Source organism: Leptidea sinapis, chromosome 2, assembly GCF_905404315.1.
Source record: "Leptidea sinapis chromosome 2, ilLepSina1.1, whole genome shotgun sequence".
Taxonomy (NCBI): Eukaryota; Metazoa; Arthropoda; class Insecta; order Lepidoptera; family Pieridae; genus Leptidea; species Leptidea sinapis.
Genome location: NC_066266.1, coordinates 24,019,122 through 24,091,210, shown reverse-complemented (window position 1 = coordinate 24,091,210; position 72,089 = coordinate 24,019,122). Strand labels below are relative to the sequence as shown.

At 34.1% G+C, this 72,089-nt stretch overlaps 3 protein-coding genes across 3 annotated transcripts; all 3 read left to right on the top strand.

The window, feature by feature from the left end:
* Positions 1 to 6,062: 6,062 nt before the first annotated feature.
* Positions 6,063 to 8,490, top strand: LOC126974610 (zinc finger protein 239-like). The gene has a single exon (XM_050822120.1). The coding sequence runs from the start codon at positions 6,862 to 6,864 to the stop codon at positions 7,786 to 7,788; it is 927 nt and encodes a 308-aa protein (XP_050678077.1). The 5' UTR covers positions 6,063 to 6,861; the 3' UTR covers positions 7,789 to 8,490.
* An 11,660-nt stretch (positions 8,491 to 20,150) lies between these two features.
* LOC126973896 (uncharacterized) lies at positions 20,151 to 20,995 on the top strand. Its single transcript, XM_050821267.1, has one exon. The coding sequence runs from the start codon at positions 20,219 to 20,221 to the stop codon at positions 20,993 to 20,995; it is 777 nt and encodes a 258-aa protein (XP_050677224.1). The 5' UTR covers positions 20,151 to 20,218.
* Positions 20,996 to 33,815: 12,820 nt separating this feature from the next.
* LOC126973880 (zinc finger protein 271-like) lies at positions 33,816 to 71,233 on the top strand. Its single transcript, XM_050821243.1, has 3 exons — positions 33,816 to 36,409; positions 54,589 to 55,405; positions 69,451 to 71,233. Exons 1-3 carry the CDS (start codon positions 35,254 to 35,256, stop codon positions 70,406 to 70,408), a joined length of 2,931 nt encoding a protein of 976 aa, XP_050677200.1. The 5' UTR covers positions 33,816 to 35,253; the 3' UTR covers positions 70,409 to 71,233.
* Positions 71,234 to 72,089: the final 856 nt, after the last annotated feature.

The following is a 72,089-nucleotide window of genomic DNA, read 5'->3' as shown; positions in this document are numbered from 1 at the left end:
GAAAATTTGAAGTTGTACGTATTTTTAACGCTGACTCATAATCAAACAAAAAAAAAATGTTAAAAAAATTAAAAAAAAATTCGTGTGGACCACCCTTAACTTTTAGGGGGATGAAAAATAGATGTTGTCTGATTCTCAGACCTACCCAATATGCACTCAAAATTTCATGAGAATCAGTCAAGCCGTTTCGGAGGAGTTCAATGTTTAACACCATGACATGAGAATTTTATACATTAGATTATAAGAATCGTGGAAAAATAGGTAGAACTGTTGTCACTGAACAGTCTCACCACTGTACACCCAGTTTGATCCTCACCCAATATATACCAGTGTGTTTACCAATACATATCTGACACTATACAGCATCAGTAGTGATGTTTTAAATCCTCTGGTATTACAATAGAGTATAGGCAATGGTGATCACATATGTCAGGTTTAAAATGACTCATTTTCTTCCAATAATTAAATTAAATAATTCAGTTATAATTGAGAAACATCTTGACATAGAACTCATATTCTATGAGTCATATAACACACACATTGTAGCACATTGCTACATTACCAATATGTTCTTGTTTTCTTCCTTCTATATCCTGCTTAATGTATTAGTAATTTTTAATTAAGCCTTTGATGTTTAGAGAACATGGGGATAAACACAAAGAAGATGACGGGATAATCTATTACTTTACACAGGAGTTGAGTAGCAGAAAAGCAACAGATATACAGTACTTTCAATAAAAGGCCTAGTTCTTACGTTTAGAGTTATTGTGTTGTCATAAAAATTTAAAAATATTTGATTTTATTATCACTTTTTGGCTTGTACACTTTTTTGATAGATGCAAGAAAAAAACTCACCAGAGATATTCATATAGATAGTGTAACATAAGATATGTGATGCCATATGATAATGTTCGCAAATATAGCAGATAATTTACATCCAAATGTATATTTGATTAAAATTTAAGATTTTATTCAGATGGTCAATTTTGAGAAGATTCTGAAATTACCTTGTATATCATGTTCCGCGTCTTCCTGTTTGATACATTTGTGATTATCCATCTTGATGGTATAAGCCACACACAAATAGTACAGGTAAATTAATATATCTCCTTTTATATTTGATGACAAGCTTGAAATTAGAATTATTTTAGGGCAGTAATATAGTAGCAGGCCTCCTAACTGTGGAGTCAGGAATATGGAACTTGGAAGTTGTAAAGAATATAAATATTTACTCTAAGTTGGTTCTGACAATATTTCAAAGAGTAATTTAAGTATGGGGTAAATATTTAATAAAATAATGAATTTTAATCATTTATTATTATTTAAATATTTAGTAGCTTTTGCTGAACAATGTTTTATTATTTTGAGGATTTATTTAAGTATGTCACGTTTATATTATTTAATATACTGAGCCACGGATGGTGTGTTCTCATAATACAGGTAAATGCAAAGTGACAGTTGTCATAGAGGTGGGGTTTGGCACATAGATAAATGACAGCTACAGATGCGTTACGATAATACAGTTTACTTATATTCTCTTACCACTAAAATCCAGAATGGCACAATCTCTGATATTTTTATAAACAATGCTTGATAATTATTATTTATAACTGTGACAAATTCATTAGTACTTGTTATCAGTTACTGTATGTTTATGTTTAAATTCAATGTTTATGGTTAGCATCACCTACTGTTATCTTGTAAACAAAACTATTTCCGTTTAGCTAGTAAAGGTTATCTGGAAGAAATCGCTTTATTAATTTGTGGTGTGCTCTATAAAGATTAATTTCATTTCATAAGTAAGTAGTATGAAATGAGCTTAAAACTTTTTCACAGATTCCATAGTTCAACTGTCTTCATATCTTTATTTATTGCAACAATAAGTTCCAGTATCTAATTGCTTAGCACAATATACAATATTGTTGTATTCACTGTTTGGTTATTTTTGATTACTAAACAAGAAATTATTTTGTTTTAGGAATCTCAATCAATATTATTTCTCAGAATTTCTGCATTTGTATTAAAAAAAATGTTACCATGCTTCTGCCATAAACTTCTTAAGCATAGTTAAATTACACAAGAATTTTGTCTAGATTGTTTGCACCTGATCAAATTCAAAATGGACAATAATCAGTTTATTAAAAAGGAGACCAAAAAGGAAGCTGAAGAAACAGAGCAGGAAATTTCAGGTAAATTGAAAGACCATTTCTTAAGATAGTTTTGTTTTAATTATTTAAGTATTTCCAAATCCTATTAAAATACTTGCTTTTTAGTATTTCCTTGTATACTATATTATACTTTGTATATATATCCTCATCCTTTTTGTCTAAAAGTCTCAATAAAAATAATAGTCCATTATACCAACTTGGACTATAGTGGAAATAATTGTACTTATCCATTATAATAATAACCCCAATTTGAAATAATATTAATAGTAAGATTAGATTAGTATATTTCTTTGAGACAGTCAAATTGGTGAACAAATTGGACGTAGTTCCTGGAAAACGTTCCAAGCCACAAACATAACATTTTAAGGAATTCATGTTTAAAGTTTAATAAATATTACATTCCATACATGTGGGTTGGGCTACTAAGTCATGATGTCATTTAAAGAATGACAGTAGGACTGCCATTTTTTGTCAGTCGGTTAATATGAATCATGTTACCAGTTTTGTGTTTTTAACTCAATTTTGACATGATTGTGGCTTGGAATGTTTTTCTGGAATCACATCCAATTTATTTAGAAAACCTACAATTGCACCCATCACTCTGTGCATCAAAGACTTGCATTTTTTTTCTATCGCTTTCCTTCAAAGTTATGAATATTTTGAGGGATTTATGATAAAGATTACGGCTCAATCTTTTATTTGACGTTCATGTTATTATTGTTACAACTTTTCTTAATGCTTTTATTACACATCAATTAAATTATAATTTTTATTCAAATCGAAATTGGAAATTGACTCATCACTCATCAAAACCAACCAACCATACCAACTATTTGATATTGTGTGTCTGAGAATAGTGAAGAACCTGCGCAAGAAACTCAGTGGGCTATTTATTAACATTTTATTACATTATATGTGATATCATCCAAAAAACAGCTTATATATAAAGCTCCATTCCCAGTCCATGGTTATTTAGTTAATTAGTTATTACAAAAGTTTTTTTAACAATTCTTTTTTTTTTGTATGAATTTTGTAACATTTGTTTTGTACATTTTCTGACTACATGTTGTAACAGTATATACATCACCCAATAAAATACTTGCTAAATTAATGTATCTGAATAGTAGGCATAAAAAGTTTGGGTTTGTTTCTTGTGTAAACTTCATGATTATCACAGTTTCTAGTGAATTCTAAATTTATGTGCTTTTATGAACATACAAAAGATTTTTTATTAAATTTTTCAGTTAATATTTCTTTAGCACCTAGATTATAAATAATGTGAACAACCCTGTCGTACAAAGAAAGTATTTATATCGGCTTCACTACCCCATAACGATATATATGGGTTATACAGGCTACTAGCGTGCCTACTTTGCGTGAAGACATAAGATATATATACTTGACGGTCCATTCCTCTTCCTAATTTACAGAAATGGTGTATTTAGCCTTTTTTTAAAAGAACAAGATTGGATTGATGAGGTAGACACTGCACTCGTATTAAAAGTGAAAGGAAGCAAAATTTTATAATACGAAGTAAATACCTGACATTGTCTACTGTGTTAGCGCCACTAACCTCTTCTGTCTTATGTCTATACTACCTGATGTCCGCGACTTCATCCTCATGATGCCAACATGAAGTCGAAACAAGTATTGAATATTTTTTTCGAGTTGATATTTACAGATTATACTACCTATCCTGCCCACTGAGCTAGAGATCCCAAGTTCGAATCCCGGTAGGTGCAAACATTTATATGATGAATATATATGTTTGTTTCCGAGTCATAGATGTTTTTAAGTATTTAATTAATGTCTTGTGTGCTATCTTTATAATAGAGTATTAAACGATGGTCTCATGCCGTTGCTATATCGCAACTGCAGCAAACAGGAGATTAAGTATATTGTATTAAATATAACATTGTCTTGTACCCATAGTACAAGCTATGCCTAGTTTGGGGCAAGATATATTGTGTGTCAATATTGTTATTATTATTATTATATTTGAATTAATATTTTTTTTTTGCAAAAGCGAACATCTTGCATCATTATGTTTTATGGCCTACCAAGCTTTATTAGGAACCTTCAAACAGTAAATTATCTTTAGGAAGGAATGTTGATTTTAATGTTATCTTTACAAAATATTGGTACATACTCTTATGAATTTATCTGTATTAAGTTTTGCATGCATAAGTGCATTTTTATAAGAATTGGTTGATATATTATGTACTTAAGATATCGTTAATCATTTTGACTAAGTTTGATATTTATAAAAACCTTCCATTGCTCATAACTCATTCACGGCCATTTTCAATAACCTATCTGTCCTTATTTTAACTTACTAGAGGTAGATAAATCTATCATTTTTCGATTACTTACATTTCAATAACCTACCGACATAAGCATTGGACTTTAACTATGGATAGATAAGATCTTGTCATTAAATGGTGACAGCAATGTATCCGTAACTAGAGATAAGTTATTGAAAATGGCCGTGAATTGAGCATTACCAAAGCTATGTTCTTATTCAACTTTTTGTTTTAAGTACATTGCTAGAGCGGTTAATACAATTTATTATGCACTATTTGATGATTTAGTTGTATGTAAGTGTAAAAATATCAATTTTGAATATCTGTGTGCTCTGCCTGTAATTTTATCTACTATAAATAGTCCAATTTGCGAATCTAACCTTTTAAGCGAGGTGACCTTGTCGCTTCCTGATATCTGTATTAATAGGTAATCTAAAAATATAAAAAATAAGTAATGGATAATATACTTGGTTTTTTTCCCCAAAACTATGGTTGCAATGTAATATCGTACAATATGCCTAAGGTGGTCGAATTTCGTAAAACATTTGTTTTCAACAAAAGCACAGGCTAACTCAACATAGCCAAGTAGTAGGCACTATAAGTTTATATCTGTTCCTGATGTTAACATTTTTTTATAGCAAATTCATTTACTTGCCTATGTACTTACATAACATTATCAAGAATACATTTAGAAGCAACAGTTAAGATGTTTGTTTCTTTAAATTGTTCGCAATGATTCTTTAGTATCTAGGTTATAATTATTCATCTTTCATCATCAGCCGGAAGACGTCCACTGCTGGCCAAAGGCTTCCCCGAAAGATTTCCACGACGATCGGTCCTGCGCTGCCCTCATCCAAAGTATTCCGGCGATCTTGACCTGAGGGCCTACCATCAACTTTTAATAAGCGATGCGATTCCGAAGCAGTTCTGTTTAGGTACCTAAACTGAATCGCTAAAGTGCCTTTTGGCGTTTGAACCGCTTCTGAAGAATGAACGAAATAAATTTGTATGTGATCCGTGGTGTGAGAAAGAGATGACGCTGTACAGTCGTTGCATAAGTTTGTCTCTCTTACTCGAACCATATGCGTTGCGTTTCGAAACCTAAAATGATATGATTTAAGCGGTTTTTTTGCATAGAAAATACTAAAAATATATTTTATAATTGCGCTTTAGAGCGTCCAAATATAAACCATTAAGCCCTTTTTGTACTTATTTAATAATAGTAATATAAATAAATATAGTTCTTTGAATTAAAATTAAATGTTTGCTTAGGTGTTATTTAATCAGTTGATTTGACGTCAACCTAAATTAGATAGCTCTAATCACGTCGTGGTACGAAATAGAAAAGTTCATTTTAGGTTGTCAATGAATCGCAATAATAGGTCATGGTAGGCCCGCAGATCGTCGGTCCATCTTGTGGGGGGCCTACCAACACTGCGTCTTCCGGTACGTGGTCGCCATTCTAGGACTTTACTGCCCCAACGGCCGCTTTCAGTCGAACTTTGTGCCCTGCCCACTGACACTTCAGTTTCGTAATCATTTGGACTATGTCGGTAACTTTGGTTCTCATTCATCTTTAGTTGATCGAAAATAATGATCGACACTCTCCATGATAAAAGTGATAAGAAACACTCACCGAACAAAGGTGTCTGCGCTATGCCAAGCGATCAGGCTTCACACTGAGTACTAGAGCTACTAGATCCCTGATAGCTTCTCTAGCTGTAACTGCTCAGAACAATTTTGGATACAGATCTGGATCTGCCCTTTCTCGTTTCTTGCAAGCCAAATTGGCTTTGCCTTCCAGATGTATCCTGGTTGTTATGTATGAGTGAGATGAGGCGATATGACAATAGAATTATTTTTTGGTTAAAGTAACCCATTTCTGACCTGCACAAAAGCCTCAATACAAGATAACTGTCTTACTGTAATTTTAAAATAAAATTGTAAATCCAATTTGAATGTAAAAATGAAATCGGGCATTTCATTTTCAGAATCAATACTACCTGCGCATAATAGTAATGTGTATTCATATCTGAGCAAAGTCAATATGCAACAAGACTCGTTTATAGAGGTTAAACAGGAATGTAAAGAGGAGATTGAGGTGGTATTGCACGAGTTACCAGGTAACTACTAAACAATTGCTTAAAATATTCAATAAGAATGAATTCTTTCAATGTTCATGGAAGTGTGATATTTTTGCAATGATACATGCACTGGTGAAAGTAAAACTTGATTCTCATGATTAGTGTAAATTAATATATTATAATAGTAATTAAATTTATCTCACAGTTAAAGCAACAACAGAAAGAATAACTAAAGCAGGCAATGAAATTGAACAAAATAATAAAGAAGGCGACAGTGGTGAACATAAATACATCACACAAAATACGATGAAAGAGGAAAATAGCTCAACTAAAACCATAGCGCTGTTTAAAAAACCTACAAACAACACAATGAAAAGCAATACAATAGTATCTGGAAACGAAAAAATATCAAATGTAGAAATAAAATCATACGATGAAATTTCGCAATTTGAAAATCAAATAACCAGTACCAATATGGCAACACATGGCAACAGTAAAATTGATAATGGTGAAGTATTTGACATTAAAAAAAACTATACAAGCATAGCAATGAAACAGTATTCATGCAGTGTGTGTGGCAAGAGATCCAATCGATTGTATGATTTGAGGATACATAACAGAATTCATACCGGTGAAAAGCCGTATTCATGTAATATTTGTGGCAATAGTTTCAATAATTTAAGTCATTTAAGAAGACATGATAGAATACATACAGGAGAAAAGCCGTATTCCTGTGATATTTGTGGGAGGAATTTTAATCAATCTGGCGATTTGAAGACTCATGCCAATATACATAGCGGTGAAAAACCATTTTCATGCAATATATGCGGTAAGAATTTCAACCGATCAGGTGATTTGAAGACACATAGTTTAATACATACAGGTGAAAAGCCGCATTCATGTAATGTTTGTGGTAAGAGTTTTAATCGATCTACTGATTTAAAGAGACATTCTAAAATACATAGCGGTGAAAAGCCGTATTCATGTAACGAATGTGATAAGAGTTTTAGTCAATATAGTAATTTGAAGACACATAGTAAAATACATACTGGTGAAAAGCCATATTCATGTTATATGTGTGGTAAGAGTTTCATTAAGTCTGGTGATTTGAAGAAACACCATAGAATACATACTGGTGAAAAACCCTATTCTTGTAAAGAATGTGGTAAGAGTTTCAGTCAAAATGGTTATTTAAAAATACATACTAGAAAACATAGCAAAGAAAAGCCATAACCATATTCAAAATTGCTGTGACATAAGTAGCAATAGTTTCAACCATTTGATGATTAAAAGAAACAAGGTTTACTATATTGTATTCCTTTCCTTTAAAATTACACTCTTAATGCATTGTATCAATCTGTTGAAATCCCAAAATTGTTATCCAATTTTTTAAATCATTTTACTAATATACATATGCAATACACTTCTCTTCGTTATAAGTCAATGTCAATGACAGGTTTCTTTTAATTACAGGTTTGCAATTACAATTTGCTATCTATAAATATAATTTAAGTTATAAATGTAATATTTTGTATACCTGGAATTATTTAACCTATAAAGAAACTTAAAATTACAGAGAAATACAACTTGCTTTTGTTAGACGGTGTCTAAAATTTCTTATATATAAATAATTGTCATCAAATATTTATCAAATTTATTTCATATACGATGTCTGAGCATGTTATGTTTTCATTCTTTTTTTTTTAATTATGTAACAAAACTACCGTAACTTTCGACACAAGTAATTCACTTATAAGAAATTAAATAGTTTTACGAAATTTTTAAATTTCCCTCCAGCTACTCCGAACACAGCTTGGTACATGTGCCTCAAGCGCATATAATATATAAGCGCAATAGTTACCTATTTTGGTAGGGTTGTCATAAAAAGTTAAGTAATAAGTTAAGGTAAATTAAACAATACATTTTTTATTAGTTTTTTTTCGGGTCTATTTGTCTATTCTTTTTGTAATTTTTATTTTTTTGAAGTGGAACTTCTCGTCGTATGAAAAAAATTATAATTGCTTTATAATTTTTTTCACGATCATCACGATTTTCGGTTATGCGCCATTTTGTTTTTTTAATCCAAGATGGCCGCCGCAAAATTATGATTTCAACATTATGGATATCGAATGCGAGGTTCTCGAGAGTGCAGAGAACGAATTTGGGATCATTTCTTAAATCGAAGATGGCCGTCTCGCAAAAATATAATTTCAACAATATGGATATTGTATCCGAGGTTCTCGAGGGTGCAGAGAACGAAATTGGCATCATTTTTTAAATCCAATATGGCCGCCGCGCAAATTTTTTGATTTCAACAATATGGATAACGTATCCCAGGTTCTCGAGGATGCAGAGAACGAATTGGGGATCATTTTTGAAATCCAAGATGGCCGCTTGCCAACATAACAAGATGCAACAATATTAATATCGAATCAGAGGTTCTTGAACTCTCTGCACATAACGAATTTGGGATCATTTTTTAAATCCAATCTGGCTACCGCGCAAAATTTTAATTTAAACATCATAGATACGAGGTTGTCGAGGGTGCAGAGAACGAATTTGGGATCATTTGGGAAACCGTAGATCATCTTCCCAACTAGCTTTGTATCGTGCAGGTTTAGCGCGTGGCCGCGAATAAGTAGAACATCTAATGATTGACAACAGAACATTTGGCTTAGAGAACAGATTAGGATAATTAATATAAACGAACGAACGACGAAACGAAAAAATTAGTTCCCAAAGAAGTTCCACTTCTGCCATGTGTACTTTGTACACACAACATTTTTTAACGTGACTGACAGTCAAAAATTATTTGTGCGACTCGCTAGTAGACAAGGACCGGTTCGGTTCTATATATTATCTTCGCGTAAAGAATAAAATCTAGATTTTAGCGCCCTTACTTCCATCTATACAAATATAGTTTGTATTCATACTAGCGCTGTATATTACGGAACAAGCTAATTAGTAAGGCCACTACGAAGTATACATGAGTATATTTTTATATAAGATGGGGCAAACAGGCCAGTGGCTTACCAAATGGAAAGTAATGAAATCAGCCACCCATGGACATATAGCAATACTAGAGGTTAAGAAATGCGTTTTCGGCCTTTGGGGTGGGATGCTCGAAATTTATCGTATCGATTTGGGGTAAAAGCAGCCGGCAGCATGAGTCCACAAAGTTGCGTGGTTAGAAGTTTGTTGTGAATCGCGCGGTAATGCCAAACATCAACGTGATGCGAGTGAAATGTCGTATTTTGACGTGATGTCCGTTGGTGAAATTTGATATTAACTTGAACAACTTCTCCGAACATTCCCCATGATATTATATGCTGTAGAACATGCAGAGAGACTCCATATTCGATCGGCGATGACTTGATTGTCGATTATTCAGTAATTTCCAATCTATACGCTATATATTCATTTCAGAGCCTCGTGTTCTGGCTTTGTACATAATAAAATGCGCATTGGCCTTTCTCGTTTTTGGACTCTTCCTATTAAATTTATTGCCGGTCTACATGAGTATTAGTAAATATCTTCACGTGACTAAGGGAACAAACTTAACATGGAGATATTTATAATAGCTATTTTGATGGGTATAGATACATTACCAGCATTAGTTACCCAGCACTAAGATCGCTTTCGCACTAGGTCCGATCCGGCTTCCGTCATCCGATTTCTTTCCGTCAACGGTTAATCTACCTTCCGTACTTAGAATAATGACACTATAGAAGTAGTCTCCGCGTGCCCCTTTTGGATAGCAATAGTTTTGACAGGAGTAGTTTTAGATGTTGTCATATTATTATTATGATTAAAATTACCCCTAACGGAATTACATCTTACGATACAAAGTCACATACTCAACAGATGATTGAGAATGTAAATGAAGTAAACACAATAACGAAAAGCATGTACTGAAAATTATATTTTTTAAAGGACCATAACAAAGCAAAAATTAAGTATTATTATATATTAATGAAATTTCTTTATTCATATAGGTACAGTTTGTACGCTTATGAAATTCAAGTTTGATGCCATATTGGTTCAAGAGACTTCCAAGAGATTGCAAAAGTCATTTCAATAATATTAAATGAAAACTACGGTCAGAACTCTAATAATGATCATTAAATATATTGTCTTATTTTTTATTTTTATTCACATGTATTTATTTTCTTTCTTAAATCTAAGTTTTTTAATATGTATTAAAACTATGTATTCATTTAATACATAATATATTAAAAACAAAAAGCATCGACGTCCTTTAAAAAACTAGATCCACAATCGCTCAATAAAATGCGTCAAAAATGTCAAACGGCGTTGTATATACGTATAGGTACATTAACTTTATTATAGTTATATATTTATATACTAGCTGACCCAGCAAACGTTGTATTGCCGATATTAAAATCGCGATACAAAAGTAACTGTTGATCGTAGATGGGTGAAAATTTGAAGTTGTATGTATTTTTTAATGCTGACTCATAATCAAACAAATTAAAAAAAAAATTACAAAAAAAATAAAAAAAAAATCGTGTGGACCACCCTTAACATTTAGGGGGATGAAAAATAGTTGTCCGATTCTCAGACCTACCCAATATGCACTCAAAATTTCATGAGAATCGGTGCTGCGGTGAACACCTTACTTGGTGGCTGTAATGTTCAAAGTCTATTTATTGTATATATATAAAAAGCTCATTGTTACTGAACACTTTGTCTTTGAGTGGCGTTGTATTCCAAGGGCTCTCCAAACAACTGAACGAAAACTCTGCCTAATCGACGCGTAGGCTGAGTTTTGCTTCAGACAATTATTAGCGTGATTGTTGTTTATTGTGCGTCAATGACAAAATATAATAAAAACTTAAACTCAGAGTGCGGCCGGCAGCGGTGGCAGGGCTGCAGATAAAGCTATCACTGTGTGTCTTTGTGCCAACTGCCAAGCGAGAACCGCTTCATATATTGATTGAGGCTCTTTTCCTCGCCTTTGAGAACGTTCGTCGTTAAGACTGTCCGGACTATGATCGTCGAGCCAACGTCTCATATGTTTGTTATCTCGTTAGCCAAGTCATTTTAGATGTCGTTTGGTGATACACATCATTGTGCCTTCTGATGTTGATTAAAGTATCTAAAAATAAAATATGAAGAAGGGCTGCAACAGGAACTTATGAAATTTAAATAAATAATGCCACGAAAAACATAACTTTTAAAACAATTAACTAAGTCTCGCAACTCAGTTCTTCCACCGTAGAAAGTCGAGATCCATGTAATGTCAAGTCGGTCAATTTATTCAGTGCCTACAGTCCTTCTGTTCTAAGGGGCTGTCTGTCTTAAGTTATTACAAAATTAGCTAAACTAACATCTTATAGTGAACACACAATATTTCGTACCTTCAAAAAAAGCGCGTACTTACACCTTTTTTAAAGGCCGGCAACGCTCCTCTGATTCCTCTGGTGTTGGAAGAGAATGTGGGTGGCAGTGATCACTTAACACCAGGTACGTACGCTCGTTTGTCCTCCTTTTCCATCTTTTTGATTAAAAAGACAATCTATCTCAAAAATAATACATCATATAATAATAAGATTATATTGCTAAGTGCGAGTGCCAAGTCAATCTTATTATTTAAAACATAAAAGATTTTTAATACTAACATCACACACGACGGCACTTATGGTGAGTAGGTTCTACTCGATTCTGGATTGTTTGCTTGTTGTTTCCAAGTAACCACAACGATAGGTTGATTGGTTGCAAGCTTGCAACTCTAGGTTCTGTGTATCTATTTTTGAGTTTACAAACAAAAATTTTATGGCAGCAAGAATTCTTAATAACCACGAATTTACAAGTGATAGGATCACTGTGATGTCACAATAAAAATTATATTATTGTAAGCAACATTAAAGCACTTACATGTATAAATTCTAACGGAACAGTATCTTCAACGAACCGTTTGTTTTTATCTTTTCTGACTGCTTGTTTCGCATAGAAGTGGACTGAACAAATTCTTGCATATTTACTTGGCACCCATAAATCACTTACTCCTGTTGCATTTATCAATTTTTTTATTTTTGGAACTAATGGAAACCTGTTAGTTAGCATGCCCTTTATTTTATTATCAATAATAGGAACACGTCCAAATGTCGTTCTAATTTCCTTACTCCATACAAATACTGTTGTATATAAATACTAATAATATCTACCTGCTGTATGCTATTTTAATAAAGTTGACAAAAAAAACATCATTTAAACAAAAACCCTGGAACATGGGTAAAACTATGGCACTATGTTATGGCAACATTTTCGTTGCCACTGTGTTTTGTTTGTTTTGATTACGATAAATTTACTTAAAAGTCACAATAAAAATACCAATACTTTTGCAAAGAATATTTCATATATAATGTATTTAAATCGAGCTTGTTGCACATTATATTGAAAACGTTAGGTGAAAAGTAATATTTACGTGTGGAAGCGAATTCCTGGATTTTTTATATTAACTAAGGCTTTGGCAGCAATACACAATACACTCAACCACATTGTTAAGTTTTAAAACCATATAGAAAAACCTTTAACACACCAAATATGTTTCAAAACAACAAAATCACAAAAATTCTATTCGTAATCTGGTTGACGTGACAGATCTTTGTTTATTTGTCCCAAAAGATGACTTCTTGCCAAACAAATAAATGGGTTACGCGATAGAGATGCAAGATCAATAGCTTTGTCCCGTTCTATCTCAGTCTTAGTTGTATATCACTTATCCTTTCTATTTGTAATGAAGTTAACGACGCTGCTTCTGTAGTGTGATTATTCTAAGCTTCCGTAGAAGATAATTGACGGACCGAAGTAGTCGTAGTATTATTTGGATGAACGCTCGCGCACTGCGTCCGACCCGAATCCGAATTACAGGGATGTGTAGTGTTGATATATATAGTACTTATAAGTAAAAAATTATAAATATTGTCTAATTAAGAACTGAGTTTCACTTACCTTAATATGAGTGCAAGCATTTCTTCTGGCGGTATACACTGTCTAAGTTTTGTGTCTTGTCGCGAAATATTATCTTTTATGTGATGTAAAATAAGATCGAAAGTGGACTCATTCGGTTGTAATTGAATTTAAATTTAAACTTCGGTCGAACAAGAGAGGGTGCACTTAGAATTCTATACTTCTTCTGCGCCTTCATACGTACAATAGCATTGCCAGAAGTTGACGCCCATTGAAAGAATTCATGATCAACGACGTGAATGCTCTGGTGTGGCCTCGTGTAAAATGCTGAATGCTGATCAGAGATCGGACTGGTGTGTAAACAATATCCAAATTCGTTTTCCGATTTCTAGACCTGTATTTTCATGGGTATGGATCCGGCTTAGACGTGTAAGCGCTCTTTCAATAGGTGCATAGACATTTCACACTGACACAAGCAATTTTTTTTTAGCAGATAACATTAACAGATTTTGGTCTAGCACGATGATTTGCATTGCCAATCTTCTAACGTCAGTAGGATAATATTATCTTTCACAGGCCTGTCTCACTCCCAGTGTAGTTATCAAAATCGTAAGTACGTGCGACGGCCTCAACAGGCCTCACTCACATTTTCAAAATGGAGAAACATAAATAAAACAATGCATATTAAAGGTAATTGCGAAGTCGAAATTTATTTTTTAAGCTTTCTAAAGAAGCTGAAACAATCGTAATTTAAAATGATTATTATTATAATGAAATTACAATTCATGATAGCTATCTATTTATTTCGTATATACTACCAGTGGGAGGCTCCTTTGCACAGGATGCCGGCTAGATTATGGGTACCACAACGGCGCCTATTTCTGCCGTGAAGCAGAAATGTGTAAACATTATTGTGTTTCGGTCTGAAGGGCGCTGTAGCTAGTGAAATGAAGTGAAGTGGGCAAACGAGACTTAACATCTTATGTCTCAAGGTGACGAGCGCAATTGTAGTGCCGCTCAAAAATTTTGGGCTTTTCAAGAATCCTGAGCGGCACTGCATTGTAATGGGCAGGGCGTATCAATTACCATCATCTGAACGTCCTGCTCGTCTCGTCCCGTATTTTCATAAAAAAATGTAATCAGTAGGTTTGATTATATCGTGGTCTCCAAAGCATACATAACTACCTGCAGCTAATGTAAGTTTGACAACCAAAGAATATTAAATAAAAATTACGATCACATACCTATTTATATTTTATAAAAAACTGAGCCAGATTTATAAGATGACCTTCACTAGGTAAGGTACCGTTTAAGGCATACAAGTCAACCCTAATGTCGTTAGAAAAGGTAAGAGTCACGCGATAGAAAAAGAGGCAACTTCCAGGTGATTAAAAATGTAGGTTAGTAGCGCTGTGCGATCTGAATTATATCTTATTGTATGACATTTAAAACGAAGAGTAAGTTCGGTGCAGCCCGCTCAGCAAAACATCAGGGAGCTAAGGAATGTAATTGCTGTGGCAGTGTGAGCGTATTCCACAAGAAACAATTAAGAATAGCATCGATAGCTTGCCCGGACGATTACAAACTCATTTTATCAAGAGAGGGCCACCCTCGATATTTAACTTTTACTTTTTATCATTATGTTAAAAAAAACTTCAGCTCTTACCTTGCTTTTTTATTTAATGAACAGATACGCAACTAGCTTTATAGACTCTGGGATAATTTTTCATTAATTCCATTGAAATGTAATTATGAAATTGACAGTAACTACTTTTTGCTTATTTATTTAAATTATTATGACGATACAAGCTAGTTGGAATAATGAAATAATCTGAAGAAATCTGCAAGAGTGTAGGTACTTCGTCGCCATATTGTATTTACTATTAAGTATTTCAAACTTAAGTAAAATCTCACTACACGTTCCATAATAATTACTTACTAAACTTCAAAAATTAAATCTCAAGTTAGCGCCAACTATAATTTTTTTTAATTTATTTTTTTTACTTTGATACTATCTCTTATGTGTTCGTCCAAAAAAACACCTGTTCGGCCTTAATTACCTTTTAACTGAATTATAAACTTTTTTATCCCACGTTAATTAATTTTTTCCGCGCATGCGCAGTAAATTTCGCCATAAGACTTGTCCACCACAAGACTTGTGATTAAAGGACAATTAAAAACAAATAGAATAGTAGTAATCACACTTTTTTTGTTCTTTTCATAATACAAATTAATTCGATGTTTGGAACACAAAACCTTCACAACGCGTGATAGTAACATCCAGTGTGACCGGAAAATAAACAGGGACATTACGCGAAAAATTGGATAATCCATATTTTAATGGTGTTCTAAGTAGATAATTCACTTTTTTTATGAAAATAAGGGTCGAGATAAGCAGGACGTTCAGCTGATGATAATTGATACGCCCTGCCCATTAAAATGCCGTTCCGCTCAGGATTCTTGAAATACCCAAAAATTCTGAGCGGCACCACAATTGCGCTCGTCACCTTGAGAAATAAGATGTCCAGTCTCATTTGCCGAGTAATTTATTTTAATCTTTACCAACAATTGCCGGAATGAAGTAGTGTGGAACACAATTTGGCTTTGCCCTCCAGATGGCCACGGAACTGGCAATCGCTCGAGATTTCGAGACCCAGTATTCCGATACTAGGCGAGGCTTTAAGGGAAGTGTTGTCGAAGAGCGGAGATACGGCAAATGGGGATTTTTTCAGTGGTGAACGCGCAAACTTGAGTCTTCTGGGGGTTGAATTGGACAAGGTTTACCCCATTCCGCGACCCTCTCGAGAGAGGAATCGATAGAAGACACAAGTTTCTCCCGGCACTGGTCGACGTTTTCCCGAGAGAGACTTGCATGGCCCGTGTCTGCATTGTAGGTGTCCAACATATCATTGATATGCAAAAGAAACAGCGTGGGAGATCGCACACAGCCTTGGAGCACTCCAGCATTCACGGGCAAGGGATTCGAGCAAAAACCGTCGACAATTACTTGTATGCTACGCCCAGTGAAGAAGCTGTAGGTCCACTTGCATAAGCTCTCGGGAAGCCCAAATGATGGAAGTTTTGAGAGGAGCGCCTTGTGCCATACACGATCAAAGGCCTTTGCTATATCCAGGCTAACTGCCAGGCCTTCCCCTTGCTTTCAATAGCCGCCGCCCATATATGCCAGAAGATCACCTGCCGACCGACCATGGCGAAAGCCGTATTGTCGGTCGTTGATCAACTGGTGACCCTCTAGCTATACTAAAAGCTGGCGGCTAATTATGCTCTCCATGATTTAGGAGAGCATAGGAGAGGTAATAGCAATCGGACTGTAGTTTGCCGGATCCGAACTGTCTCCTTTTTTTTGGATCGGATGGAGAAGGGCTGACTTCCATGAGTCAGGGACTACGCCTTTGGAATAAGAGTGCCAGAATAAACGCGTTAGCACCGGCGTCAACTCAGAGGCAAACGTTCTAAGCACGATTGGAGAAATGCCATCCGGCCCGCTCGACTTCCTGACGTCCAACGAAAACAGAGTTCGCCTTACAGCTTTTTGTATGAACTGTACTTCAGGCATAGAGCTCTGACACCGCGGGATGGTCGGCGGTGTTTTTCCGTTGTCGTCAAGAGTCGAGTTGGAGGCGAAAAGAGCGCACAGGAGATCGGCTTTCTCTTTTGCCGTATGGGCCAGGGTGTCATTCCTCATGTGCAACGGCGGCATGGACGGCTGGCTGAAGTTACCAAGAGCAGCTTTCGACAACGACCAGAACTTGCGTGTTCCGGTCGGGTAACTGGAAAGCTGCTCGCCGATTTTGACATCGTGCATTGACTTCGCACGGGCGATTTGCCGCTTAAAAAATCTGGAGCCACGGTTATATTTCCTCTTAAGAACTTTGCAGTTTGGATCCTTTGTGTCCTGCGCCGCAACCCAAGTTCGATAAGCCTGTTTTTTGCAATCAGATGCTGCTTTAACTGACGCATCGAACCAGGGCTGTGATCTGCCACCGATCGGTACTACAGAGCTTGGTATATAAATATCCATGCCCTGCAGTATCACATCGGCTACTGCAACAGCGCAGGCACTAGGGTCATCCGAAGGGAAACAAACCGTGCCCCAAAGGTAGGATCATATTATAGAGTATCGAACACAGAATGACAGAACATATTTACTCTAAAGTGGTTTCGCAGTTCGTATATAGTGATTATATTCTCTTTGTCGCATATTTCTATTATTTTTTAAAGTAAATATAAATTATAATCGTTAGAGTAAAAGTGTTCTGTGATTTTAATCTTATTTCTTTGTAGTGATAACTGATCTGATTCTCTGTTGTAGTTAAAATTTAAATCAAATATATATATCGTCCTTTTCTAGAAAATACTCCCTTGCATTAAAACATAGTTTAAATAAATTCTATATTATTATAAATACATGCAGTGTATTATGACGTATATATATATTAAAAAAAGTAATGTATCGACTATCGAGACAGTGTCCAAACTTCGAAGTACAGAACCACTTCAATTAAATTCTATAGTTCACATAAAAGTCAATACGAATACTGTAAGTAACAAACCTGTCCATATCACTATGTTATTCCCTAGAATAGTGATAAGAGACATTTTTTTTTGGTTCTGTTCGTCCATCTGGACAGGCAAAGGGGTCTAAAGCCCATACAGCCAATATGATAAGAGACAATAATTAGGTAGGTACTGTAACAAGGAGTTCTTATCTGCAAGAACTCATTGTTCTATAGTTGGCCGTCAAGCTAAAGTAAATGAATATTTTATTTTATGTTTAAATATTGACGAGAATGAGAAGACCAAAGAGTATAGAGAAGACTATCGAATTAATAGAATAGAGAATGAAGTGAAGTAATAACGGTAGGCCTTCGGCCTAATATTTTATAATAAATAAATAGTAATATAATTATATAGAGATAATGAAATTAACATTAAAAGAAGTAACGGGAAGAAAAGAATTAAGAGGGAGGACTCGCACACTACAGTACTTACTTTATAGTTCTTATCAATTTAATTATTATCCCGTTTCTGTGCTATGTATGGAAAATGTTGTGTATGATGGCAATTAGGACTAAGGCTGAGATCTATAGAGAAACGTCTAAGAACGATGTTGCTCAGTCTTATATAAAACTTAGCTGAGTGTGATAAAACGCGAACTTGAGTTATGCATTAGGCTGTCTTTGGTTAATCTCAGCATAATATCAGCTGTAAATTGACTATAAAAACGTAATCAAAGATTATGCTATGATAACACTCAGCTAAGTTTAATGTAAGTAAAGTCTAAGTACGCACAGGGCCGTGCATTGGTTTTCAATCAAGGTAGGCACTCACACTAGATCTAACTAGTCGTAGTTGTGCTTTAATCCGACAGCGCTAGGTATTGACGTCTAAATATTGAAGTTGTTGGTGTTTCGTTTATAATTTCAGGACCATTTGGTCAACCTAAAACCTATTATAGTTTATGTCATTCTAAGTTTGGTTTTAAAATAACGGAACCAAATTAAACTCCTGTTTGCTGCTGTTGCCACATGGCATGAGACCACTGTTTAGTACTCTGTTATTTGTTTAGCACACAAGACATTAAACTTAAACAACTTTAACACTAGTGTTATATTTATTTAGGTTCTTAATGAGGAAGGCACTGCCTAATTGCCTATATCCTATGCACACCACTGAGTATGATCTATAGATGTCAGCCTAAGAGACCGAAATAGGTTGTATAGGCTGCCTACAATACAACCTTTTTTAAAGTACATATAAACCAAACATTGCTACAACCCTATCCACTTCTCTGAGACATCTGATTTATTATGACTGTCTATTTTTATATTTGCACCCTAATTTTACCAGAACACAATAATACATATTGTGCACCACAACATGAATCTATAATATGTAAAAAAGGGATATGGAAGGATGAAATCATGTATGGGCACGTAATAGAACACATTGTATTAAACGGCTCACTGAATTTGATAATATTGAATTTATTGTTTGAAAGAAATAAGACTCTATAATAATCTAATACTCTATTGTAATACATTTGCAAGAGCATTTATGATCTTGTATAGTGTCGAATTAACATACATATTGGAAGACACATTGGTATGTGGTTTGTGAGGATCAAACTGGGTGTAAAGAGGTGAGACTGTTCATGACAACAGTTCTACGTATTGTTTTGTTTGTTGATTAGTATTGTGTAGCAGGAGTTGAAATGTAAATGATATTAAAAATGATAGATATTGGATATCTGAGCATAATACTACCATTCTTATTGAGAGCTAATGCATATTTTTTGTGAAATTACAAAAATATGTTTCTAACCTCAAATCAGATAAAAAGCGAAAATGGAAGGGGATACCCTTGATTTTTTATTAAATATGAGCCCAGCTAAGCGGGGCTTCTACTTGTCCTTTTAACTGTATTGAAGTTAGGTTACACTAATTTGAGGTGCCAGGGGACAGAGGATATCTTCCCAAACATCTTCCCTCCCATCCCCTGTCACCCCCCTACGCCTGGGACAGGATACGATTTTACAGAAATATTAATTAAAATTTTCAGATATCTTACCTCTGCCTAAAATTCTTACCGATCAGGAGTTTCTGGTCTCCCATCAGCCGCGTCCCCAGGTGGTGGATAGGGGAACGCCCCCCAGATATGGGAGGCACCGGGGAAATCAAATACCCGGCGTGAACCAAAACCAGCAGGCATGGGCAAGCCTTTAGGAGAATCCCTCCCTGAATCCTGTTCATTAGAACAGAGATCAGGCTGCCCTACGTACTCTGGGGAGGGCGAATCTCGCTGTTACATGAAATCTACGACGTTAACCAAACCTGCTCTACAACAAGTCTTCCATAAAGGACTTATAATAAATAAGACCAGATCAAACTCTTTTAGTGAATCTGCCAACAACAGTCACTATCTGGTCAAAGCCAATCCTCCTATTGATCCCACGGAATCCACAAGCCAAGAAGCTAGCTGGACAGAGTCAACGAACAGAAAAAGGCTAAGAAACAGTCCCGACGCGCAAACTCGTACTCTAAAGCAAACTAAACTAAATTACTGGCTCGTTGCTCCAGTCACAACATCAAACAGATTCGATTTACTCGACGACGAAAGCCAAATCACTGCGAATCCAGCACCTAAACCTATCAGACCACCCCCCATATTTGTGGACAAAGTTAGCAATATGCAACCATTATCAAAAATGTTAGAAGAAGTAGCGAGTAATGACTACGTAATTAAAGTTCTACAAGGTGAACGAGTCAAAATTCAATCAAAATCATCTGATACATACTGCCTCATTTATAAGGAACTCAAAAAAAGGAACACTGAATTCTTTACATACCAGCCCAAACAAAATCGCAGCTTTCGAGTTGTACTAAAGCACATGCACCCGTCTACAGACACCGATGATTTAAAGGCTGCCCTTGAAGAACTAAACCTGTCAAACCTGTCTTGGATGTTCCAGATGTCAAACATCTGAAAAACAAAAAAAACTTCTACATATGTTCTATGTCGATTTACATCCAAACTATAATAACAAAGACATATATAACGTCAAAGTGCTTCTCCATTGTCGGGTAATATTTGAAGCCCCAAGACCAAAACGGGAGATCCCACAATGTTCCAACTGCCAGGAATACGGACACACACACAAATTCTGCCACAGAAGGCCTAGATGTGTCAAATACGCGGCGGCGCACCATACCTCGGATTGTCCCCGAAAAACACGCTCCAGTGACGTAAAATGTGTCCTCTGTGAAGGGAACCACCCGGCCAACTACAAGGGCTGCATAGTATATAAAGAACTCCAGAGAGTTAAATAAAGTGGAGGGCCACTACGCTTGAGAAGGACTCTGGTTTCCGATCAACCTAAACACGATATAATTCATCACGAGCAATACAATATAAAACACAATTCCAAATCATACGCTGCAGCTGCCAAACAAAACCAAGCTACAGCAGTCAATCCAGACAATAATGACCATAATGATGACACACAAAGCATTGCACTTGCCCTTAGAACCCTAAGTGAAACAATGCAAACTCTCATGAGCCAAATGCTAACTATAACCAAAATGTTAGCTGAAATCACGTCTAAGCTGGCTTTTAATGATAAATACAATTAAAATATGTATTTGGAATGCCAACGGCTTATCAAACCACTCAGCAGAGTTAAAAATATTCTTGACGTCTAACGAAATCGACATAATGCTGATATCGGAAACTCATTTTACGTCCAAAAGTCATCTTAACATTAACGGCTATACCTTATACAATTCTAACCACCCAGTCGGCAAAGCTCATGGTGGAACTGCCATACTTATTAGATCTAAAATCAAACACCATATGCATGAAAATATATCTAAAAACTACATACAGGCTACCAGTATCGTTGTGAACGACTGGTCTAGTGACTTTGTGATTTCAGCAATTTACGTTCCTCCGAGATACTCTATAAAAGATATCGATTTTGATGAATTTTTCTCGTCTCTGGGCAGTCGCTTCATTGCGGGAGGTGACTACAATGCTAAACATACCTTCTGGGGCTCTAGATTGATACTGCCACGAGGCAGAGAACTCTTTAAATGTATACAAACAAATAAACTAGATGTAGTGTCAACAGGACAGCCTACATATTGGCCAACTGACCCTAAAAAGATACCGGATTTAATTGACTTTTGTGTTGTAAATGGTATCCTGAAAATTAACATATCTTGCTCTAGTTGTTTAGACTTATCATCTGACCACTCCCCAATCATTCTAGAACTACGTACCAATGCTGTAGAAAAACTACTTAAATGCACACTCCACAATAATAAAACTAACTGGCCACTTTTTCGAGGACTAATAGACAATACTTTTCAAAAATCCATCATCCTGAAATCAGCAAGTGATATCACAGCTGCTGTCGAATTTTTTAACGCTAGTATACAAGACACCGCCTGGACGGCAACTCCTAAAAATAATATCACCAAGCCAGCAACACAGGTTGACAAATCCACCATGGACAAAATTTCTGAAAAACGAAAGGCAAGGAAGCAATGGCAGCAAAGTAGATGCCCCATAGCACGCAAAAAATTAAACCACATGATAAGAGTTGTGAAACGATCTCTGGATGATGACCGCAACAGAGATTTCGAAAATTACCTAAGTACCTTGGACTCCACTGCGTCCACAAATTACTCTCTATGGAGAGCCACAAGAAAATTGAAACAATCGTCTATTACATCACACCCCCTAAGAAATAATAAAGGGAACTGGGCACGCACAGATGAGGAAAAAGCCAGGATCTTTTCACAACATTTAGCAAGTGTCTTCAAGCCTCACCCATATGAAGGAACCCCCGAGCACGAGAAAAGAGTCACTGACTATCTCAATACGCCTACAATAAACAACACCAATAAATCAGTTACTTTTCAAAAATTTACTAAAAAAGAAGTTTTCAGAACAATCAACAAAGCTAACTGTAAAAAATCCCCGGGATATGACTTAATAACAAACAAAATTCTTCAAGAACTCCCTGACTCTGGACTGACATTCCTCACCTCAATGTTCAATGCTATAGTAAGACTGAATTTCTTCCCACCTCAATGGAAAGTTGCAAAAATCATAATGATCCTGAAGCCGGACAAACCACCGGAAGAAGCAAAGTCTTACAGACCAATAAGTCTACTACCGATCCCTTCAAAAATTTTTGAATCTCTGCTCCTTCAACGTATGCTATTATAAAGGATAAGAAACTTATCCCAGACCACCAATTTGGGTTCCGCAATAAACATGCCACAGTCGACCAAGTTCACAGATTAACTGAAAAAAATTATGAAATCTCTTGAAGATAATGCATACTGCAATAGCGCTTTCCTTGACATATCTCAAACCTTCGACCGAGTATGGCACCAAGGTCTCCGCTACAAAATTAAGACTTCCTTTCCTGATTCTATCTATAAAGTCCTCCAGTCATACATTGAAGACAGACATTTTCTCGTGCAAAGTGGCGAAGCTTTATCAAACTTACATAGCATCCAAGCCGGTGTCCCGCAGGGAAGTGTGCTCGGGCCTACACTCTACGTGCTTTATACTTCAGATTTACCTACTCCTGAACATGTAACAACTGGCACTATCGCCGATGATACCGCCATTATGGTTTCACACAATGATCCAACGGTTGCATCCTACTATCTGCAAAGTGGTCTGAATGAGATATCATCCTGGCTCAGAAATTGGAGAATCAAGGCTAACGAATCCAAATCAGTGAATGTGACTTTTACCCATAAAAGAGCTACATGTCCTCCCGTTCAATTAAATAATGTAACAATCCCTCAAGCGGAGCATGTGCGTTATCTTGGCCTACACCTAGACAAACGTCTCACATGGTAAAAACATCTTCACTAAAAGGAAACAATTAGGCATCGAACTAAGCAAACTGCATTGGCTTATTGGACGTAAGTCACAGCTTTCACTTGAAAACAAGGTACTGCTTTACAAGGCAATTCTTAAACCGATCTGGACATACAGTATACAGCTATGGGGTACCGCATCACATTCAAATATTGAAATAATCCAACGATTTCAGAATAAAACACTACACCTTCTGGAATTTGTTCGGTACGTTCAAGCAATCTCGATCCATAAATTGTATCACCGTTACTAAACAAAGATAGGATAAGAGTCACATAGTATAGTGCGATGGTCTATACTTAAGAAGAGGTGAATGCGATATAATATTTTGAGCCGGTTAAAAACTCTCCGACTCTGTCCGATCACATGTTTCTCAAAATTAAAGTCATCGTCCATTACCACTCCTAGATTACGTGCTTTGGTCACGCGATCTTTTTTGTGTACCTATAACTTTTACATTAGGCTGCGAAGCAACGATTTTATCTATTTGAAATTTAGACCCCAAAATCATATATTTTGTTTTACGTAGGTTTAATACTAAAGTTTTAGTCTTGGACCACACATGAATGCGCTTCAGATACCTATTCAATTTATTTACTGTGTCGGTAGTGTTTTCTGGTTGAAATGAAATGTATAGCATATGTCGTCTGCATACGTGTAAAAACTACATTGCTCTATTCGTATAGAACATACGGCGTCAGTATATATAATGAACAGCAAAGGTCCCAAAATTCAGCCCTGTGGAATTCCTTTGCTTAATTGGATTGGCTCTGACAGCAATGGGTATCCATTATCATCTCGAAGCTGAACACGCTGAATACGGCCACTGAGATACCATTTCACTGTCGCAGGTTTGACACCATAAACGCTCATTTTTGAGAAAAATAAAGAAATGTTGATAGATTCAAGGCGCACGAAAAGTCAAGCACCATGACAGACCCTTGGCCATGATCACGAGCACACAAGTAATTGTCGAAAATGTCTATGAGAGCTGTAGAAGTTCTGCGATCATTCCTAAAGCCTGACTGATGAACCGGTAGGAGGTTTCAAAAATGTCATAGCAATGGCGACGCAAATATTATGTTATGTACGTAATGATGAATCCTCGAAAAACACCAATATTATAGAATATCTCACAGCAATATAAGCTCACGTACCTAGGCTGCTGCTGCTCAGATCCCATTCAAACAGGAAGTTGGGATATATCTCGTTTCCAGGTGGTTCTTCACGTGGCTGCCGACCAGCGAACCTTAGGTGCTATTATATCCACCAGTGGAATAGTTGAAACACCAAAAATCAGCACTCCACTATAACGTCTACTGAAGCACAGATGCAGGTGTATTTATTTCACGGAATTCTTCAAGTCTTCTTGAAATAAGAATTTTTAAAAGTGAAGTCGATGAACAAAAGAGGGAATGTTTTTAGTTTTACTGGCAATGTTTTTAGACAATCCTCAATAAAGTCTCGATATACGTCTATGGGCGCTGCGTGGATAGATATTGGTGCGAGGATTCCAGATAGAAGTAAAATTATTTAAACAATTTAATATATTCTTTTTCTTTTTTGCTTTCAAAAGAAACATGAAAATCGTAAGTGTAAACAAATACAAACATTCAATATTATACTAAATTATTCAATATTATATTAATTAAATACATAAAATAATTTCTTACAAAGAATACGAAGAAGCAAATATCTGGAATTCAAGTCTAAGAAAACTAAATAAAGTTGCCATAAGACAAAACGCACTAAATTTATCAGAATCAACTAAGCTATAACATATTTCAACAATTACATGTTCTAATATGTTTTTGTAATGTTCGGGGTTATTAAAAAAAAGTCGAGCGTTCCTCACCAGAACTTTATTGTGACTGTCCAGTGACCTGTCATATGTACAACTTCAGTTCACTTATAAACGATATGTCAGCTATTATATATTTAAATATAATAATATATTTTATCTTACAGTTAGAAGCATGCATGAAGCACAATATAAACAGAAACAAAAAATATGTATAATGAAACAATACTATCAAACTAGTGATTTGAAGTATAATATTAGAATACATACCGGTGAAAAGCCATATTCTTGTAAGGAATGTGGTAAGAACTTCAGTCAATCTGGTAATTTGAAGATACACAACAGAATACACAGTGGTTAAAAGTCATATTCTTGTAAAGAATGTGGTAAGTGTTTTAGCCGCAAGCAAAATTTAAACGCACACAATGTAATACACACTGATGAAAAGCCGTATTCTTGTATGGTGTGTGGTAGAAGCTTTAAACAAATAATTTATTTAAAATCACACCAGAGAATACATACTGGTGAAAAGCCATATTCTTGTAAGCAATGTAGTAAAAGCTTTCATCGATGTGGAGAATTGAAGATACACAACAGAATACACAGTGGTGAAAAGCCCATATTCTTGTAAAGAATATCTAGCTTTCATCACCTGTCACGATGTCAAATACAGCATTTGAGTCAACGCTGTTGAACTTATCTAACATTTGGCGAAACCAGTCCATGCGAAGGTGTGTCTGGTCGTCTGTTAAAGTATGGGGAATCCATCTGGTACAAAGCTTCCTGACGCCTTAATGTTCGTGTAATATTTTTTGAACTTGTCTTATTCCAACGCCTAGGCTTGCCCGTATCTGCTGATAGGTCACTCTCTTATCTTCCACTGTCATGCGTCGCACAGCACTTATGTTATCTACAGTAGTCACTGTTAAAGGACGTCCCTGACGCGGATCATCATTGAGATTGCTACATCCACGCTAAAACCCGTTAAACCAATTGTAAATAGTGGCACGAGGTGGGGCTTCATTAAGAAATGCTAATCGCAGCCTATCATAGCTTTGTTGTTGAGTAAGCCCACAACGAAAGTCATAATAAATCATTGGCCGAAAATTTTCTCGCGTTTGGTTCATTTTCACGGGTAACAAGAGTTTCAGATTTGCCGCCAATTCACAAAAATTACAAATGAATGCAATATACTACATTAGATTACCAAAGAGTTCTAAAATTGAAATTCAAAAAAACTTTTCATAAGCAATGTTTGTAACTGGCCAGTTCTAAACATTTTCAGTGTTACCCACGTATATTATTATACTAATGTGTTCTCTAAATAACAATGTGTTCTCTAAAAATTTCGTCTTTGTAAAAAATTTTAATAGTTAAATTTTTATTTGAAATTAAAATTTTGTTGTAATTAAGTTTCACTTCAAGTAGAACTTCACGCTAGTAGGGAATATCTTCTACTTACTCGTGGCCGCGCGCTAAACCTGCACGGTGCAACGCTAGTAGGGAAGATGTTCTACTTACTAGCGACGGCGCGCTGAACCTGCACGATACAACGCTAGTAGGGAAGATTTTCTACTTACTAGCGGCCGCGTGCTAGAACGCTAGTAGGGAAGATGTTCTACCTATTAATAATTGTTTCGGACGCATTATTTGACATGGGTATAGTATCATCTATATCAAGGCTTGATGGTGCGAAAACAGAGTGGAAGAAGTTAGAAAGAAGAAGGCATATTTCCTGGGGGTCTTTTGTAGTAATATTATCATATATGATCCTGTCAGGTATTTGCGAGCTTGATTTTAGGTTTAAATCTTCAAAAGTAATTTATATTTTCACGAATATTATGATCAACCATTGTGATACATTTTTTAGAAACAGTTTTAAATCTTGGTCTGTAGATATTAAAAATATTCTTATCAGCTATGTTTTGGTATTTTTCCACCTTATCCAAGCACTTGTTTTATTTTTAATTGCAGTAAATCCATTCTAATGTTGGTAAATTAAAATCGCCGATGATAGTCATATTGGTGATGTCGGGGTCAAGTAAGTATTACAATAAAAACAGAAAAAATCATAGCAGTGATTCTAACTTAATTAATAATTAGAATTCACCTAACACCTACATATCATGAAAATCTTCATCATCATATCAATTATCAGTCGGTAGGCGACCACTGCTCGAAAAAGGTCTCCCCCTACAGGTCCGCACGATATCTTAATATTAATCACAGAATCCTGTGTTCAAAATAGCTTCCTTTTGATTCACTAAAATCATATAGGGTACTATGATAATTACAACAATAACTTTGTAAAGTATGGTAGGTCAGTCCAACTAGACCAGCTCGTTCATTGGAATGGGTGGTAGTTTTTGACTTTGAATAAGTGATGTCACATCCTATTTTGAATAAAAATATTTGAATTCCAGAAATTCAGAACTTTCCGATCACGTTTGCACACTTCTCAGAGTGATTTCATATTTCCAAGCCTTTTTATCACTTATTTCCTCAACCAGACAGCCTCTGCACCTGAAAAAAAAAACTTGTAGTTGTCTGTTACCTTGAATGTCATATACTTGCTCTAGGTATGTTGAATGTGATGTCATTTGGTGATGACTGATGAGCAGTGAGCTGTCTATTTAGTGACTTATAACTGATTTATTGTAAAAAAAACTGTTTATTTTAGGAACATACCAATAAATTGCGCTAAAATAGTTAAAATTTCAAGATTGTCTTCAAATATAAATGGAGACCTATTAATTTAGCTAGACTATTTGTGTGCGGCTTACATCATCAAGATGGAGAATGACAAATATATCAAAAAGGAAGACAATTATAAACAAGGTAATTTCAGAATGTTTTCAATATTGTCACTTGTTTCAACATCCAGACAAATTCTTAAATTTCAATCAAATTTGATTTGATGTAAATTAGCTGACAGTTAGCTGTTTTATTGATTTATTTATTAGGTTTATTTACAATCACTTACAATAATACACACAAATATAAAAAGTAGAACTAAAAACTAGGAACTAAATGTAGTCATTACTTACAAATAAACACAGCATGCACAGAAATAATTAATTTTAGGTATTATGTAGAATAAGTTACGAAATAAACATTTTTTTTAATAAATGAGTAGGTTACATAGTTATAAACAGTTACATTCATTTTTCAATTATAACATTATTAAACATTACCAATGATGCAGCAAATGGTCTTGCGGAATTTGGCAAATATGTATGTATATCAGCTACGCTATAAGAATTTAAAATTTTACTTAATCATGGGACTGAGGAATTGGTACCTAGGATTGTTCAACAGAGTGGAGTAATAGGCTTATGTGGAATTCTTACTGGTCCAACTCTTAGACTAAATTTATTTAGCAATTTGCGGCAGCCGCTCAATAGTTTATAAGTAAACAGAAGATCCAGAAGTTCTATATGTTCATCCAAAGTGGTCATTTTAAAGATGGCCAGCCTTTGCAAGAAGAAATTTTAAGGCTTTACTGGCACTAAAAGCCACATGGCACACAAATCACTTCTGAATATGATCCAGACCAGTTCCTCCAAGATACTAGACAGAAATAAAGGAGCTTTTTTATTTTTAAGCTTTAATTTTTTTTATATATATATGTATTTATCTCCCTATTGAGTTTTTTAATTGTGTCCATCACTTAAGAACTTGAAAGACATTTCAGTATTTGGGCATAAGTCTGGATGTCAGTCAATAATAACTGACTATTTAATTTATTTTTTGGATGTAAAGGATTCATACAGGCACTGGATGCTATGTAATAATCAACATTGCCTATAAACTCTATTTTAATAACAGAAGATTTACAAGAACATTTCTGATCTTGTGAAGTGTAGAATTTACATACATATTGGAAAACACATTGGTTGGCTTGTGAGGATCAAACTGGGTATACAGTGGTGAGACTGTTCAGTGACAACAGTCACAACAACAACAACTACCTATTGTTCCACAGATTCTTATAATCTATATATATAAAAATGAATTGCTGTTCCTTAGTCTCGCTAAAACTCGAGAATGGCTGGACCGATTTGGCTAATTTTGGTCTGTAATTATTTGTGGAAGTCCAGAGAAGGTTTAAAAGGTGAATAAATAGGAAAATGCTGCTTAATTAAATAAAAACAACAAATTTGTTTTTACTTTGATGTGTCCATACATAATTTCTATGAGAGAATTTATGGACACACAGTGTGACAGTTCTGCTGTGAAACAATTTCATTACGACAGCAGGGTGTATATTTTACGAAGTAATTTTTGATGTTATGATATATTACTGACAGATTCATATAAAAACATTATTTTATTTATTATATACAGAACAACGTCGATTGGGTCAGCTAGTATATAAATAAAAATATAAAATATTGGGTTGGATTTACTATTGTGTTGCAGAAGTTGAGATGTAAATGATATTAAAAGTGGTAGATTATTTCAAGAGAAAATAAGGGACAAGAGGAGCTGGACGTTCAGCTGATGGTAATTGATACACCCTGCCCATTACAATTCAGTGCCACTCAGGATTCTTAAAAAATAACAAATTTCTGATCAGCACTACAATTGCGCTCATCACCTTGAGACATAAGATGTTAAGTATCATTTGCTCAGTAATTTCACTAACTATGGCACCCTTAGACTGAAACACACTAATGCTTCTCGGCAGAAATAGGCGCCGTTCTGGTACCAATAATCTAGCCGGCATCCTGTACAAAGTAGCCTCCCACTGGTATGATTTTGGATCTCTGATAATAATGCATATTTTCTCTCTCTCTCTCACATCCAGGGTGCCGTTTTCGATATATTATTGTTTGTTTGCTTTTATAACAACCCATAAAATGTGCTTAGAAGAAAGTTTGTGTACTTAGTTATTGTGGGTGTGTATAAGATGCTATAATAACTTAGAATGTAAAAGTGATCGAAGCGATCTTCATACTTGAGACATACCCCTACATGGACAGGTTATGTGGAAGGGGATCCCTTTATGTGTTTTTTTTTAATATGAGCCTTCAAAGCAACTCTTATCTGTTTTGAGGTTAGGTTACATTAATTGGTTATCAAGAGAATGATGCATTACCTTTTCATGGGAGTGGTGCCAGGGGAGAGAGGACATCTTCCCTACCATCCTCCCTCCCTTCCCCTGTCACCCTATGCCTGCGACATGATACTAAGATTTTACACAAATATTAATTTAAATTTTCAGCTATCTTGCCTCTGCCTAATTTTCCTACAGAGGTGGAATCTCCAATGAATATAATGTCATCGTCTGACATACAAGACAAGTTATTTATCAAAGAAGAATGTAAAGACGAAATAGATGTAGTAGAGCATGAGTTACCAGGTAATGACTTTACAATCATATTTTGTTTAGTACAATCTCCTTTTATCTGAAATCAGTAAAATATTTTATAATATTACTTTTGCTGAGTGACAGTAGACAGCTGTCAATCAGTATTTATATAATATATTCTTAAATAAATTGTAACCTAAATATATATACTATGACATTACATGAATGTTGTGATGTCAACAGAATGTTGTGATATGGCAGGGTTAGTGTTTAGAATAATGATCATAACATTTGAAGTATCGTTGCCCTTCGATAACACTCCCCTGTTCGACTTGATTCATGCTTGTTGCAGGAGAATGTGGGTGGCGGTGATCGCTTATCATCAGGTGACCCGTACGCTCGTTGTTCCTCCTCTTCCACAAAAAAAAAATCAAGTACCACAGGTGAGTCTTCAGTTATTCATTGATATTTAAAATTACAGGCTGGACTACAGAGTGGCATTTAGATATGATGCCACAAGAACAATCAGAATGTGATGTATCAGTCAACCAGCTCAGTAGTAAACAGGTCAATGTAAACTTTGTGAGGTTGGAGAATAAGAATGGTGAGATTATGGTGTAATTTTTTTTTCTTTTTGTATTCTGTGTCTTGGCAATATGTCTTTCAACAATGATCCATTAAGCTGTCTGCAAATGATTGTATTTTATTGCGTTATGATTAGGAGAGGCTTTTCCGATGAGAAGTCTCTCAATTCTTGTCAACAAATCTTGCTGCCAATCCTTGAATACTGTGGTGCTTCAGCCTAGTGAATTTAAGGCCCTGAAGTTGAAAAGCAAGTTTGTTTATATGACTGTTATGTCTAAACTGGTAGCTCTTACTGTACTTTTCTATTTCTTGCTTAATGGTTTCCAGTTTTATGTCTGCGTACATCAGTTTGTTGTTAACATGCCAAGGAATATTAAGCATGTTTCTGATTGTTTTTCTTTGTACTTCTCCAGTATTTCTATGTTACTTGTGTTTGCCGATTCCCAGAGCTGAATTCCATATGTCCAAATAGGTTATAGAATGGCTTTGTAATAGTAATTTTTTAGTAAAACTAAATCTCAGCACAGGAAAATATTGATTCAAAATGCTGATATATATTCTATGTGTAAGTGTACAATATATATCGGTATTATATATTATAAACACAGATAAAAGATTTGCTGTATGTTAAGTTTCATGCAGCATTGTTCATGGTTACCATGTTTTAAAAATACAATTGAAGAACATTCATAAATCAGAAAAAGTTAATAATCTTGAAATAGATAAAATAATTTCTTGCCAAGAACACGAAGAAGCAAATATCTGGAATTCTATTCTAAGAAAACTGAATGATGTTGCCATTAGACAAATCTCACTTAATCACAATCAGCTATGCTATATTATACATTTTCCAATAATTACATGTGTAATATGTTTTTGTAATGTTCGGGGGTTATTAAATAAAAGTCGAACGTACCACACCAGAGGGCCTACCATCAACTTTCGTCAAATTATAAACCATTAAGCCCTTTTTTGTACTTAGTAGTTTGTAATAGTAATCTAAATAAATATATTTCTTTGAATTACAAATCAAATGTTTGCTTAGTTGTTTTCGTAAAAATTACGAGTTTTTTTTATATTAAATGGCTCCGTCGACTGAATGTGGACGTTTCGGCCACCGTCAAGGTGGAGAGATTTATTATTTTAATTTAGCTGATTGAAGTATATGAAGAGCTGTTTTGTTTTTGTCAACTGAAGAATAGGCAACAAGAGTTGATACGGTTAGTAATAAAAACCCATAATATTAATTACCTTGTAAGTGGGAATATGTGCCTAATAGAAGCGTTGAAAGTATGGAGGATATAAATTACAATTGAATATTATTGCGGGAAATAAATTTATAAAGAATCTTTATGAAAGGGGAATGGCATAAAGTAAGAAGAAAAGGGATGTTCATGGGGCGAGGGATATCCTTCGGTAGAAGGTCATATAAAGAAATTGACAATTTAGGGCAATAGAAAAAAATATGTTCAAGTAGTACCTTCCTCAAGGCCACATTCATATATAGAATGGTCCCTTACCCGGATCTTGGCCAAAAATACTCGGGAACAGACAAATCCCAAGCGAAGTCGTATGATGACAGAAGTGAAAAATATATTTTGTTTTTTTTTAGGAAAGAACCAGGGCTTAGGGGGGATAAAGGGTTAAGATAGAACCATAGAATTTAGCTTTAGAAATAACGAGTTATGATTTATGAACGCTAATTGATTTGACAGGAGCACAGAGTACATTTTTTTATTCGTTCTTGCGAACTGGCTATAGCCCGGCCCTTACTGCCTCGTCCTTAGTATTTTCATTTCGGGTTTTTATTTTAAGTATTTTGTTTTACAAAAAAGTCCAATAAAGTATTCTCATCTCATCTTTCATCAATAAAATTTTCCTTTTCTGTATGTTTACTCTATTTTTTAAGTTATTAACAACACGATTCAGTAGCAACTTTTTTACCGCTCACTTTGACACAGGTTTAGGTTGAAATATTACCTCATGGTACGAACGAATGAACGAACAAAATCAGTTTGCGATTCAATTAAATTAAAATTTAAATAATATAATAATTAATTATAATAATAATTTAATTAATAATATAATATAATTAATAATAATTAAATTAAATTAATAATAAATTAATTAATAATAATAACAAATTTTTGACATTCAATTGACATCATTGCGATTTAATCAGTTGATTTGACGTCAACCTAAATTAGATAGCTCTAATCACGTCGTGGTGCGAAATAGCAAAGCAGTTCATTTTAGGTTGTCAATTGAATCGCTATAAGAGTTCATGGTAGGCCCGCTGAGCTATATTGTGGGTGTACAGTGACCTGTCGCATGTACAAATTCAATTCACTTATTAACTATACCTAGTGTTGGCATAAATACTGAAACAAAGAAAAAAAAATGTTTTCTATAGTAACATTTATCACTTTTACAGTGAGTTAGTTTAATACATTAATATAAAACAATTTAAAATATAACCAGCTTATTCGAAGTGGTCTCTATTGGCTGCAATACAGTCCTTTAAACGTTGAGATCAGTTGTCAATAAAAGCACGCACTCTTTCGATGGGAAAATTCTTCACTGCCGATCGTACGGATTGTTTTAGGAACTCCAAATTATCATGGCGTTTAGAGCAAACCGTACTCTCTAAAACTGACCATAAATCATATTCCAGTGGATTAAGAAAGAGACTAGGCGACGGCCAGTCTTCACTTCTGATTAAGTCCGAAACGTTCGTTTCCAATCAAGACTGTGTTGACCGAGATTTATGATCCGGTGCCGAGTCTTGCTGGAAGGACCATTCTTGGTTATTGACCATCACTGAAGTCGGACAGTGCCCACGTTTCACTCTTCCGACTAATTGGGAAGCTTCCTTAGCGCTTTGAGCATAAATATGGTCATTTTGTTTGTTTAAATGTTGCTCTGTGACCTCCCTTTGCATACCGCTTCAGTAGCTGTTTCGCTTTTACCACCCTATTATATTTTAAATTATCAGTTAAAAAATGACCAGTATGTCTTTTATAGGCTGTAAGTCCTAAGTCATCTTTTAAAATACGAGACATGGTTCTAGGAGCTATCTTCATTTCCCGCGATAAAATTTTTGCTTTCGGACCGGATTTATTCGAATTCTTTCCCTTACTGCTTTAACCACCTTTTTCGTACGAACTCAACGTGGACGGCCAGATCTTTTTCTGTCACAAACAGAGGTCATACCTATTAATAGCCCGATACACAAATATTTTACTAATACCAAACGTATAGAGAGTTTTACAAATTGCATTTGACTCCATATCTACTTTGTGTAAGTTTTAATGTAATCGCAGCGATTCGATTCTCTTTTTACCCCGCTCCATTATAATATCGCAAAATACTGTACATTGCATTGGCGCCAAATTGAGGAAACTCAATGAACAATCATATAAAAATGATAGTTTCCAAATTCAAATGTAATATTTTGTTGTTTTTTTAATTGTAACAATATTTATGGTCAGACTAAGTACTACAACATACCAATTATAGATACTTACAACCTATGAATATAAATCTACCTATATTATAGGAATAGAAAAGTAATATATTTTATCTTACAGTTGGAGCAAGCATCAAGCACGATATAAACATAAACAAAAAAAATTGTATAATGAAACAATACTATAAAACTAGAGATATAAAGTCAAATAATAGAATACATACTGGTGAAAAGTTTTATTCTTGTAAAGAATGTGGAAAGAGCTTCAATAGATCTGATGTTTTCCAGAGACACAATAGAATGCATACTGGTGAAAAGCCATATTGTTGTAAAGTATGTGATAAGAGCTTCAATCGATCTGATGATTTGAAGAGACACTATACAATACATACTGGTGAGAAGCCATATTCTTGTAAAGAGTGTGGTAAGAGCTTCAGTCAATCTCGTGGTTTGAAGATACACAATAGAATACATACTGGTGAAATGCCATATTCTTGTGATGCGTGTGGTAAGAGCTTCCATAGATCTGATGATTTAACCATACACAATAGAATACACAGTGGTGAAAGGCCATATTCTTGTAATGTTTGCGGTAAGAGTTTCAGACTTATACAAAATTTAAAGGTACATAACAGAAAACATACTGGTGTAAAGCCATATTCTTGTAAAGAATGTGGTAACAGCTTCAATCAATCTGGTGAATTGAAGATACACAACAGAAAACACAGTGGAGAAAAGCCATATTCTTGTAACGAATGTGGGAAGAGTTTCAGAGTTAAGCAAAATTTAGAGATACACAATAGAATACACACTAATGAAAAGCCGTATTCTTGTAAAGAATGTGGTAAGAGCTTCAGTCAAATTAGTCATTTACAATCACACCATAAAATACATACTGGTGAAAAGCCATATTCTTGTAAAGAATGTGCTAAGAGCTACAATCGATCTGATGATTTGAAGAGACACAATAGAGTGCATACTGGTGAAAGGCCATATTCTTGTGATGAATGCGGTATGGGTTTCAGGCTAAAGCAGCATTTAAAGGCACACAACAGAAAACATACTAGTGAAAAGCCATATTCTTGTAATGAATGTAGTAAGAGCTTCTATAGATCTGGCGATTTGAAGATACACAATAGAATACACACTGGTGAAAAGCCATATTCTTGTAGTGAATGCGGTAAGAGTTTCAGGCTTAAGCAAAATTTAAAGGTACATAATAGATTACACACTGATGAAAAGCCATATTCTTGTAATATTTGTGGTAAAGCCTTTAATCAAAATGGCCAACTGCAGTCACACCATAGAATTCAATCAATTACCGGCTGTGGTTCTCCGAACAGATACGACTTAGGGACGTTCAAGAAAAGAGCATAACCAACCTTAAGGGCCGGCAATGCATCTCTTGACACATGTTGCGGATGACCATGGGCGGTTGTCTCACCTCTCCCCATCCCGTGAGCCTCTTGCCCGTTTGCCCCCTCTTATATATATATAAAAAAAAACGTAATATTACCTCTGATAAGAACCGTTTAATAATACTGTACATCAAGTCATAAAATCGTGCAGATACTCCGCGTTACACGACTTCACAGAATGACTGCGTGCGGGATACTATTCTTAATTCTAATTAAATAAAACTTTTAACTATTGGACAAAATGTAAGCTTTTTTGGCATTGGTGTGTAATTTCTAAATATGTAAATAATTTTTACATTAAGAATTGTAATTGGCTAAAAGTTATAAGGATTTTGTAAATAGTGTACCTAAATCGAAAAATATATTCCACATATTATTCAAGAATCGTCAGCAGTTGTTTTATTTAACCATCAAACGCTTTGTCCCTAAAAACATAATATATTGAGTAGAGTAGGTATTAAACACATTATATTGAATTTTATATGAAAAAAATAACGGGTTGCACTCCGGGAGTGCAGGCAGAAGTGAAAACTTAAAATTAATTTTGTGCATTTCTGAATATTTTGGAATGGTTACGGAATAATTTCAAACGAATTGCTTTATTTATCAGTATAAAAGTACTAGCATTTATGTGGTTAAAAACAATATTCATTCATTACGTATATAACAATAAAAAATTAACACTTCAGAACTATTACAATTATTTTTCATAAAAAATGTCTCCCTGAAAAATAATCTTTCATCCATAATTTCAATGTCTTACGAGTTTTCAAGGTCACGTGTCCTAACGCGATTTTAACATTTTATCCCCATCACCAAGAAGTGTTCAGTGCCGCGAAAGAAGTTTTTAGTGTAGATCTGTCATGTCATCGAGCTTGCGTATAGTTTTTGTTATTTTATTGTTTTGAAATCTATTTGGTGTGAGATATCTACAGATGCCTTTCAACTTATAAAAGTTAAGGCCATGATTGGGTGCTGTGTGTCTGGTTGTCAAACCCGTAGTGAATGTAAAAGTCCAGGAGCTAGCTTCCACACGTAAGTATTGCTTTTCGCCTAACGTTTTCAATATAATTTGTGACAAGCTCATATCAAATAAATTTAGTATGAAATATTCTTTCCAAGAGTAATGATTTTTGATCCATAGTCACCTATTTTCAGTAAATTTGTCGTTATAAAAAAAATAACATAAAACAGTGACGACCAAAATGTTGCCATAACATATAGTTTTACCCAAGTTATAGGGTTATTAAGGGGTTATATAAGTATTAGGGTAGATTCATTTTAAACCTTATTTTATTCAATTTTATTAAAAATAACATAGAGCAGGTATTTATTATTAGTATTAATAATTGAGTGAAGCAAAACTGAGCGGAGCTCCCACCGGGTGACTCCAATTGATTTCTGTGTTAAATTGTTTCTCGGCCATTGTTGGAAAAATTTTTGAACTCTGAAAGCTTTCAAAATTTTCTAGGCATACTGTCGAGACAGAATTTTGAATTTCGACTTGATTCAATTATTATAATTAAAAACAAACATGATTTACAAATTATTCTAAATTAGCACGCGCTATTTATATTTATTTAAAAACTCATGTTTAAATATGGCGCCAAATTCCAAAAGATTCTTTTTATTGTTTTTGTTTGGATTAGTTTTGTTTTTGTACACAGACTTAGTTTACCTCGGTTCGCTCAAATATTTTAATATATTCAAATATGCGGTGTTTCAGGGACGATTCGACATGGGTACCTTCAAAAAAAGCGCGTACTCCTATGATTCTTTTGGTGTTGCAAGAGATTTTGGGCGGCGGTGATCACTTAACAACAGGTGACCCGTACGCTCGTTAGTACTCCTATTCCATAAAAAAAAATACGCCGCAGCGAAGTTGTACGACGAGTGACTGCGGCATCCTAGTTTACAACGGTATATTTTGTATGGAGTAAGGAAATTTGAAAGACATTTGTACGTTTTCCTGTGATTGATAATAAAACAAACGTTAAGTTATGCATTGCAATACGATTACAGACTGTTAGAAATTCTGCCTCAGATAAGGCGTAAAGTAAGTAAGCCGTTAAGGGGTTCCAATGATCATCATATTCGACCACCACAATTACTTGAGCATAACGACGTTACGGTAAATGACTCAAATTAATTAAAACACTCAAATTAGAACTTAGTCATGACAAATGCTTCCATTTGTCGCACACATACTTAATGCAAATTTTAGGCTTATATGGTTTTCTCATGGATGCCACTGTCAGAATTCGACCAAATTAAAATGGGACCGGACAACACGGGAAGCACCCGCTTTCAAGTGAAAAAAAAGGATCATCAAAATTGGTTCACCCAGACGAAAGTTCTGAGGTAAGAAACATAAAAAGGATTACCGTCGAATTGAGAACCTCCTTCTTTTTGAAGTCGTTTAAAAACGTGGTTAATAACAATAATAATTCGTTCCGGTTCTTGGAAATTGTCTGTCATCACGGACAAGATTATTGTCGCCTGTATAAGCATGGTAATTTGGTGGTTAACCGATCCCGTTGCCAGGCTGTCCTCGTCGAAATCACTATCCCATATGAACTCATGAAAGCTGAGAAGGACAAGTAAGTACTATGACTTGGCTAACGAGATGATCGACGAGACGTTGAAAATCAAAAGGTTCTCGCTAAGCGATTGGCTCAAAGATCAAATACAGATACCTCTGTCTACGGCCCTGTCACCGATAGCTCAGCTCTTGGGCATGACTCCGCTGCCGGCGGCACTCCGAGATTATGATATTTTGTTTTTGTATCTATCTAGTAATATACTACATAGTTTTTATACATATTTTAAAGAAAATAAATACATGTGAATAGAAATAACACAATATATTTCCTGATAATTATTACAAAACTGAGTGTAGTATATTATAATAAGTGATTTTAATGAAAATATTTTGTTATGTTATGGTCCTATAATAAATGTTTAATTCTCATAACATGCTTTTCATTATTATGTTTAATTCATTTACATTCAAAATCATCTGTTGAGTATCTGACATTATGTCATACGATTTAATTCCGTAAGGGGTAATTCTAGTCATAATAATAATATGACAACACCAATGACATTCTATACTCTATACATGGACATATCATTCGCAGTCTGAGAGTGGAACGGCAAAAGTGTGCTTAAAGACAATGTAAGCACACTTTTCTCCTTAGTCCTTAGTCGTGTGTCAACTGTGTGTCAATCAACAAGCCTAAGTGTGCCTTTAAAAATTCCTAAAATAACATTACATTAACGACTCAAAAAAAGATTTTGTGACATGAGTCGATGATAACATCGGTAAGGTTATTTTATTTAAGTATATAAGATTGACATGCAAAAAGCGTATGTAATTTAATAAAACGAATATTTTTTCATTAAATACGGTATTAATTATTGACAAGTATTCAGACAAGACCCGCTTGTCAGAATGAGACAGATGAAAGGACACAATCAAAAATTAAAACAATAGCCGTTTTTTTTTAACTGACTTCAAAAAAGGTTGAGGTTCATAATTCGTTGGTATGTTTTTTTTATGCTTATTACCTCAGAACTTTCGATTTTGATAATTCATTTTTTATTTGAAAGCTGGTGCTTCCATGTTCCATGTTACTAGAATTAGATTTATTAATTAGATTGTATAAAAATATGCAATTATTTTTTTTATACTTTTTAGTGCATATTATATCTATTGCTTTGGAACAATAGTGTTTTTGTAGTCAGTTGTTTTTTTTGTTAAAATTTTTTAAAAGGTAGGCTTTAGGTGAACAATGATTACAAATATTATATTTTGTGTAATGTGAACAGCTTACAAGAACGTTCTTATGTAAGCGATCACGTGATCGCTTACATAAGATCAAATATGGTAAAGCTAATATTTTTCAGCTTTCCCGTACACGAGATAATGAAAGATAATTGGCGCCAGTTGGTAGCAAGAGAGAGATGTGAAGAAATTTACAAACCAAATAAGCATATTTATATTTCACATTTAAAATTTGACAAAAGCTGTCATACAAATAAATGTTGATGTCCGATCACACTACATATACCAAAAAGATATCCTGGAAAAGATATCTAAGTCTAAAATACAAATTTAATTTAATTCAAGGACATAAACATTTAAATAACCAGTTTTACTAATTATTTTATGCAAATAAAAATGTTATATATGAGTATTAGTTTCTCTCGTTAAAGGTTAACCTTAACTTATTAAATCCAAATATCTTTAGAACGTAAAGAACTAACAAATTTAAACACAAGTCAATAAATAAACATACAAACATTCCCCTTTATAATATGAGTGTGATTTTTGATTAAAAACGTAATAAACCTCCGACTGAACAGATCTTGATCGTAAAAGGGGACAGACGGACGAACGTAAAACTTATAGCAACCCACTTTTTCGTCTGGATTAAAAAAAATACCTAACTGCTACTCCACTGATGTCGCTTTCCAATTCGGGTTCTAAATTCTAAATGCGCAGCTGAAACTTAAATAGTGTTTACATTGCTGCCTATTGACCAATAATAATTTAAACAACTGCAGTAAACGCAGAAATGTATAGACATAGCAGTCGAAGGTTATTATGGTGTCATTTGTGGCATATGCCATATTTCGGCTTTGATTTTGTATGAGGTGCATTGTCCATATCTATAGAATGTCATTGTACATGCCACAAATGACACGATAATAAGCTTCGAATGCTAATTCTATACATTTCTGCGATTACTCCAGTTGTTTAAAATGTTATTGGTCAATAGGCAGCAATGTAAACAATCTTTTCAGTTTAAGGATCGTATTTTGAATTTAGACAGTGACATCAGTGTAGTAACAGTTTAGTATTTTAAGCTATTGCATAGCTTCTATCGCGGGCTTTGAGCGTGGAGACTGAATCCAGAAATTCCGTAACGAAAATAACCTAACACCCCACTTACTAGATGTAAGTATATATATATATTTCGCCACGGCCATTAGAGTTGCCGTGGAAACGCGGTGATCACGTATGCTTTTTGTGCAGAAGGTCCCAGGTTGACAACTTTTCTTTCGAAAATATTGAATTTGAAAATGAATAATGATCCACAACAAAATATGGGACCACCATTAACGCGGTATTATCCAGATATTTAGAAGATATCAAGTCTGAAACTTATGTTTCTTATTTCAGTTGCCATAAACCTATAATTTCAATGATAAATATTCCTACATGTATTGTAAGATAATGAAAATATTTTGAACAATATTAACTTCTCATTTATTTAATAAAAGAAAAAAAATTGATTTGCTATCGGTCACCACGCTCAAAAAGTGTAACTTGAATTAATATAAAAAAACTGCCTAAATAAAATAAATAAATAATTATAATTGCATAAGTTGATAAAAAATGCTATGCAATAGCTTTACCGCGGCAGTCCCCGAGTGCCACACGACTTTTTTTTTAAACCCTAACGAAAAAGAGGGTTGCTATAAGTTTTACGTTTGCCAGTCTGTCCCTATTTTCTGATCAAGATACCTTTAGAGGATTTTTACAGTTTCAATAAAAAACCACACTCATATCATAAACGCGAAAGTTTTTATGTTTACTTATTGGTTTATGTGTACATGTTTCTTACTTGTTAACGTTCTAAATGGATTTGGATGTAATTAGTTAAGTTTACTATAATGTTTAGGTATAATAAGAGAAACAAACACTCAAATACAATATTTTATCTACATAAAATAATTCGGGAAACTGGTTATTAAAATGTTAAATTCCCTGAAATAAGTTTAATTTGTTAAAATTTATCTTTGAGACATAGAAATCTTTTCCAGGGTATCTTTTTGGAATTTGTAGTGTAAGCGGACACTAACATATCTTGGTATGACAGCTTTGATCAAATTATAAATATGCCTTATTGGACTTTTGTACGTGCGTCAATTTGACTAAATTGACAAATATTGAATTTGAAAGAAATTTTAATACTTTTAAAGTTAAAAAAGTTTTATTAAATTTTTATACGCTTAAATCTTTTATTGGTGATATATAAATCAACCACGAGGAAATGATTCGAGCAAATGCAACTCGACTTATTTGGTTTGTAAAATTCTTCACATCTCGCTCTTGCTACCAACTGGTTTACTGACGATACCTAGAGACTGGAGCATTCGAACGCCGTCCAGGTACAGGCAGGGCTACATCAACTGCAGATGATCGTTACATTCAACTTACTGTTCTGCAAAATTGCCGCCTCAAAGCAGTTCAAGTCCAACAAAGTCTGCGTGACTAATGCCAAGTGATCTTCAAGTTCAAATACCTTCAGACGGAGACTTGCTGAACAGAACCTGACTCCAAGAGAACAGGCCCGGCAATAACGAACCCACCGTCGAGCTCGGCTAAAATTTTCTCGAGTGCATAGAGATTGAACTTCAGAAAAGAGGTGTAATAATAGGGTAATGTCAAAATGGAAGTGACCAACGACAGAGAGTATATTTTCGCCCTGGAGTACGTTATTCTTAGTGTTGCATCAAATAAATAAATAAAAAAGCCTTCATTGCTGCACTAATTTTAAATAATACTAATGAAATAAAGTAAAAAGTGCCTTTAAATAGATATCCGCAAATAGTCTGGGGAGATATGCTTTGACAGAATCGAGTCCATCTATTTCTCTTTTTCTTTTTGATCATTCGCCTAGCCAAAGCCACAGTTCACACACCCACACACAGGCACACAATAAAACAAAAAAAATAATGCAATCTATAATGAAATTTCTTAAGTAAAACACAAACACGTGCTATGTACAAGAAAGTCGAATCCTACACAGGAGGTTACATGAAATAAATGATTCCAAATTATATATTCTACTTTAATGGACTGTATATTATTTGCCCTCAAGTGCATAGTTTCCGAGATATTGGTTAAAAACTTTTCAAGAGCACCTGCCAGATGGCTGTATTTTGTGATTTTATGTTTAATAAGTGATCCTAAGATTTACAAAATAAATGGATCGAACTTTACTTAGAGGTAAAATTCTTTTTTACGGGCCCACTTGATTTAGACCGCTTTTGTTGGGTTTTTCTTGCTGCCGGAGCTTCCTTTATCTGTCAGCCAGGTTCCGAGTTAAGTTGATGGATGGACTTACACTGCCGCCTAGCGAAACGTTACACTACGTTTTAAGCAACTGATTCAATCTAAGCCGGATTAAGCTTCGTCGCCATGTATTGTAATTACTATTTCAAAAATATGTCATCCACTGCACGTTTTAAACTAAATTTCAGGCCCGCCACTTATTACGGCTTAGTATAACATACAAACGTAGTATTTACATCCTCTTTGTTGACAACTGTCAGGTAGCCATTTTAGATTTTGAATTTAGTATTAGAATCTATCTAATATTTACAATTCGCATCCTCTTAGCTCTTTGTTGTACTATTTATTGGCTATTTAATTCGTTAGAGTAAAAATATTCATTGAACTTAAATCTTTTTCTAAAATATTCCCTTGCAAAACAAAGCTTAGAGATAATTACCGTAATATAAATACATTTGGTGTCCCTATAATTAAATTTGTATAAACATTACATAAATTATAGTGTATATAATAATTAGAAAATGTAAATTGTATTAAATCGACACGACCTATCAAGACTGTTCTTACTCTAAAACACACCACCACTTCTCATCCAGATTATAGACGTATTAATCAATACGAATACTCAATACTGTAAGTAACATACATGTTCATATCACTTTAATAAAATTCCCTAGCATAGTAAACAATGATTATGTATCTATTTTATATTTCTTAATAATTTAATTATTAGTATGTTGCCATGCTATGTGTTGCAAATTGTTGGCCCTTTTTAATAGGAGTAAGTGACAAAGAGGCTTGTTAGAGTAATGGTGGTCTGTGCAGTAGGGCTATAGCTCACCTTAATGTTAAGCAGATTTATCTACATACAACATAATTAGAGATGATGTATATAACTATCAACCAATAAATTTAACTAATATTTAAAATCAACCATCTTATTCAATAAATAGAATTAACTTTATTGAATAAAAATATTATATCAACTTCAGTCAATTCAACCTGGGTTTCCGAATTAACTAAATAAAAGGCATTTATTTTCTCAAAATTGATTTCTTTAAAATTATTTTCGATGTAATTTCTTATATACTAGACACTACTACCTCATCGGAAACAAATGGCGCTCTGAGAGAGAAGAAGTGGCGAAAGAAACTGTCCCTGCATTTTTTTTTGCGCTCTTTTTAATAAAAATATACAACATTGTACTGTCATTGCTATTGCTATAAAATAATCATAATCTAGTCCCAGGCTGTCTGATCACTTAGATATTCAACTGTGGAGTAGTTGTAAATACAACAGAGCCATTTTTAATAAAACATTTAATATATTTATAGATAATGCCTGAACAGTGGCTGGGACTTTATTATGAAAGTGTATACATTTAGCCTTAAAGCTATAATGTATCTTATGAAGCCTACTAGAATTAGTTACAAACAATCCCTTATTTCTAGTATTATACTAATGAAAATCACTGGTAAGAGCAAAAAGGTGGCAATTTTTGTGAACATATATTAAATTTTCATAAATGTACTGACAATGAACAGACATAATATTTATTTCTTTAAGAGACTGTCTATAACCAAGCTGATATGCAGCATGAACAGCTCACTTTTGCAGAGCAAACACTATATAAATGACAGCAGCATGACCCAACAGTAAAATAGTGTATGTCGTAATGCTGTGAAAATAACTGAAGTACACAAATCTAGCGGTTGCAACATTTGTGTACTCTCTAAATTCTAATTGAATGCTTTGAAATTTTACTTTTACCCTCTTATTCATAATAGTCTGCTAACTTTAAACAGCCACTTAGGAGTGTTTTTTCTCATTCTGACTTAGGTCAATAGAAGAAGACAGTGAGAATTAGCAATGCTTTAAGTTAGCAGACTATTATGAATAAGGGGGTGAATGTTTCAGTATATGTAACATTTTAATACGTTCATATGATGTTAGCTTCATTCTTTTGTCATCCTCACTGTATTTACAATATATTTGAATTTCTGATTTGCTTTATGCGATATATGGCTTTAGTGATATTTTAAACAAATAAGTAGTGAGATTAGTAAGTGACTTGTTATTGTTGATTGAATTTTTCAAGTCGTTGTTTTATAAGGAAGGTTAGTAAAGCAACTTTTTCTTACAAAGTGTTCAAGTTTGACGAAAAGTTCATTTAATTTTATCGATTAACATTTATATTATATGCTACAATATGATAAATACTTTAATTTTATTAACATCAACCAATAACCAAATAATAATATGTAATATTTACAACCAATAAAATAGTAATATATTTTTTATCAGTTATCTCCGTTTTTTACAAGATTATAAAAAGGCATAAAAGGCATTTATTTTCTCAAAATTGATAGATACTACTACCGCTTCGGAAACAAATGGCGCTCTGAGAGAGAAGAAGCGGCGCAAGAAACTCTCCCAGCATTCTTTTTTTATGCGCTCTTTTCAATAAAAATATACAATATTGTACAGTCGCTATAAAATAATCACAATCTAGTCCCAGGCTGTCCGATCATTTAGATATTCAGCAGTGGAGTAATAGGATTTACGACAGAGCCATTTTTTTATAAAACATTTAAATTTATTTATAGATAATGCCTGAACAGTGGCTGGGACTTTATTATAAAAGTGTATACATTTACCCTTAAAGCTATTATGTATCTTATGAAGCCTTATGTATCTTATAGCCGTGATCAATCAATGACAGCAACATTTCATACAATCAAGTGAATTGCTTTTCTCTTATGGCCGTTCCCAATATACTATCTACAGATACAGATAAATTACTACCTTCTACTGTCAGTAATTAGCTGTCAATAATCTGAAGCTGTCCCAATATACCCGATAAGTCATTCTTATCGCCTTATATTGGGACGCGTGTTGCAATTTCCTGACAAACTTCTATCAATGGTAAGCTATATGTCGTCCCATTGACAGACAGAGTGTATAGATATGGTGAGTTACCGTCGATAAGTTTATTGGGACAGAAAAGTAAGGCCATTACAGACTTTCGCTGGACTGTTGCGTTTGTATGTTACACTGAATGATCTGTTTGCTTACTGACTTATTATATACTGATTTTAAGATAAAAACTGTTTGTTTTAGGAACATAACAATAAAAATTACTGCCTCAAAATAGGTTTTAATTTCAAGATTGTTAACAAATATAATAGGAGATGCCCTATTGATTTATCTCAACTATTTGTGCTTGGCTTACATCTTCAAGATGGATAATCACATACATATTAAACAGGAGAATGTGGAACAGGATATAGCAGGTAATTTCAGAATCATTTAAATATTGTCTCTTGTCTTCGTCTTTTTAACAATTTCAATCAAATATTAAAATAATATAAATTGGATGTAAATTAGCTGTTACTTATTTACGTGACATTAACCAGTGGGAGGCTCCTTTGCACAGCCTGCTAGATTATGGGTACCACAACGGCGCCTATTTCTGCCGTGAAGCAGTAATATGTAAAAATTAGTGTGTTTCGGTCTGAAGGGCGCCGTAGCTAGTGAAATTACTGGGCAAATGAGACTTAACATCTTATGTCTCAAGGTGACGAGCGCAATAATTGTAGTGCCGCTCAGAATTTTTGGGTTTTTCAAGAATCCTGAGCGGCGCTGCATTGTTATGGATAGGGCGTATCAATTACCATCTGAGCTGAACGTCCTGCTCGTCTCGTCCCTTATTTTCATAAAGAAAAACATCAGATGTTATCAGATATCTTATGTTATAATATTCATTTCGAATCTATCTAATGAGTTTTTTAATTGTATACATCAAAAAAGTGCCCGTCCTCTTTGATACAGTTCTACGGTTTTAATGCAAGTCATTAAGTGATAAAATAATCAAAAATTCTTTTTGGCAACACCACAGACTAGTAAAAAATGAAAGGACTCGCGTGTCACTTTACATAACAGTGTAGAACCAAAACAAGCTGATTAACGTGTAAATAAATAGCCCCACGCACACACTTACACTACTACAGGCCGATAGGCGGCCATTATTAGAATTGTCATCGTCTGTGACAGATCAGTTTGCGTCTCAATAAAATATTGTAAAAATGCCGTCGTGCGTTGTGAAAAAGTGTAAAAACGATACTATATAAGTATTTGTGGCCATATATGATTATTTAAGGGGGAAAAATTGTGTAACTAGTATCCCCCGTAACCGCACACACACTAGCATAACGGTGCTTCACTTGCTAATATCACGTCGCGGAGACGTCCTTTTTTTACTCGTCCGTGGGCAACACAATGTTTGTAAAAATAAGAACTAGGGATTTTATAGAATATACCTCAAGCACAATAGTGCTCTACTTTTGTGTATAGTAATAGATTATCCCTCAATTTTTTTATTTTATCCTATTAATCTCTTATGCTTAAAATTAATTCAAATTCAAATATTTTAATTCAAAATTGCCTCAGACCTGAGAAGACCGGGTGCAACAATCAGCGGGTTTTTTTTCATCGTAAAAATATGTTTACAAAGTAATATTGTAGAATTAAACTTATTACTTAATAAGCCTGAGGGCGGTCACTCCATTCCCAATCTGTGATATCATTAAGAAAGTCATTTATGTTATAGTAACCTTTACCACACAAACGTTTTTTAACAATTCTTTTGATTAACATAATAATTTTGTTTTGAACATTTTCTGGGATCTTGTTGTAAAAACATATACATCGCCCCACAAAAGAATTTCTAACTCGACTTAGCCGAGTAGTAGGCATTATAAGTTTATGTCTGTTCCTGGTGTTAGCATTATAGTTATGACAGTTTCTTGCACATATATTGCTATTGGAAATCCAAATAAAAAATGCATTAATGTTTGTTGGATAACTTTTACATTTGTTATTGAAATTGAGTGTATCTTCAATATTACAGTAGATATTTACCATATATACCATATCGGTAGGGTATTTACCAATACTTTAAGTAGGAGGTAGAAGTAGGAAAACAGTGGGAGCCTCCTTTGCACAGGATGCCGGCTAGATTATGGGTACCACAGAGCAGTAATGTCATTATTGTGTTACGGTCTGAAGGGCTCCGTAGCTAGTGAAATTACTGGGCAAATGAGTCTTTACATCTGAGCGGTACTACATTGTAACGGGCAGAGCGTATCAATCACCATCAGATGACCGTTCTGCTCGTCTCGTCCCTTACTGTCATGAAAAAAAAGCAGCCACTTTGTGTCCAATGGCTCACAGAAAATAATAATCAACTTTGTGTTCTAAATCGTTGTTTCTCAATAATAACTGTATATATTTAACTAGCGGACCCGACAGACGTTGTTCTGTTATGAAAAAAAAACTCTTGCGGATGGAATTTCTTTAAATCTTCTTAGCTGATCTCTACTCGGCGAAAGGAACATTTCTACCAAATTTAAAGTCTCTACGCCTTATGGTTCCAGAGATATCGTGATAAGTGACTATATACGTGGAGATCTCTTATCTTATGGATATTAAATCTATATATATATATATAGATTTATTTGTTGTCCATACTCTAATGTAATACCAGAGGATGTACAAGAGCATTTCCGATCTGGTATAATGTATATTGAAAAACACATTGGTTAGTGGCGGGCGAGGATGAGACTGTTCAGTGATAACAGTTCTACCTATTGTTCCACAGATTATAATGTAATATATAAATTTCTCGTGTCGCGGTGTTTGTAGTTAAACTCCTCCGAAACGGATCGACCAATTCTCATGAAATTTTGTGTACATATTAGGTAGGTCTGAGAATCGAACAACATCTATTTTTCTTTAATATTTTTGTATGTAGTACGATAAATTGTATGTACGATGTAATTGATTGTCATCTATTTTAATACCCAAAACATTTTAATTAATTGAATATTTTTTATTATTTTATATGGCAATACAACGTTTGCTGGGTCAGCTAGTATTATATATTATACTAGTCGACCCGACAGACGTTGTGCTGTACACACGTCTTAAATTTGAAAAATCGGTCCAGCCGTTAGGAGGAGTTCACTAACATACACATGAGCAGGAGAATTATATTATATGGGCGGAATTGAGGATCAAAACCAATCTCAAATTCACTGGAACATACAAAAAAAACATCAAAATCAGTCCAACCGTTTAGGAGGTAGTTAAATTGTGAATCTAAACCATTCTCGAATCCACCTGAAGACACACACCAATCTCAAATTCATTGGAACACACAAAAAATCATCAAAATCAGTCCAGCCGTTTAGGAGGTAGTTCAATTGTGAATCTAAACCATTCTCGAATTCACCTGAAGACACACACCAATCTCAAATTCACTGAAACACAAAAAATAATCAAAATCGGTTCAGCCGTTTAGGAGGTAGTTCAATTGTGAATCTAAACCATTCTCGAATCCACCTGAAGACACACACCAATCTCAAATTCATTGGAACACACAAAAAATCATCAAAATCAGTCCAGCCGTTTAGGAGGTAGTTCAATTGTGAATCTAAACCATTCTCGAATTCACCTGAAGACACACACCAATCTCAAATTCACTGAAACACAAAAAATAATCAAAATCGGTTCAGCCGTTTAGGAGGTAGTTCAATTGTAAATCTAAACCATTCTCGAATCCACCTGTAGACACACACCAATCTCAAATTCACTGGAATACATAAAAAAATAATCAAAATCGGTCCAGCCGTTTAGGAGGTAGTTCAATTGTTAATCTAAACCATTCTCGAATCCACCTGAAGACACACACCAATCCCAAATTCACTGGAACACACAAAAAATCATCAAAATAGGTCCAGCCGTTTAGGAGGAGTTCAGTTACAACAGACGCACAAAATAAATATATATATTAAGATTGATAAAAAATTTCAGATTTCTTGGCTCTGCCTACAATTATTACTGGTGTGGACTCTCATAGCAGTGCAATGTGTGTGTCTGACATGCAAAACAACATATTTATCAAACAAGAATATGAAGTTGAAATAGAAGTGTTAGAAGATGAGTTACCAGGTAATGACTATACAATTATATGGGATACATCTTAGCTAAATTATTTATTAATACGGTTTTACTCACGTATAATCGGTGTTGTTACCGACTAGTTTTGGACCATTCGGAGGTCCTTCATCAGGGTGAGTGTGGTTGGTTCGCGATAACGTCCCACCTCTTACTGCGGACTTGGGCTCATAGTGCGCGGCTGGACAGGGCCGGGGGCGCCGGTGGTGATGCACGAGCACGGTATCACTGACACTGTGTCACTATTGGTCCACTGCCGCATTAGTTCCACGTCGGAACTCTTATTAAATAATCGCTCGAATTTTGGAAGTATCCATCATTCTTGTCTAAACTGAACTTCGTGAACATGATGGTCGTGATTACTGTCACAGTTAGTAATTGCATCAAACAATTACAATGATTTAAATTAATAACAGGTCGACCTGGCACCACAAGCAATGAAACCAGAGCGTTGAAAAGGCTGAAAAGGAAGGATGTGTTATAGGAAGGCAGTCGACACACTGGTCTCTTTGTCTAAACGTCTTAGTTAGGTGGGAATTTAGTACCATGGCGTCGTTCAGCGGTAGTCAACGTGCGTTTTGTGTACGCAAGTACTATCGAAACAACGATTCTGCGACCTTAGCTTAACGAACGTTTTGCAATCATTACAAGATATGACACAAAAATCAAGCTCCATCAGGCGTGTTAATTAAAAAATGGGTGCTCAAGTTTGAGAAGACGGGTTCAACAATGGATTTATCTCGATCTGGCCGGCCTAGAACGTCGAGGGACCCCGAAAACGTGGAGCGAGTAAAATCGTCTGTTCGTGACCAACCAGGACTTTCAACTCGAAAGCGGTCTGCTGTCCTTAACGTGCCAAGAACATCATTAAACCGCATTCTCAAGAAATATTTAAGTCGACATCCCTATAAAATCCAAATGGTGCAGGAATTAAGGTCTCAGGACCATGCCACTAGGTTGCAGTTTGCGAGCGAAATGGTAGAGCGATTCACCAGTTTTACAAACATTTTTTTCTCAGACGATGGCACACTTCCACCTAAATGGGCATGTTAATAGACAAAATTGTCGTTATTGGAGTGACTCTAATCCAAAATTAAACCATCAAAAACCCCTGCATTCACCCAAAGTCACAGTATGGGCTGCTTTATCAGCAAGAGGCATTATTGGTCCATACTTTTTTGAAGACTTAAGAGGACGTGCGGTTACAGTGAATTCCGAGCGGTATATCACCATGTTACAAAACTTTTTCTCTCCCGCGCTGCAGGATTTTGTTGATTTTAATCAACGCTCACGGTTTCTGCAAGATGGAGACACTTGTCATACATGTTATGACTCGTTAAGGGCAGCTCGAGACATTTTTGGCCCAAAAGTGATATCGAAGAGAGGGGACATTAACTGGCCGCCTCGTAGCCCGGATCTATCACCAATTGATTTTTTTCTTTGGGGATATCTTAAGGCTAAAGTTTACGTCACCGACCCAGTAACTCTTGACGAATTAAAGGATCGTATTCACACAGAAATCCAAAACATCTCGACAGAAACATGTAAAGCTGTTATCGAAAATTTCCGCTCTAGATTGCAGCAATGCCAGAATAATGAAGGATTGCATATGGATGATGTGATTTTTAAGAAATAAATTCACCTTTTGTTTACTATCGAAAACAATAAACAATTTTGATCTACTGTAATTAGTTTTTTTTAATCATCATTCCAATTATAAACAGACTTTTGGTCCACACGTTATATATAAATTTCGTGACACGTTGTTTGTCCGCGATGGACTCCTAATTTAATGGGGATTACTTCATGGAGTGCAGTTTGGTCCAACTTGAGAGTTAGGATAGTTTTATTTCCATTTTGGGACACATATTTTTTTTTTCAATATTTGTTTTGTATGGACATATTTTCTATGAGAGAATTTAGTGACGCAAGGTTTGACAGTTCCGCTGTGAAACAATTTCATTATAACAACAGGGAGCATTTATTACGTAATAATTCTTGATGTTTTGAAATATTATTGGCAAATTCCAACGTCTGTCGGGGCAGCTAGTATAACATATTATATTGATAAAAAATTTCAGATTTCTTGGCTCTGCCTACAATTCATACTGATGTGGACTCTCATAGGAGTACAATGTGTGTGTCTGACATTCAAAACAACATTGATATCAAACAAGAACCTAAAGTCGAAATAGATGTGGTGAAGGATGAGTTACCAGGTAATGACTGTACAGTTATATTTGTGATACATCTGAGCTGGTTTGCTTTAGCAATATGACAGGGTTCATAGGACAGGATGTTGTCATGGCATGTTGGCATGGTTAATACTTAGAATAATGACCATATTCTTTAATACTTCAGTGTTCGTGTTTGGAATCATTAATATATATTTTTTTGGAAACATATATATATTTTAGTGCGTCACCGGAGTGTAAAAAAGTAGGCACGAACGGACACTACCCGCCTGGATTAGGCTCGCACAGGAAACCGTTTTGTTTCGTATAGGATGGTGTCGATGAGTAGAGCGCATTTGTCCTTAAATAGGTTTTACTCCAGGAGGCCACCGTCTCTGCCAGAGTCAGGGAATCCCTACCGTCTTATTCTGGAAAGATGTGTTCTTGTCTTATCTGTATTGGTTGTAAGTGAATTAAGTTAAAATCAAAACAATTCCTTGGGGATATCCGAATGAGGAATCCTTCTGATCCTCGCTGATAACATCGCCTATCCTCAGACATTGGGTACGCTCGCTAGAAATCTTGGAAATAGTTTTAACTGAGACCCTCTTACAAAACGCAAATAATAGGGATAGCAACGAAGTCAAATGCTTTGGTAAGATCCAGGAACATGTCAACAACACATCCATCAAATCCCATGGAGTGATGACGTTTATCAAGATTATTTTTAAGTTAGATGATGTACCGCATCGACAAAAAGACATCACAGATACTTTTGAACTAAATCCAACTGCGACTTAGACAATATCGATCTGCCCGCCAAATATTTAACTGACCTTTTGTTTATCTCGTTTTTAAGAAAAACATGGCAGCCAAGAAATAGGTGTTTAATATGACACTAGATTTTTAATAGGCATGATAACAGCTTTTTTCAGGCACTCAGGAAATTGTCCTGCGTAGTCATGTGTGGTGGTATAAAAATGTGTCTGAATCTTTTAGTAATTCTTTTTGATATATTATCCAATCGGGCAGTCTTTTTCAAACTCATGAAAGATGTAAGGTTATGCTTGCATGGAATTGTGGTAAATCGCTTAATAACTACATTTGTCGTATCACCTCTCTTCGATAACACTCCTCTGCTTGTTGCACTCCTGGTTGCAGGAGAATTTGGGTGGCGGTGATCACTAATCACCACAAAAAAATCAAGTACCACAGGTGGTATTCATTGATATTTGATATTTACAGGCTTGACTGCGGAGGGGCAGTTAGATGTGATGCCCCAAGTACAATCAGACTGTGATGTATCAGTCAACCAGATCTGTACTAAACAACTAAGAGTAAACTTAGTGAAATTGAAGAACAATAATGGTAAGATTATGAAGTAATAGAAGCTTTTAGTAAAAAAAATCTCAGCACAGGAGAATATTGATTCAAAGTGTGAAATAAGCATAGAATATATATCACCATTCATACATGCCTATAGCAATTCCAAGGGGCCCAAAACCACATAGAAACTTTGCTGTATGCTATCGAGGAATTTGGGTATCTTTAATTTTCATCAGCATATAGTCATGGCAACCATTTTTATAAAATACAATTGAAGAACATTCATAAATCAGAAAAAGCTAATAATCTTTAAATTGATAAAATAATTTCTTGCAAAGAAAACGAAGAAGTTAATATCTGGAAAAAAAAGTCTGAGAAAACTTAGTGAAGTTGCCATTAGACACACTGAATAAAAATCGGCGAAACTGTAACATTTTCCAAAAAATTACATGTTGTCATTTTTTTTAAATATATGAATATTTTATTACTTACATATGTTATCTTACAGATTTGAAAATAGACAATAGAATACATACTAGTGAAAAGCCATATTCTTGTGATGAATGTTCAAAGAGCTTCAATCGATCTGATGATTTGAAGAAACACAATAGAATCCACACTGGTGAAAAGCCATATTCTTGTGATGTGTGTGAGAAAAGCTTCAGTCAATATGGCCATTTACAATCACACAATAGAATACATACTGGTGAAAAGCCATATTCTTGTGAAGAATGTGGTAAGAGCTTTAATCGATCTGAAACTTTGAGGAAACACAATAGAACACATACTGGTGAAAAGCCATATTCTTGTAATATTTGTGGTAAAAGCTTTAGTAAAAGTGGGCATTTACAATCACACCATAGAATACACACTGGTGAAAAGCCTTATTCTTGTAAAGAATGTGGTAAGAGCTTTAATCGATCTGAAACTTTGAAGAAACACAATAGAATACATACTGGTGAAAAGCCATATTGTTGTAATAAATGTGGTAAAAGCTTCAGTCAAAATGACCATTTACAATCACACCATAGAATGCATACTGGTGAAAAGCCTTATTCTTGTAAGGAATGTGGTAAGAGCTTCAGTCGATCTGAAGGTTTGAAAAAACACAATAGAATACATACTGGTGAAAAACCATATTCTTGTCATGAATGTGGTAAGAGCTTCAATCGATCTTATGATTTGAAGAGACACAATAAAATACATACTGGCGAAAGGCCATATTCTTGCAATAAATGCGGTAAGAGTTTCAGCCTTAAGCAAAATTTAAAGGTGCACAATAAAATGCACACTGATGAATAGCCATATTCTTGTAATACTTCAAACAACCTGGTGATTTGAACTGAAATTTGAGACAATTGAATACATGAACTTGAAGTGGTGTATAAGTAGATTGTGGTTATAAAATCATTAGATATATAGGTATTTCAAAATGAAGATATTTTTCAGTATTAGGATTCACACCACCGTGTGAATGAAGTGTGTCCAGTATGAATGTGGCCGTACTGCCGCTATTTGGGACTATTTTAGGAAATGTTAAAAGAACAAAAGTGCCATTTGCAACCTGCGCTAGAAATTTTCTTCTAAATCGACAAGAACAAATCTATTTATGAAACCATCAAACCAAATAAATATCCATTGTGGCTCACACGTGATTTAATAAAGAATTAAATAGCTGAAAGAGATAGGATTCGCATGAAGTATAAGATATATATAAATCCTAGGGATAAGATAGAAGCAAAATTATTTAGTAAGCGGGTTGATTCCATGATTTGATCAGATTATATAAATAATACTGAAAAAGCAATTTTTAAAAATTCTAAAAAGTCGTGGTCTTTTGTCAAACAACAACGAGGTAGTGTTTCAAATATACCTGCCGAAATGTATTTAAATGAAAATAAAGCTCATACAGGAGAAGAAATTTGTAATTTCTTCGCTCAGCACTTTTCATCTGTTTATTCTATGTCCTATAATTCTCTAAGTATTAACAAAGGTGACTCTTTTCCTCAGCTATCACTTAGTAACATTATCATAACGGAACGAGCAATCGAAAACACTATAAAATTAATTGACTTTAGTAAAAAGATACCTCCAATATTTATTAGAAGGACAATAAAGCAGTTAACATTTCCTCTCAAAATTATTTTTTAAAAATCTATTAATTCTGGGACATTTCCTACTAATTGGAAGATTGCGAATGTTGTACCCATACACAAAAAAGGTAGTAAATGTAATATCAAAAATTATAGGCCCGTATCAATCTTAAGCATATTCCTAAGATTTTCGAAAAAAATATTTGTCCAATTTTAACCAGGCATCTGGAGAACGTTATGTCGAATGCACAGCATGGTTTCCGTGGACGCAGGTCAACTCACAATAACCTTCTAGGTTATGTAACGGATCTTTCTTCGGGTGTAGACAACAAAGCTGAGATTGATTGCATATACATAGATTTATCCAGCGCTTTTGATAAAGTGAACCGTGAAATACTTCTTTCAAAATTAAAATTCTATAGAATGGTAATGGTAAACTATTAAATTTGTTACAATCTTATTCAAAAGACAGAAGGCAGAGGGTCGCTGCAAATGGTTACACTTCACATACCTTTTTTCCTAAATCAGGCGTTCCTCAGGTCTCACATCTTGGTCCTGTTCTTTTTAACGCTTTTATTAATGATATTTTGGATCAAATAACATCTAGCAAATGTTCTATGTTCGCAGACGACTTAAAAATTTATAAAGAAATTAAGTCTCAGAATGACATAAGACTTCTTGAAACTGACCTGGATAATATTTGCAACTGGTGTAATGTAAATAAAGTGATACTTAATCCGGAAAAAAAAATAACTGAGACTGCGCATCATCTTGCGACGTTAATAATGTTCCTTTGGAACAGGCATCATTAGTTCGTGATCTTGGTATAGTTATAGACAAAAAACTAAATTTTATTAATCATATTGATAACATACTTGCAAAGATTTCAGAAATCCATTTGCAATTGTGTGTCTTTACAATGCTTTGGTACGAAGTGCACTTGAATACGTTTCACCGGTTTGGAATCCCCAATATAATGTCCGTATTGAAAGATTAGAGCGTATTCAACGTAATTTTACTCGCTTTCTAGCTTTTAAAGACAAAACCTGCCCCTATCGTGCAGACTATAAAACAAGACTTTCAATATGAAATCGTTGGAGATAAGACGAAAAATAACTGATGTGTCAACTTTAGATAAAATTATACATGGTAGAAGAATATCCCCAGAACGTCTTTAAAATATAAATCTTACAGTCCCTAGAAATAGTCCAAGATATATATTCCTATCAAAAATATTTTCAGCCCAACAATCAGCAGAACTAATATAGGTAAAAACGCCCCCTTAAACAGAATATTATGAGCTCGTATAACGATTTTACTGCAAAAAATGGTATTATAGCTATTTTTCATTTGTTTAATAGCAATAATTTTAAAACCGACTGCATAAAATATTAAGATCTTGGTTATGTAAGATAAATATTAGAAGTAAATTATTGTAATCTTGTATTGTTATATATTTTATAAACCTCTTTTTTTATAATAGAAATGTATTTAAGTCATTTTTTACATCATTTTTGTTAAAATCTTCATTTCTTTAATTTTATTATTGTTAATTGTTCAACTTTGTTATTCCTTTCGCACTATTGTAAATGTTGTTTACACCTGTAAAGATATGTCGTATTGTACTATCCCTTGTGTACCTACTTGCTAAAATTTTAATTTTATAATGATGTGTTGTTGGTGTAACTATCTAAATAAAAATAAATAACTGTCTAGAAATCCCGACACAAACAAAAAAGGAATAAGTACTTTAACTTGTACCACTAAGCTACAATAAAATTACTTAAGTACCAACCTGGTGAATTTATTTTAATATAGGTGCAATCCACTGCACCCAAAACTCTGCCAAAATCTGCAATTACACACACACATTGCCGCGTTATTCCGGAGAAGGCATATTAATAAAGATTGGTTTTAACTGAACTATCTCCTTTGTTAGTTTGTGGACTATTCGATGTACAAAAACATGTGATAAATTGCGTAATTGTGATTGGATAATGTCTTTCACACAGTGTCCAATCACAGAGCAGTAGATATCGTGATTCAAAGCACAATTCAAATGTATTACGCAATGTATTCTAAATGTATGCATTACATAGTTTCATAATTGGATTAGAATTACCTATCTTTATTGGGTAATACATAACTAAGGTAAATACAATTTTAGAATGATTTTCAATGTCAGCCAAAAAAATGCACATACAAATCAACTTCGTCTTCATGGCAAAATGAGAACATAATTTTCCTCACAGCTGCAGTGAATAGTAGGCATTTTACTATTATCTGATATTATGTCACATCTACGTTATTCATCTGTTTTAGGTCAAAGAGAGTTCAGAAAAACAGCTGATAAGGGCTGCGGGATGCATAGTTGTTGCGAAACCTTAGCTCTTTAAATATTGTATTAAAATATAATGCTAATTCATTTCTAACTTCACATAGTCATTAAAGATGACCTAAGGAATGTCTGGTTCAAAGCATAGTATACCCATAGAGTTTCACCGTGTATAAATATCAGTAAATGCTAAAATTTGAGTAAATAAACATTTTGACTGTTGCTTCTTAATAAATTCTTGATATTGTTCTATTTGTTCATAAGCACGTTAAAGAATTTGCTAGAAACTATGACAATCATAATATAAACATAAGGAACAAACAAACTTGTTATGTCTACTACTCGGTTAAGTCGAGTTAGAAAGTCTTTTATTGGGCGATGTATATGCTTTTACAAAATGATCCCAAAAATTTACAAAACAAATGTCTTAAGAAATTTAAAAGAATTGTTAATTTAATTGCAAATTGGGAAAAAACGCATTTGACATATTAGTTAATAAGAACAGCCTAGCGAACCTTGCTAAGAAAAGCGATTCTGGGGATTGTTTGAAAAGTGCAGTCATTTGTAGATTGACAGATGACGGATATAATAAATATTTATAAACGGAGATAGCCGAAATCCACTACGTTTTATGTAACTGTTCGCTGTCAAACGTTGCCGGATAACATTTCATCGCGAATCGCCATGTAATTATTTATATTTCAAACTTATGTAAAATCACTTCACGTTTCATACTAAACTATATTTCTATTATTACATATCAGTCCCGCCTCAGTACGTAGTATTTACGTCCTCTGAATACGAATACTATAACCTGTAGCCCTATTCTCGTAACAAAACGAGATTATGATAGAAGCGACCCTACGTTACAAAATGAATAAAGTAATAAAAGTAATTGCAGTTCAGTTCCGATTGTGATGAAGTAACGTTCCGATTTAGGGAAATCGTATGATGCGTATTCACTTATCAGGATCGTACGTCAATTGTTGGGAGATGCATATTCTGCAAAATTTTGACGATTGGTTGAGTTGACAACTTTAGCAATAGTTTTGACAGGAGTATTAGGTGTTGTCATATTATTATTATTATGGCTAAAAAATTACCAGTACCTATCTATGATTGGGAATTTTAATTAATTAAACATAATAACGAAAAGCATGTACTGATAATTATATATTTATTAAGTGACCATAGCATAACAAAAGTTAAGAAATGTTACAAAATTATTTTCATATAAATCACGATTGCCTATTAAAATATTGTATTAATAATACAGTTGGAACTCTAATAACGATCAGGAAATATATTGTCTTATTTTTATTCACATGTATTTATTTTATTTCATAAATCTATGGTTTTAAAAATATGTATGAATAACTATAAATTATGTTATTTATCTAATACATATTATATAATTATAAAAACAAAATACATTGACGTACTATAAACAACTACACTCACAATTGCCTAATAAAGGCATTGTAATGGGCAGGGCGTATCAATTACCATCAGCTGAACGTCCTGCTGGGCTCGTCCCTTATTGATACCATCACTATAAAATGCATAAAAATAAAATTATTGTAAACTACAAAGAAGCACTTACATGAATAAATTCCCACGAAACTGCATCTTCAACGAGACGTTTGTTTTTTTGTGACTCTTTGTATCGTATAAAAATGGACTTAACTTCTGCCGGGGTAGCTAGTGGCCAACCGCGCGGTGAAAAAATTGCCTATTACCGTCAAGCGACATCAAGGTCACCGCATGACGCAACGACTCGGGTTACAATATAATTTATTGCTCTTCAAGTGTTTGGGTTTGTTTATAAAAACTACGTCGACGCTTTTGTTTTTAAACAAGCTAGCTCATTGTTAAATAACATATTAGATACTGCGTAATTTAAACAAATTTCATATAAAGTAGTTATGCATTTTTTAAATTTACCTAAAGATTCCATTTCGATTATTACTAAATTCAACAAATTCTTGCATATATACTTGGTACCCATAAATCTATTCGTCCCGTTGCATTTATCCATTATTTATTTTTTATTATTGGATCTACAGGGAACCTGTAATAGAATAATTTTGTTTATTTTATATAATATTATTTTATTTCATATAGTTATCATGCCCCTTATTATGGAAAACGAACAAAGGTCGTTCTTTTTTTCTTACTCCATACAATACCATTGTAAATAAATACCTACTAATACTGCTGTATGCTGCTTCAATAAAATTGACCAAAAAAACATGATTTAAGGAAAAGCCCTATAACATGGGTAAAAATATGTCTATTTTATGGCAACATTCTCGTTGTCACTGTTTTATATTATGTTTATTTTGATTACGATAAATTAAATGAAAATAGGTGAATATGGATCAAAAATCAAAACTTTTGGAAAGAATATTTGATATAAAATTTATTTAAGTCGAGCTTGTTCCAGATTATATGAAAAACGTTAGTTGAATAGTAGAACTTATGCGTGGAAACTACTGGATTTTTTACATTAACTATCGCTTTGGAATACACTCTACACCCAATCATATTGTTAACTTTTATAACTATATATGAATTCCTATTTCACACCAAATATGATTGAAAACAATTAAATTCCAAAAATTCTAGTCTCAACCTAATCGCCAATCTATGACATGACAGCTATTTGTTTATTTGTCTCAAAGTTGACATTTGGACAAACAATAAATCGGCTACGCGATAGAGATACAAGAACAATAGCTCTGGCCCATTCTATCTCAGCCTAAATTGTATATCGCTTGTCCTTTCCATTTGTAATAAAGTTATCGATAGCGTTAATATTGAGAGAATTTAACCTCTTCGTTCAGAAATATTTTAGATTTTTAGAAAAATATTGGTAACTCCGTGCGAGCTTGTCATGCGAGCGTGCCGTGCGGCTCCAATTGAGTTAACGTTCTTGGGAAATTATAGGAGAATACGAAACATGGATAGGGTCTGTACTTAACGTCTACGATTTTAAAATCGCATCAATAACACGACAGGTAAAACTGTAAGTCACAGAGTACTTTTACTTTTTAGTTTAACCTGAAAGTTTAAACCAAAGGTCCCTAAGTATTATTTTAAACCTTTGGTTTAAACTGTAAGAAACAAACCAGTCAATATCACTGTATTGTACCTATTATCTACATATTTCCCTAGATACACGAGATAGACTATGACGGCCTGCGGTGCTATTCACGTAATTTCAAAATCGTTGAGTTTCGATCCTATCCAAGTTTCGCTCTAGATTCGTATTCTTCTATCATTTCCTTAGTATGTTAACTGAATCGGAGGTGAACGTCATTTGAATGTCAAGTTCGCTCGAATTTACTAACACTGTACTACCAAATCTAAAATATTTGTACTACGATTAAATGGGTTATCTATGCTATATTAAATGATGTTTTATATCGTAAACTCAATCAAACGTAAAAATTTTGCAGAATACCATCTCCCAACAATTGACGTTGAATTCTGTTTTGAGAATACGTATCATACGATTTCCCTAAATAGGAACGCACATTCATCATAATCGGACCTGAACTGTCAATTTTTGTTACGATAATACGAAATTTAACCTTTTGACATAAGGTCGTTTCGATTCTATTCTCGTTTTGTTATGGCACTCGTCTCGCGGAGACCACCAAAGAAACGATTTTTAAAAATGTAAGTATGGGTCTGGCTTATGTCACATCGCCAGACGTCAATGAATGGAAAGTGGAAACGGCTAGCCCACAGACCTCTACTATAAATACCACTGGACTGGCGGCTGTCAAAGTGCTTTTGTGCCTGTTTGACATTCGCCATTTTGGCGCTGTTGGCTATGTAGCGGAAGTCTGCGCTACTAAAACTAGTGATGACAACCTCAGCAAATATCGATAGATGGTGGAAAACTATTTCCAAAAAAAAATGTAGACTTTATTACGTTGATTCGTGAAGTTTAAATTATACGGAAAACTAACGAAATTAATTCAAAATGCAAAAATACTTCAGAGTATTGTACGTTCCTTCGCATCCATTTGTATGTTACGTCAAAAACAGTTCACTGGACGCTCTCAAGTGGCGCTTCAAATAGGCACAAAAAAAATCTATCAAACTTAAGGAACAGCATGTGCAGTGGTATTTATAAAGGTCAGTGGGCTAGCCATAATGCGGTTATTACACTTGACTAAATTTTGTCATCTAAATTCAGTAAGAATATTTATTGCTGCGCGAAAAGTTAGCCAACATGAATATTATGGGTGTTTTAGAACCAGCAGACTTTAGAAATAATTTACGAATGCAATCGAGATCGTTTAACATATTATTAAATCTTGAAACCGTTTATTAAAAACAGTATATTATCCTACGAGACAGTATTAGTGCCTAAGAAAGATTGGTCGTAACACTAAAATATATTGCAACAGGAAATTCATTATCAAGATTTAAAATTCACTTGTTTAATATCGCAACCCCTACTTTTTTATGCGGGAAGACAAAACAAAACTTAAATACGTCCTGCACGCAAGGAGACCCACGTGCGACTGAAATCAATACTAATTACTAACTAAATGCGATTACACCTTCCTAAATGCGTTTCTAATAATTAGGCTTGTTAATCATTTAGTATAAATAAAATGAAATATCGACAATCGATAAAAAAGTGTCAAACACGATAGATTATAATATTATCATTTTTATTCTAGATGAATTAAATCAATACTTTATCACTTTAAATCACTTAAAGCATTTTTTATTAGCTTATTATTTGTTCATAAGTGCCTTACTTTTCTTTATCCAAAAAGAATTTAGCCATGAAAATTCTCTTAGTCCCATCTGACCACCCAGATTTTAAACCACATATTTTACACATTTTTTATTACATGGTATTGTTTAGAAAATCTTACGCATTTATTATATAAATAAATAAGCATATTACCCTGGATAATACACGAATAAAGTAAAAGAAAATGAAAATTCCTAACAAAAATTGTTAACAGTCACTTTTATTTTGAATGAATGACATGTCACATGACTCTCAAACCGAAACAGACAAAAGAGTCGAATATATGTTAGAGCGAGAGATCGTTTGCCGCCATTATTTTTAGTGCAATCAGCAATGCCATACATATTCGAGTTAGAGTTGAGACGTACTAGGCAAAATGCAATACTAGGTATGACGGTGACTGGGACTCAAAAGTAACAGTGACAAATACCTGTTACAAAATACTAGTTGTTATTTTAATACTATCTGTGATATGCTATGCTAGCTACTGTAGTGAGGCGTATATTTTTCGTTGTTTGGTGTTACTTGTTAGCGCCATCTATACGTATTACATAGAACTTTCTCTTGTGGTAACTTCGAATTTCACAAGTTCTGTTTTGGTAAAGCTGTACAGACCTATTAATTATTTTTATAGTTTTGATGTAATAAAAATAATCATTATACTTTCGTATTCATAATGTTTCAATACTACCTATGCTTAAACAGTGATCCTTACCTAGTACACAATTAAAATGTGCCCTTATCATACGAATAATTCAACAATAAAGTAGAAATAAACATTATAAAAATATATTATTCAGTAGGTACTATCAAATTACCAATATAGGTTTTTTATTTCGAAGAGGTGAGCCGTATTTTCCTGCTTGTAGGCACAATATAACTGTGAATAAATACGATTACAAAAAATGATATCAGAGACAGGGTCTTCCATTTGAAATTTACTTCAATATTTTAATTAGGTACCCACCTATCTTATCTAAACAATAGTATGTTAAATAAATGTATGAAAGTAATGTATCTATTATTTACAAATGTGTCTAAAAGAAAAATATTCAGTTAACAATAAAAGTAAACAGGGTTTTTCTTATCCCACATATTTTAAAAGAATAGTTGAACCATAACTATTTTATTACCTATTGAATTAAAAATAATATAACAGACCTACAAATCACACAATTATAGCTGTATCAAAATACTGTTAAAAAATACCTACTAAATACTCCTAATTATTTGTTCAATAACAGGTATTACTCAAATATCAGTTGCTACTAAAATACTAGCTGTTATTAAATACTTGTTCAGTAACAGTTGTTACTAAAATACTAGTTGTTACAAAATACTCCTAATACTTGTCACTGTTATTTTTGATATCTTGTCACAGTGACAACCGGTGATATTTTAATACCTGTGACGATAAATACGTCTCACCCCTAATTCGAGATTATTAGAGAGAGAGACCTACTATAACCTAATGCTTAGCCATCGTCTATTTTTTATATATAAATATTACATACTAAAAAACCTTTTTTCAATATTATCAACAAATTATTATTAATAAATATAAAAGGTGATATTATAGTGATTTACCTGGAGTCTGGACTATAAGTGTGTGGCTTACACCTTGAAGATGGATAATCACATAATATACATCAAACAGGAGGACACGGAACAGGTTATAGCAGGTAATTTCAGAATGTTTTCAATTTTGTCTCTTGTTTCAGTCTTTATCAACAACATATAGACAAATTCTTAAATTTTAATTATATATAATTACTTAGATTTAAATTAGCTGTTATACATTGTAACCAAAATTTATTTATAAATTATTAGATTTGTTAATTGTTTACATTTTATCTATATTTGTGTCTTTTTTCATATGTTATGGTCTGGTGAATTTTTTAGTTGTGTCTATCATAAAAATGTCTGACTTCTTTGATACGGTGAGATTGTTTTAATACAAGCCATATTATTCTAAAAGGCCTTTTATAGAATACCATGTATCTCTAGCTTTTCTGTTCTACCCTTGTGTAAGAGTAATAGATTATCCCTCCGTTTTCTTTGTGGTTATCCCCTTCTTCTCTTTCCATCTCTAAGGCTAATAGTTGTAGGATAACATTAACAATTGTTATTGAAATTAAAAAAAAGGTGTTTTTTCAATATTTAAGTAGAAATTATTGGTTATGTATTTAGCAATATTTTAAGCAGGAGATAGAAGGATGAAAACAAGAAAGGGCAGGAAATTGAGCACATTTTGTATAATGTCTCATAGAATATGATTTCTAAATCAAGATGTTTCCCAATAATAAGTGAATTTATTTATTTTTTGGAATAAAAGAACAAATTACCAGTCATACAGATCACCTGATGCTATGTGATCCACATTTCATATACTTTATGATAATACCCGAGTGTTTATAAGAGCATTTCCAATCCTCTGTAGCGTTGCATAAACATACATATTGGAAAACCATTGGTATGGCTCATGAGTATCAAACTGGGTGTACAATGATGGGGCTGTTCAGTGACAATAGTTCAACCTACTTCACCACAGAGTTTTAAATCTGATATATACAATTCTCTCCTATGAAATGGCTTCTAAGCGAAGCGGTTTCTATGAGATTTTGTGTGCATATAGGGTAGGTCTGAGGCCAACATCTATTTTTCATACCCCTAAATGATAAGGGTAAGGGCTAAACACCTAAATATTTTATTAAATTTTTTTGACATATTTTTAAAATTTTATTTTATTATGGTTCAGCATTAAAAAATACATACAACTTTAAATTTTCTACTAGCAACACCTATTTTAATATCATGATTTGGTAGGTCTAAGAATCTATTCAAAAATAATTAATTATTTAATTTTTTTATTACTTTATGTTCCAATACAACATTTTGCTGGGTCAGTATACATTAATAATATTAAAAATTAGTTACAATTTTCAGATTTATTGGCACTGCCTAAAATGCTTACTAATGTGGACTCTCATAGGAATATAATGTCTGTGCCTGACACTTACAACAACATATTTATCAAACAAGAATGTAAAGACGAATTAATAGATATTGTACAGCATGAGTCACCAGGTAATGACTATACAATTATATATTTTGTGATACATCTTAGCTAGTTTGCTTTAGCAATATCACAGGGTTCATAGGACAGAATGTTGTCATACGGCATTGTATGGAATCAGGTGCAGTACATGTATGGAATCATTATAAAATTAAATTTTTAATTAATTACTATTTATTTTACCAGTGGGAGGCTCCTTTGCTCAGGATGCGGGCTAGATCATTGTGTTACTCATAACGGCGCCTTTTTCTGCCATGAAGCAGTAATGTGTAAACATTAATGTGTTTCGGTCTGAAGCGCGCCGCAGCTAGTGAAATTTCTGGGCAAATGAGACTTAACATCTTATGTCTCAAGGTGACAAGCGCTATTGTTGTGCCACTCAGTATTTTTGGGTTTTTCAATGCATTTGTAATGCGCAGAGTGTATCAATTACCATCAGCTGAATGTGCTGCTTGTCTTGTCCCTTATTCTCATTGATAAAAACATATACAAGTTAAGATGTGTCCACTTCTATGTGTATATAAACTTGGGGTAGGGTTTGTTTCGTTCTCTTTTGATGGTATAATGTCAGGACATGGATATTATCATACGAAGCTCTGTAGTACTGATCTATGGCAGATCACAGCCTTCGTTCAATGTGAAAGCAGCAGTGGAATGCAAAAAACAGGCCTATCAGATCTTGGCACAAAGTATCAAACCTGCTTAGTATTAAAGAGAGAATATAACCGTGCTTCCCAGATTAATAAGCAGCAAATTGTCCGTCCAATAAGTATACAAGTCTTCAATATAGGTGAGCACTTTTACCCTACTGGAACACCCAAGTTCCGGGTTTGGTCGAAAGCTGCTCTTGGTTACTGCAACGGCACTGCTGCTGCTACACATGGGGAATGACACCCTGGCTCATAATGCATAAGAAAAGGCTGTGGAAAGATACTGTCAACCATCACATGGTGTCAGAGTTCTATGCTGCAAGTACAGTTTAGAATGAAAACTGTTATGTGAGTTCTATTTAGGACATAAAGAATTTGAGTGGGCCGGATAGTATTTCTCTTACCATGCCCAGATTGTGTGCCCCCTAGTTAACACAGGTTCTAACGTGTTTTCAAACTCATGATTATCCTTTCCATCTCTTCTGTCTCTTCAGTATCTAGCAACACAAATGATGCCAGGATGTTATTATTAACTAGAACCCAGAACTTTAACCACTTAAACCAATAATGTTAAGGAGGAGGCTTGATTTTTACTTGTTTTCGTACAGTAAAATGCCTTTTTATATTTAGTTGCTTGTGTTGGAGTACTAGTGATGTCTTTTAAAACATTTGATGCATCTTTTTTACCAGATTTTCCCAGTTCCACTGTTGCAGCATGGATTATGATATCCTTTTCAAAATTAGAACGAAGTTTTTCAGTCTTTCGACTTTTGCTCCTCTCACTTGAGTCTTTGAATGACTTGGATGGCCGACCTGGCCTTTTTTGTGTATCAACAACAGGTATTTCGAAAGTACCTTCAAGCCAAGATTGGTTGTATTTTAGGAAATTTGCTTCTTTATAATGACTTTTTACCCACCTTTGTTTCAGTTCTGATTTGAAAAGAGCAAAAGCTTGTGGTTAATTAAGTGTAAACCTGCTTACGAATTCCACCACGATATTACACAAATTAGGACATCATCCCCACCATTCGGATGTTTAAAGTTTCTCTACAGTGCGGTTTTCAAGGAACTTCCTTCACGTATAAACAAATGGTGGAACGAGCTTCCTTGTGCGATGTTTGTAGGACAGTAAAATAAAAATAAAATAAATAAAAATAGCCTTTATTTATTTCGAAGTCTGTTTCCAATTACCCTAACTTGACTGTTTAATAATATTAAACAATTAAAGTATTAAAAGATGTAAATTCGGTAGCTAGAGGTTCCAAATTCAACATAAACATTTAAACGATATCTCCGACTTTGAAGTGCCTATTAAAGGAACACACACAAATAAGCAAAGGCCTCCTCCAATTCTCTCCTGTACGAAAGTACAGAATTGGAGAGAGGTCTAGAGTAACCCTGGTCCAATATGGGCCTAATGTCTATATATGATATTTCATCTTCCCATCGTTTTGGTGGCCGTCCTCTGAGCCGTTCGTCTTCTCTCGGGTACCAGAGAGTAACCTGCTTAAACCATTCTTCCAGGTTGCAGCGCGGTGGGTACCTTTAAAAGAAGTGCGTACAATTTTTTTGTTTTATGACAGTAAGGGACGAGACGAGCAGGACGTTCAGCTGATGGATATTGATACGCCCAGCCCATTACAATGCAGTGCCACTCAGGATTGTTGAAAAACCTAAAAATTATGAGTGGAACTACAATTGCTCTCGTCACCTTGAGTGATAAGACGTTAAGTCTTATTTGCTCAGTAATTTCACGGCGATACACCGAAATACAATAAAGCATTACTGATTCCCGGCAGAAAAATGCGCCGTTGTGGTACCAGGCATCCTGTGCAAATAGCCTCTCACTGGTAAAATTTTCTAAAACGCCTGCAGTGCTCCGGTGATTCACAGGTTATCACTCATCTTCAGGATCACTATCGTTTGTCCTCCTTTTGAAGAATTAATGATGAGTCTTCATTTATTCATTGATATTTAATATTTATAGGCTGGACTGCGGATGGGCAGTTAGATATGATGCCCCAAGTACAATCAGACTGTAATGTATCAGTCAACCAGCTTTGTACTAAACAGCTCAGAGTAAACTTAGTGAGGTTGGAGGATGATAATGGTAAGATTTTGTTGTAATAGTAAGCTTTTAGTAAAAACAAAATAGCTTAGAAAAGTCTGGGCAAAGGTAAATAATATATTGATTCAAATTTATACACTCCAATAAGCCCAAACAGATATGGAACTTTTGTGGTATGTTATTTTGTAATTTGGGTATCTTAAAATTTCATGCAGCAATGATTTAAGCCTAAGGTAACTGTATTATTATACAATTGAAGAGATTCATAAATCGAAAATTTAAAAATCTATAAATGGACAAAAAAAATTTTTGCAAAAATAAAGAACAAGCAAATATTGTAGTCTAACAACACTCAATGAGTTAGTTGCCGTTAGACCTAACACACTAAATCAAAATGGGCTAAGCTGTAATATTTTCCAAAAACTAATTGTTGTAATTTGTAAAATACTCAATAATATATTTTATCTTACAGTTGAAGGATATATCAAGCATAATATAAAGAAAAACAAAAAAGAAATCTTAATGCAACAACACAATCAACATCATAATTTGAAGAAACACAACAGAATATATTCTGGTGCAAAGCCATATTCTTGTAAAGAATGTGGTAAGAGCTTCAATCGATCTGAGGATTTGAAGAGACACAATAGAATACACACCGGTGAAAAGCCATATTCTTGTGATTTATGTGGTAAAAGATTCAGTCAATATGGCCATTTACAATCACACCATAGAATACATACCGGTGAGAAACCATATTCTTGTAATATTTGTGGTAAGAGCTTCAATCAATCTGGTGATTTGAAGAAACACAATCGAATACACACTGGTAAAAAGCTATATACTGGTGAGTCTCATTCGTGTAATATATGTGGTAAAAGCTTCAGTCAAAATGGCAAATTACAAATACACTATAGAATACATACTGGTGAGAAGCCATATTCGTGTTATGAATGTGGTAAGAGCTTCAGTCAATCTGGTGATTTGAAGAAACACAATCGAATACACACTGGTGAAAAGCCATATTCTTGTGATATATGTGGTAAAAGCTTCTGTCAATATGGCCATTTACAATCACACCATAGAATACATACTGGTGAGAGGCCATATTCTTGTAATTTATGTGGTAAGAGTTTCCATCGATCTGGTGAATTGAAGAGACACAATAGAATACACACTGGTGAAAAGCCACATGCTTGTAATATGTGTGGTAAGAGTTTCAATCGATTTTGTGAGTTGAAGAGACACAATAGAATACACACTGGTGAACTGCAATATTATTGTAATGGGTGTGGTTAAAGTTTCAATGCACATAAGAATTTAGTGTCACAATAGAAAACAAACTGCTGAAAGGCCATATTCTTGTAAATAAAGTGGTAAGAGCTTCAATCGTTCTGATGTTTTGCAGAGACATATTATTGTAAAGAATGTGGTAAGGGCTTCAATCGATCTCGTGATTTGAAGATACACAATAGAATGGGTGTGCATTGTGTTACATAACTTTTCGACTTCAATCATCGAATTTTTCATACCATTTTAAGTCATAATGATCATTCTTCATAAAATATTGACAAGTAAAAAAAGACGAGTGGCACTCGAGGACTGCCGCGGTAAAGCTATTGCATAGCATTTTTCATCAACTTATGCAATTATAATTATTTATTTATCTTATTTATGCAGATTTTTTTTTGATAAAATTAATTTTAAAAAAAGCAAACGGGAAGTGAGTAAAATTTAACTTGCAAGATTTGATTACAGAGAGACAACGGGGAAAAAAAAAGAAATTAAAAAAAATCAAGATGTACCCCAGGCTCGAACCTGCATATAAAGCATACGTGATAACCGCTGTTCCACCGCAACTGTAATGACCGCGGCGAAATATCTGTATACATCTAGTAAGTGTTAGGTTATTTTCGTTACGGAATTTCTGGATTCGGTCTCCACGCTCAAGGCCCGCGATAGAAGCTATGCAATAGCTTAATAATAATAAAAATATTATCATTGAAATTCATAATATCACTAATTATACACTTACTTTTAACTAATATTTGTTTTAATATATTCATTTATACTAATGGTCTAAACTCATAAGCATTCCAATAAATAACTATAATATTCATAAATGTGTTTTATTCTAATATAATAATTCTAATACTCGTTTTTATACACTTCTTAATCTTAAGTGTTTTTTATCCATTTAATTAAAAATCATAATTATATTAATTTTCATATAGTTATCAATCATAAACCAATCCTTTTACAGAAACTAAAGGTAGGTTAGGTTAAGGTAGAACATAAATACATATAAAACAACCAGTATTTACAGTAATATTTAATATATTATAGACAGATAACAGATTCTTTATGAAATTAATGATAATAGATATACCAAGCTAATACTAATCTAGAAACCAAATCCGTTTCCAGAAACAGTAGGTTAGGTTAAGTTAGAACACAAATACACATGAGCCCGGGCACAGGCCCGGTGAAAACTAGTTTTTAACAGTAATATTTCACATAACAGATTATAGATAAGACTTAATAGGTACATCAAGCCAAAACTTATCTAGAAACATAATCCTATTCCAGAAACAATTATTTAATACAAAATTTTATTATTAATACAAACCTTTATTAATACAAAAATTATGTTAATTGTCTAGTAAGCTATTCTGAACAATGACATTATGATTTGAAGTATGTTTTTAGTACAATATTATTAGTTAGAGCAATATGATAATTGAATGCTATGTTATGAAGAAAACAATATAATTTTAAATTGGTTCTTGGTACTAATAGTATTAATAAAAAATATGATCATTAACGGTTATAAGATCCGTTGGTAGTAATCAAAAAAGTTATTAAGAGAGATTATTATGAGCACAGACCGGTAGGAAGGCAAAGAATGGGATTTAGAATTTTATGTGAGCCAATATGGACCCCAATAGAATATATGCTAGTGAAAAGGCATATTGTTGTA

Coding starts and splice junctions, on each gene's coding strand:
- LOC126973880 (XM_050821243.1), top strand. CDS start 35,254: ATGAAACAATACTATAAAACTAGAGATATAAAGTCAAATAATAGAATA. Junction 36,410..54,588: donor AATTCAATCAATTACCGGCT/GTGGTTCTCCGA, acceptor ATGAATATTTTA/TTACTTACATATGTTATCTT. Junction 55,406..69,450: donor AAAATGCACACTGATGAATA/GCCATATTCTTG, acceptor CAAATATTGTAG/TCTAACAACACTCAATGAGT.
- LOC126973896 (XM_050821267.1), top strand. CDS start 20,219: ATGGGCAAGCCTTTAGGAGAATCCCTCCCTGAATCCTGTTCATTAGAA.
- LOC126974610 (XM_050822120.1), top strand. CDS start 6,862: ATGAAAGAGGAAAATAGCTCAACTAAAACCATAGCGCTGTTTAAAAAA.